This window comes from Magnolia sinica, chromosome 19 (assembly GCF_029962835.1).
Source record: "Magnolia sinica isolate HGM2019 chromosome 19, MsV1, whole genome shotgun sequence".
NCBI classification, from domain to species: domain Eukaryota; kingdom Viridiplantae; phylum Streptophyta; class Magnoliopsida; order Magnoliales; family Magnoliaceae; genus Magnolia; species Magnolia sinica.
The window spans coordinates 56571339-56643427 of record NC_080591.1 but is presented as its reverse complement, the minus strand read 5'-3'; the positions used below and the strand labels follow the sequence as shown (position 1 = coordinate 56643427).

General features: G+C 39.1%; 1 protein-coding gene and 2 non-coding genes across 3 annotated transcripts; 1 reads left to right on the top strand and 2 right to left on the bottom strand.

The window, feature by feature from the left end:
• Positions 1 to 2910: 2910 nt before the first annotated feature.
• Positions 2911 to 3017, bottom strand: LOC131235804 (small nucleolar RNA R71). Its single transcript, XR_009166325.1, has one exon. It is a non-coding gene; the product is annotated as a small nucleolar RNA R71 (small nucleolar RNA).
• Positions 3018 to 12154: 9137 nt separating this feature from the next.
• Positions 12155 to 12261, bottom strand: LOC131235734 (small nucleolar RNA R71). The gene has a single exon (XR_009166257.1). It is a non-coding gene; the product is annotated as a small nucleolar RNA R71 (small nucleolar RNA).
• Positions 12262 to 36166: 23905 nt separating this feature from the next.
• On the top strand, positions 36167 to 59961 carry LOC131235150 (5'-3' exoribonuclease 3-like). The gene is made up of 24 exons (XM_058232287.1): positions 36167 to 36473; positions 38505 to 38610; positions 40649 to 40728; positions 40878 to 41030; positions 41771 to 41890; positions 44513 to 44575; positions 45645 to 45797; positions 46665 to 46835; positions 47845 to 47922; positions 48280 to 48390; positions 49945 to 50010; positions 50106 to 50186; positions 50349 to 50414; positions 50728 to 50823; positions 52873 to 52943; positions 53036 to 53164; positions 53238 to 53314; positions 54030 to 54058; positions 54185 to 54259; positions 54359 to 54516; positions 54640 to 54744; positions 55007 to 55082; positions 59091 to 59164; positions 59258 to 59961. The coding sequence occupies exons 1-24, from the start codon at positions 36282 to 36284 to the stop codon at positions 59769 to 59771; spliced, it is 2844 nt and encodes a 947-aa protein (XP_058088270.1). The 5' UTR covers positions 36167 to 36281; the 3' UTR covers positions 59772 to 59961.
• Positions 59962 to 72089: the final 12128 nt, after the last annotated feature.

Here is a 72089-nt window from a genome sequence, read left to right as displayed (position 1 = left end):
CCCACTTATGTATGTATTGTGTCCACACCTTTCATCAGTGTGGACCTCCACCATGAAGTATGTGATTTATCTATGCCTTCCATCCCTATGGGACCTACCATGATGCATGAGTTTCATCCAAACTGTCTAACCATTTTGGAGATTATTTTAAGGCCATGTGTTGAGGCCCATCTTGGTGTATTTGTGGGCCGTCCATTGAGGCCCACTTTGATTTGTATAAGGCCATTTGTTGAGGCCCATCTTAATGTATTTGTGGCCGCCCACTAAGGCCCACTTTGATATATATGAGACCATGGTTTGAGGCCCATTTGATGTATTGGAGGCCCATGGTTCGAGGCCCAACGGGATGTACATAAGGCCCATCATATTGTGTTTCCACCATGGTTTAGGTGACGATCTCAATGGCGGGCTATGCCTTGGGAGCAATGATGGTTTGATGTCCACATTATAAGGATGATGTTGGTTAAATGTCTGCATTATCACTCTCTCCCTAGGCCCCATTAATGGGCCCATAACTGTAGCGTATAGGCCGTCTAGGCCTATCTTCGTTTTGATCAGAGCCCATCACCACATATCATGTATAGTATAGATTCATGGTTCATGATCATACGCATCATATGTATGCCTGATATGAGAAGTGACTGATCATAGCATATGCCTTCAGGTAGATCGTTTATGGGCTCCCTGATAGGCGGAGTTGCCCCACATAAGCGCTCGGTATGCGCAGGATTGTTGCATGTCTGATATTATGATTCATGCACTTGTATTTGTGTGATCGTAATTATTGTATGCCCTAGCGACATCAGGGTCATAGCCTCCATAGACACATCGTGGGTGGTTGGATTGGATACCGAAAATATTATTATTAAGCATCAGGGCGCCATAGATGTCCCTGGGTGAAAATCTCTAAACCCGATGGTACCAGAGGATGACTCCAATGTCGAGACCGAGTGGATTTATGAGCACATAAGGGTCGAATACCAGGAGGCCGTGTCTCCCACTGTATCGTGGTTTGTTGGAAAGGGGTGTGGCCTTACTCGCCCGAGGGTAGGGGCAATACTAGGTTGAGTTTGACTAGCTCGTGAATGGGTCTGCTATCGACGTACCGGATAGGTATTGGTAGACTATTAGCCAGGCGGATAGTGAGGTTTCTTACACTCACTTGGACTCTGAGGCCTGGAGAGCGGCAGTGCCATTTGGAGTGTACTGAACCCCGATGATTATCCAGAATGAGAACTGTACTGATATATGATGAGGATTGGCATGTTGAGATGCATCTTACATCGTATGGTCTTGACATGACCGATAGCATTCATATCTTGCATTGCATAGCCTTGGTATGACTGATTGCATCTATGTACTTATCAGTATGATTTCGCATCACCCTGACCTTGTATTCTGAGCACGCTCATATTACGCACACACTTACACCACCCTCTAAGCTTTTTATAAGCTTATGCATGATTGATGCGTGCAGGTGACACCAGGACGCAGCCGTAACCTCGTCACAGTTGGAGCATGCAGTCGAGCTTTTGAGTTTCTGTTATTATCATCATCTTGTATTTCCCTTTTTACACATTATACTTCAAAGTTTTTGATCATAGTGGATTTTGTGATAGTGTTCTTGTGGTTATTGTTCGTGGGTTATGCTTATGGTTATGTTCATTACAAATTAAATGGATATTAGAAATCCTCCTTGTAGGATCCAAGGATCGGAACCTGGTAAATGGGTGTCGGGAGCCGAGAATGGGGTTCTACGGAGGTTGTCGGCGCCGGATTCGGCGATCGGGAATTTTGTGAGCCCAGTTTTCGAGTTCGGGGTGTGACAACATCATTCACAATTATTCTCTCTAATATTTTAGATTTTGATTTAGATCTTTTTCTAGTTTTGATTCTAGTTAAATTCAGAAACGTATAAGATTAGTCCCTGTGGATTTGACCTCGGTCTTACCAAGTTATTACTACATCGCGACCCTGCACTTTGGGTTGTGAACAAGTTTTTGACACCGTTGTTGGGGACTACAACTACTTTTTTCTGAGCTTAATTAGTATTAGAATTAGGTTAAGATTAAGGTTTATTTAGGTTAGGATTTTTCTTATTTTTTGAATTTTTATAAGTTAGGGTTTTTAGGATTTTTCAGTTTTCAAATTTAGATTTTAGGATTCATCTTTGATTGTTTTCTTTCATTCTTCTTTCTTCTTCTAACATTGCTAACATAGCTTTTTTTTTAATATAGGATCTTCAATTCTAGTTCTTCTCTTCTTGTAATTGATTCCCTTTACTTATTTTTCATACTTACTGTAGGAATTAGAAAATAGAATTATAATTTGGTGTGGTTCATGCCCACACAGGTAAGGAACCATGCTCTGAGACCATAAAGAGAAGGAGGTTTGGTTGAAAAATCCATTAACAAGTTAGAATATCCTCAAATATTTTTGAAATGTCATCTGAGAGCATGGCTTAAGAATATCGAGTTGATGAAGATCTCGTGCATCACACACCACCTATTAGGATGGTGCGTGATGAGAATGAAGTACATCGGGTTCCACCGGTTCAAACTTTACGAGATTATTTACAACTGGTGAGAACAAGTTCACCTTCCTGCATAATTCTCCTAATTAATATAGGAAATGTGAACTTCAAACCTGAAATAATCTAATTACTTCCTAAGTTCCATGGACTTGATTCGGAAAATCCATATATGTATATTAAAGAATTTGAAGAGATTGTTACAACCATACATTTTAATGATGTTCCTTCTAATACAATTAGCCTTAAATTATTTCCATTCTCTCTAAAAGAAAATGGCCAAATCATAGTTTCATTCATTAAGGCCTAGATCCATTGGCACATGGGCAAAGTTGAGGCAGGATTTTCTCAAAAAATTCTTCTCGGCTCATAAAACTAATGCTCTTAGACGAGAAATAATGAACTTATCCCAGAAAAATAATGAGACTTTCTTTTAATGTTGGGAACGGTTCAAAGACTTACTTCTCACTTGCCCACACCATGGTTATGAAACTTAGTGAACAGTTGATCTTTTTTATGACGGACTCAGTCCAAACATGTGCCAATTCATATAGATGATGTGTAATGGCGAGTTCATGGATAAGAAACCAGAAGATGCATGGGATTACTTTGACATGCTAACTAAAAAGGCTCAATCATGGGATACATCAAACCAAGCTAGTACTCCCAAGGAAGTGCTAAGAGAGATAGGAATACATGCACTCAAGGAGGAGGATGATATTAATGTACAGTTAGCAATCCTCACACGAAAATTTGAGGACTTGGAATATAAGAAGGAATCAACTCAGCCCAAAGCAGTTGTTGAAACCATCTATGGAATTTGTGAGAGCAATGTACACCCAATCAAATATTGTCTTACAATCCCAACTTTTCAAGAGGTGTCTTATGTTCAAGCAGATACTATAAACACCTATCAACAGCTACTTAGTGCACCAAATTCTGACACACACACTTCTGATGAGTGGAACCTTAATTGGAGAAATGAACCAATTGTAAATATAACCAATTATCCACAAGGGCCACCTAGTGGACTTCCACTTAGGATAACCCTTGAAGATACATTAAATGCATTTAGGCAAAAGTAACTGCAGGCTATGAATGAGCTTAGAACTTCGATTACAAGACTTGAGACACAACTGAATGTTAGGGAGACAATTTGAAATAAGTGATCTTAACTCATCAACTCAACATGTGGAACATGTTAAAATTATCACCACCCTGAGAAGTGGAAATGAAATAGACAGAGATTCCAATGAAGGTTAAGAAACCTAAGGATTCCAAAAATTCAAAGGATGGTGGTGAATCTAGCAATGCTCCATATGACAAAGAGCCATTACAAGGATACAAACCCGTGGCCCCATTTCCCCAACGTCTCATCACATCAAAAAACTAAGTGAGAATCAAAATAGTCTAGAGGTTTTTCAATAAGTCAAGATCAACACCCCCTTGTTGGATGAAATTAAACAGTTCTCATCTTATGCCAAATTCCTAAAAGATCCATGTGCGGTAAAGCGGAAGTTGAGCGTACATAAGAAATCATGTTTGACTGAACAGGTGAGCGCCATAATCAATCAAAACACTCCCCCAAAATATAAGGATCCTGGAAGTCATACGATCTCATGTGCGATGGGAAACTTCAGGGTTGATATGGCACTTCTAGACCTTGGGGAAAGTGTTAATCTGATACCATACTCGATATATGAACGGTTAGGCCTTGGTGAGTTGAAACCCACCAAAACAACATTACAACTTGTAGACCGCTCGACTAGAATACTAAGAGGGATGATAGAAGATGTGTTGGTCCAAGTTGAAAGATTCTACTATCCAGTAGATTTCATCATCTTGGACGTCCTGGACACACACTCAGTTTTAAATGTAGGCGCTCAAATTTCAATCATATTAGACCGGCCATTCCTGGCCACTACCAATGCTATCATAAATTGCCGGAATGGAATAATGAAAACATCTTTTGAGAATATGACAATAAAATTCAATGTGTTTCATTTGCACAAGCCACAAGGGGATGAAGACCTGATGCATGAGATAAACTTGATGGATACATTTGAAGATGGTGAGTCTCTTTTAATTGAAACTCCTAAATCTCTGGAAGTCTGCTTGGCACACCTTGCAGATTTAAATGATCCTATGATACAAGACAGAGTGAATGCTTTGCGAGACACTACTTCAGTAGTTGATACTGACCGAGGGAATCATTATTTTGAAACCCCTCCTTCCACAGATCCTGATTGTTTACCATCAAAGGAGGAGAAGATGAAAATTGAACTAAAGTCTGAAACTTCGGAATGCGGTGAGACTACACCACAAGCAGAGAATTTTTCTGAATTTCATCTACTTGTAGTCTCTGATTCACCATGGTGTACTAATATTGAAACTTTTTCTGTCATAGGTGAATCGTATATACTTTGGACACCTCCGAAAATTAAAAGAAAACTTTATGCTGAGGTTCATAAATTTCTTTAGACATTCATGCTCCAGGGCATCTAAACCTATTGCAAAAAGGGCTTTTGGATGATCTTGTTAAGAAACCTTTTGAGAAATTTATTAAGATACTGGCCAAACGAGGAACCTTGCTGCATGATTGAGTAGTTTTCCCATACTTTCCGATTTTAGGATTAGGATTTATTGCTTTCATAGAATTTAGGATTACGATAGTTTGTTTTTCAATAAGCTCAGTCTTCATGCTAACCCATCTATATGTTAAGTTTCTTAGAAAAGCCTCAAATCTTCCCTCTTTAGGTACTATCTTTCCATCACTACTCCTTTCTTTTTCGTTGTCTCATGTGCATTAAATGCTTATATCTTTTACATTAAGGACAATGTAGATTTTTGATTGGGTGGTGTGGATTAGGTAAACTAATTAGTATTTTCTTAATTTCTGAGCAAAAATTTTGAAAATTTTCAATTTTTCAAATTCAAAACCTATTTGGAAGGTGATAGTTTATGTAATTAAGAATGTCTTGAGTAGGATAATAAGATAAAGATTGAATCTTGAATTGTTGGAGTTTGATCAACCGAGTAAACTATCACCGAAGTTCTTTCACTTAATTAACTAGGAGAAGTTTGAATATCATGTTGACCTAAAAACACAAAGCACATTCAATTCATTTTCTGTGAATTATGCAAAAAAATAATAATTTATTATTGGCATGTGAATCACTGATAGATGTTGAGAATTGAATCTAGAGAATTTTATCCACCTTAAAAGATGAAAAGAACCAGTTAAAAAACAGTGAGATCAACAAAAAGGTTATGAAAAGATTGAAAAAAAAAATTGAAAAGAATAAAGATGAGAAGACTGAATGACTAAAAAGAGACTGCCGATATAAAATCAAAAACTGAAAAAAGAAGAAGAAGGGGATAAGTTCGAAATCAACACTTGGTTATTCAATTAATTTGAGGTGATGAGCATGGTTAATGAAACAATAATACTTTTATGGAAAGTAAGTTGACTTTCAGTGAGCACATTGAAAAACTTGATATATAAACTTATGCTCTGATTTAATTGATAAAGAACTTATTTGATGGTTTGCGTATATGATTCGACTCTAAGTTTTCAAAATCTCACTTTCTAGTTACTTTTAGAAATATATGACTTTAGTCTATGTGGATTCGATCTCGGTCTTACCGAGATTATTATTATTATATCGCGACCCTACACTTGGGGTTGTGAACAAGTTTTTGTGTGTTGAGTGTCAAATATTTCATATTTTCCCCTATTTATATTTTAGTTTTATGAACATGATAAGGTTTAATGATATATTTTATACATGTTTGTGTTGCAAGGTGAATTTGAGAGCTTAGATTGAAAAGAATGCTAAAAGTATAGATTTAATACTCAAGAATCAGCAAGGCAAAAGATGGATCTTAGGAGACCAAGAATGAAAAATTTACATGCCAAAGATCTAAGGAAACTAAGTACAAAAGATGAAGAAAGGACTTGAAAAAATGCAGAATCCACAACAGAAAATAAGACATTTCTGTTCGACCTAAGCCAACTTTGGTCCAACTGAAATCGCAGAAAATAGTCCAAGAAGAAAACAGGATAATTCGGTCCGACCTGAGCCAACTTCGATCCGACCGAAGCTTCGGTTGGAGTCGGTCTGATCTAAATTTGATAAATTTTCTGCATAAGATTTTTCCGCATTAACTTCGGTCCAACCGAAGTCAACTTCGGTCTTACCGAAATCGCACAGAATTGTCCAGCAAGAAAGTGCGATTTTCAACCTTAATTTGGTTCGACCGAAGCGTAACACAGGACTTATGTGGAGTGCGTAAATTCAAGACGGTTTTTAAAAATTCCAAAGAGTTTCATAAGATGGGGCTTCACAACTATAAATTGGAGTCCCTAGGACGTTCCTAGGCATCATCTAGGGTTTAAGGAGTGGAGCAAAAGAGTGGAGAGCCATCGTCAAGAGTTTTTCTTCTTCTTCCTTAGTTGTTTTTATACTTTCTTTAAGAGATTTTGGTTCAATCATGTCTATGATTAACTAAACCTCTTAGCTGGGGCTAAGAGGTGCTTTCTTTAAAAGATTTTGGTTCAATCATGTTTATGATTAGCTAAACCTCTTAGCTGGGGCTAAGAGGTGAAGCTTGTAGCATGTTTGGATGTTTATCTTACTTTGATTCTTATTTATATTGAACTTTATTGATTTCTAATTTAATTTTAAGGAATATTTTTAATTTTTCGTGGTTTATTGTGATTGAAATTATAGTAGAGCTTGTGATAGTTTTGAATATCTTCTTTTCCATTTGAGATTGTAGGATTGGTAGATCCTATTATTCACCATCGTCCCATAGGCATGGTAAGGTGAAGGAATCTCTTCAAATCTTCACAATTCTCCTCCATTAAGGCTGAATCAATGAGAAGTTCAAAGAATTGATCATCTCTTCTTCCTACTGGATAAGATAGGACTCTGAATCCAGTTGTGTTTCCTGAATCAAGTAAGGTAGCATCTCAATTGCTATAAGTGGATTCTTGGCACCCTAGTTCCCACCTTTAAATTCACAAGTTTTAATTACATCATTCACAATTACTCTCTCTAATATTTTAAATTTAGATTTAGATCTTCTTCTAGTTTTAATTTTACCTAAATTTAGAAACGTATAAGATTAGTCCCGGTGGATTCGACCTCAGTCTTACCGAGTTATTACTACATCGCGACCCTGCACTTGAGGTTGTGAACAATTAGTCCAATCGTTATTATTCTAATTTCACACAACCATTTTTAGGAAAGTTCAAAAGTCACTATGGGAGGCTCGTCACCCAGCACAGGTCAACAGCTCAAGCATAATATCTCATACCACTATCTCCGACTCATGAGACTCCAACACTGGGATATTTAATGATAACCTCCTCAACTAGTGGACAATCATAGTTTAACAAGTGGGACTTACCATTGAAAGGTTATACGAAAATAATCCATCAAGCCACGTAGGCTAAGTATCCAATCAAAGCCACATGGGCCAAATATTAAACCAAAGCCACATAATGAAAATATTAAATCAAAGCCTTATAGGGAAAATAGTCCATCAAAGGATGTGATAAAAAGGAATTAACCCCAAAATCCACAATGACACAAACAATCCATAGGATGGTAAGTCCATAATAAAATTCCATTTAGACCAATACACAAAATGGCCATTACATCGAGTATCCATTGTAATCACAATCAATCATGTTTCATCCCAATCTGGATATACATAAATAAGTGCAATTTTCCACTAATCGATGTAGCAATTTAAGTTTCATAAACAATCGACAAGCAAGAGGAGATCTTCGAGTGTAACATGTAAGGGTTTACACCAGATAAATGTTGAGCATATGATTTGAGAATCAATTCCAATAACTAACAAAACTAATCATGAAATAATTATCAATTATCAATCAAGATTAAAATAGAAATTATTGTTTAAACTAACATGAAAGCAGAAAGCCCAAGCAGAAAAGTTATCACCTCGTGAGTTGAATTTCCAACTAATATCGTCAAGAGGTGCACCCTTATAATCGAATCCTTAAGCTTACACGATTCGTAGGTTAGATGGAACTTGACATCGATGCGATCCTGTCTTAATAGACTCAATTGTCTTGGTCCACACGTGATTATAATACAATAAGAACTACTAAAGACCAACACTGAGTTAATTTCAAAAACAATAACTAAGACCCTCCTGTGATCCTGTCGAACAAAAATTTCATATCAAACCTAGTTGTTGCCTAGATTTATGAACATGGTACCGTTTAATAGCCCATTTTAATCGTGTTTATGATACATGGTATATTTACGAGCTTGGACTGAAATAAGGTGCTAAAAGCTGAGATTTAACCCTCAGAATTCACCAAAGCATGGAAAGGACCCCAGGAGACCAAGATCGACGAATTTACACGCCAGAGACCTGAGAAAATCGAGAAACTGAAGCTCAAGTGGCCCGAAATTGGTCCAGAATGCTAGATCACAGGGTTCCCACCATCCGTTGGGCTTGAAACTTCATAAATGGCCTAAGAACCACAAATTAACCGTACACGTCAAATTTCAGCCATTGGATCCTAGTAGAAGTGGCCCAACGGATAGATCAGCCCATAAACCGTCAATTTTGGGCCCATATGACATCTGGATATGCTTCAATTCTTGAATCAGCACCTTAAATGATATGACAGAATGGATGGACGGAGTAGATTTCTCACAAACATCTCTGTGGGACCCATACAGGTAGTGCATGTACAAGTTATGTAGGTGCACCGGGCGCACACCAAATATCCAAAAGTCGGTCAGCAAGCGCTGACCGACTCTTCTTCTCAAATCCGGATTTCACTCACAGCGGCGAACGTGGGTCCGCCGGTTCCTCTCAGTGGGGCCCACTCCTCTTCCAAAGTATCAATCGGGACCGTCCATTGTGTGCATAGGTGAGGTATTTACCTCACCAAGGTGGCCTCTTGAGACCATGTAAGATGTTGCAGAATCCTAACCGTTAAATGCACGATGAACGGCGAAGTAGAAGATATTGTGGGCCACATAGAATTTGATCCAAAAACAGTGATTCCCACCTGGTTTTTCGAGCAGAATGCAGTGGACGGTGTGGATTTCTCAAAACAAAAGCGATGTGGGCCCCACCATCAGTACAGCGTAGGTGCGTTACGCACCCTGTTTTTGCGTCCGGGAAATCCGGAACTTCTGGCCGATTGTGGGCCACTGCCTGTGATCGGATTGGTGATCCAAACCATCCAGATGATGCCCAAGCCAGGATTGACCCTAGCCATGAAGATATTTACAAAATCTGGGACGGTTAGCGTCCCGATCATTCATCCAAACGCAAGTGGTTTGGAGCTTTCACTGCATAACATGCGTACGCCTTACGCACGATTTCCCTCCGAGTTGTGCTGCGTAAAGAGGAGTGTGTAACTCCCTCTCTAGGGTGCTGGATGACTATAAGAAAGAGGGAGAGATTGAAGGGAAGGGGCTCGTTTTTGGTACGACTGAAGGGAAGGGGCTGGACCTCGGTTGGAAAGAGGGAGATGGGTGGCTGCACATGAGCAAGGCTTGGTCCGGACATGGTTTTTCTTTTTCTTTTCTTCTTCTTCTTTTGTTTATTTTGAATATTAGCCTAAACATGCCCGTGATCGGCTAAACCTCTTAGCTAGGGCTAAGAGGTGAAGCTTGTAGCAAGATGGGAGACTTTTGCTATGCCTTTTGCTTAGACTGGACTAATGTTGATTTGGCTTTAATTAAGGGAATGTTTATTTTAGTTTTTAATGGTCTGTTGTGACTAAAATTACAATGGGTCTGCGATGACTTTGAGCATGTTCCTTTCCTTTATTGTGTATGACATCAGGAAGCCCTGTTGTTCACCATCGTCTCCTGGGCATGGTTGGATGCCGATACCCTTCCTAACCTTCATACATTGATTGATTGGTTAGTAATTAGTTTAATTCTGTTGTTTGCTTTGTCTCCTGAGCATGGTGTGGTGATGGAATCCATTCTAATTCATATACCTTTCATCTCTTTAAAATTATATCAGAGGATGTTCAGTTTAATTTTCCATGATTCTTGATGCAGGCATAAGATCTCCCTGATCTCTACAAGTGGATCCTTTGAATCCCTAGTTTACTTCCTCTGAATTCCTTAAGTTTTAGATTAATATTTCACCATTATTCCCTCAAATTCATTCGATTTAGATTTCATCTCATTCTAGTTCTAGTTCTATTTAGTTTCATATTACGTACATGTATCAGTCCCTTGGGATTCGACCTTGGTCTCACCGAGTTTATTACTACATCACAACCCTATACTTGGGGAGTGAACAAGTTTTTGGCGCCATTGCCGGAGATTGACGGTTACGATTTTCTGAAATTAATTGGTTTTAAAATTAGGTTAAGATTAGGATTTTACTAACTTTAGGTTAAAGGTTTTTATTTTATTTTATTTTTAGAAACTAACTTGTTCTCCTGTTTTGTAGGATCCTGACATAAGTTTCTAAATTGGTAATTCCCTCCTAATTTCTCTGCTTTTTCTACTGTTAAAATTATGTTTAAATTTTAGAAATTATCTAATTCTAGAATTTTCATATTTATAGGAAATAGTTTATTTTTAGAAACTTTCCTCTGTTGGTTTTTAAAATAGGTTAGTTATCTCCCTGTTTAGAAATTCTTTCTAATTTTGGCTCTTTTAGAATCTAACTTAGTTTCCTAATTTATTTTTAGAAATTTTCTACTTGTAGACTTTTGGTTAAAAAACTAACTTTCATATTTTGTAGGCCTTTAAGATAGAAATTTCTTTCTCTACTTTCTATTTTTCAGTTCTCCTTTAGTAATTTACTTTCTAGTTTAGGATCTTCTTCTTTTAGAAACTATTTTATTTCTATCTTTCTTTCTAAAGATTTTCTAATTCTAGACCTTCTCTTTAGAAACTGACTTGTTTATTTTTCTTTTACAGGTCTTTAACTTAGGGACTTCAATTTGGTAATTTCTTTCCAATTCTCTCTTTCTTTCTAGATTTTCTTTTCCTTTCTTAGGATTAGGTTTCGAATTTGATTGAGGGCTACGAGTGTTTCATGCCCAAGTGGGCCCGTGACAACACTCGATGTTTCTTGACTGAAGGAGGATTGGTTAAGGGGTTAACTATTCATCGTAGGACTAGACACCACTCGAAATCCCTTGAGTTAATTGAAGTTATGGCTGAAGACCAACCTCCTCTACTTCCACCTTGGGTGGAGGATACCAAAGATGAGAATGAGGTGCATTAGGCACCCCCGCCTCGTACTTTACGAGATTATCTACAACCGGCAGGAGTGAGTACGCCCTCATGCATGATTTTCCCTGAAAACACAGGACAAATGGACATCAAGCCAGGAGTTATCCAACTCCTTCCCAAATTCCATGGACTTGAATCAGAAAGTCCATATTTACATTTGAAAGAGTTCGATGAGATTATAGCTACATTATATTTTCCTAATGTATCTGAGGATACAATCAGGCTGAAACTCTTTTCTTTTTCCTTAAAAGAGAAGGCCAAGACGTGGTTACATTCACTGCGTCCTAGATCCATTGGCACATGGAACGACATGCAGAGGGAATTCATAAAAAAATTCTTCCCACATCATAAAACGATTACCCTCAGAAAAGCAATCATGAACTTTGCCCAAAAGGAAGATGAAACATTCTTCCAATGTTGGGAAAGGTTCAAAGATTTGGTCAGTTCATGCCCACAACACGGATTTGAAACGTGGCGCATTACAAATTTTTTCTATGATGGACTGACATCTTCCATGCGCCAAATGGTCGAGACAATGTATAATGGAGAGTTCATTAATAAAGATGTCGACGAGGTATGGGACTACCTCGACAGTCTGGCTGAAAAAACACAATCTTGGGACTATTACCCAAAATCAAACACCACGTCTAGGCCGACTCAATTAAAGGAGAAAGGTGGATTATATCTCTTGAAAGAAGAGGATGATCTCAAGTGTAAAGTGACTACGCTCATAAGGAAAGTTGAGGCCATGGAAGGAAAGAAGGATAAGGTTAATGAAATTATTTGCGGCATCTGTGATTGCAACATTCATACAATTGAAAATTGTCCTACAATACCCGCCTTTCGAGGAGTGTTGAATGAACAAGCTAATGCCGTAAACAACTATCAAAGACCTTTTACTGGACCTAACTCCAATACATACAATCCTGGTTGGAAAAATCATCCAAACTTTAGTTGGAGGAATGGACAAACGGCTACCCCTCAAGGTTTCTTCAATCAAAATCCAAATCAAGTGAAACCTCAAGAGGAACCGGTTCAAAATTCCATACAAGAGCTGGCTCAGGCAATGCGGGGAATTACAGATTTTATGCAAAAGATAGATTCTCATATGACGGTTATAGAAAAGGGGATGCTTCCTGCACAACCTCTCCCCAATCCTAAACCGCAGTACGAGATTAATGATCCCAGCTCTTCAAATCAGATGGGGCACGCTAAATCCATCACCACTCTTAGGAGTGGAAAGATCATTGATAAAACTCTTCCGGTTAGGCCCGAAAAGCCTCAAGAACCAGAAAAGGACAACAATGATGGATCTAGTGATGCCCCACAAAAATTAAAACTGGAACTTCTAGAAAAGCCAGTTGCCCGTTTTCCCCAATGGTTAGTCGCACCAAAACCTCTCTCTAACTCTCAGGATATCCTAGAGGTGTTGAAACAAGTGAAAGTCAACATTCCTCTACTTGATGTCGTGAAACAGATTCCTTCATATGCCAAATTTCTGAAAGACTTATACACGACCAAAAGACGGCAAAGTATTCAAAAGAAAATTTTCTTGACTGAGAAAGTGAGTGCCATCCTAAAGCAAGACGTGCCACAGAAATTCAACGATCCTGGTAGCCCAACCATATCATGTGTAATCGGGAACCATCGAATTGATCACGCACTTCTTGACTTAGGAGCGAGCGTCAATCTGATTCCCTACTCGGTATACAAACAGTTAGGTTTGGGTGAATTAAAACCCACCCTAACCACACTACAACTTGCTGATCGCTCTGTTCGTGTACCAAGAGGGATAATTGAGGATGTGTTAGTCTAAGTTGATAGATTTTACTACCCTGTAGATTTTATCATCCTGGACACCGAACCCATCAATAACATAAGCACTCAGATCCCCGTCATTCTTGGTCGCCCATTCCTTGCCACTTCAAATGCAATTATCAATTGCAGGAATGGTGTCATGACTATGTCTTTTGGGAATATGACATTGGAGTCAAACATCTTTTTCAATAATGGCAGAAACTTAGAGGATGATGACGATTTCCACGACATTAACATGATTGACTCTTTCGTGGAAGATACGACACCTCTAACCTTATCCTCCGACCATCTAGAGACGTGCCTGGCCCACTCCCATGATTTTGATGATGACATGATTAGGGAGACATGCGCCTTGCTTGATACTGCACCGGTACTTGAAGTTAACCGGTGGAGGCCACAATTTGAAGAATTGCCACAAACCGATGTAGTGCCTCTACCGTCTAACCTCAAGCCGCCGAAGCTTGATTTAAAACCTTTGCCCTCTGATTTGAAATATACTTATTTAGGTCAAGATGAGACATACCCGGTGGTGATCTCTGCCCACCTGGAGAAAGAACAGGAGAGTATGCTCATATCTACTCTCATTGAGCATAAAGGAGCCCTGGGATGGACGATAGCGGACCTCAAGGGAATCGATCCCTCGATTTGTACTCACCGCATATATCTTGAGGATAATGCAAAAATCACTCGGCAACCACAACGTAGACTAAATCCAAACATGAAGGAAGTGGTTAACGCCGAGGTTCTTAAACTATTAGACGTGGGTATCATATACCTTATATCTGATAGTCAATGGGTGAGTCCAACTCAAATGATCCCTAAGAAGTCCGGAATCACCATCGTAGCCAATGCTAATAATGAACTCGTGCCAACTAGAGTCACTACTGGTTGGAAAATGTGCATTGACTGCAGGAAGTTGAATACCGTCATGAGGAAAGACCACTTTCCTTTACCATTCATTGATCAAATCCTGGAAAGGTTAGCTGGTTATTCCTATTATAGTTTCCTTGACGGGCATTCGGGCTACAACTAGATAGAGATAGCCCCTGAAGACCAGGAAAAGACCACATTTACATGTCCCAACGGCACCTTTGCCTATCGAAGGATGCCATTCGGACTATGTAATGCCCCTGCCACCTTCAGCGATGTATGCTTAGTATCTTTTCTGATATGGTGGGGTAATATCTAGAGGTCTTCATGGACGATTTCTCTGTTTACGGTCCATCTTTCAGCAAGTGCTTGGAAAGTCTTAAATGTGTGTTGAAAAGATGTGAAGAAAAGAACTTGGTACTTAATTGGGAGAAGTGTCATTTCATGGTTCAGAAGAGAATTGTCCTTGTGCATATCATCTCGTCCAAGGGAATCGAGGTAGATAAGGCAAAAATCGATCTTATCTCTAACCTACCTCCACCCAAGAACATCAGAGACGTGCGATCTTTCTTAGGACACGCAGGATTTTACAGGCGATTCATAAAGGACTTTAGTCTCCTCTCTCGTCCTCTATGTAATCTTCTTCAAAAGGATGCTCCGTACGAGTGGACTGAGCAATGCCAGGAAGCGTTCAACAAGCTTAAGGGCACGTTAACCATTGCACCTATCATGCAGCCACCCGACTGGAGCCTTCCTTTTGAGCTTATGTGCGACGCTTCGATTATGCTCTTGGAGTGGTTCTAGGCCGAGAAAGGATAAGAGACCCTACGTCATCCATTACGCGAGTAGGACTTTAAATCCGCCCAAGTGAACTACTCAACTACGGAAAAAAACTCTTAGCCGTAGTGTTCGCCTTGACAAATTTAGGTCCTACTTGATCGGATCCAAGATCATTATCTATACAGATCATGCGGCACTTAAGTATCTTCTTTCTAAGAATGATTCTAAGCCCCGCCGATACAATGGATCCTTCTACTCCAAGAATTTTATTTGGAAATTAAAGATAAAAAGGGAGTAAAAACGTTGTGGCCGATCACCTTTCTTCCTTAATACCTCGATTCCCTTGAGAGGACCCATATCAACGACATGTTCCCCGATGAACAACTTAGAGTCTCCCATTCACCTTAGTTTGCGATATTGCTAATTATCTTGCTACAAGTGCCATACCGACCGGCGCAAGATAAGAAGAAATTCTTCACCGAGGTTCGCAACTTTTTCAATATGATTCTTATTATTTAAATAGTTCCCCACACCAAATTCTAAGGAGATGTGTACCAGACGATGAGCATCAGAGCGTCATCTCCTTCTGTCACTCACAGGCCTGTGGTGGTCACTTTTCTGCTAAAAAGACCACGGCCAAGATTCTGCAGTGTGGCTTTTACTGGCCCACTATGTTTAGGGACACTCATGAGTTTTGCAAAGCTTATGAGCGTTGTCAGAAATTGGGAGCATTGTCCCGTCGAAATATGATGCCTTTGAATCCCATCCTTATCATTGAAGCATTTGATTGCTGGGGCATCGATTTCATGGGACCATTCCCCCAATCATTTGGAAATCTATATATTTTGCTCGCTGTGGATTATGTCACTAAATGGGTCGAAGCGATTCCGTGTCGAACTAATGACCATCGCACGGTCATTAAATTCCTAAAAGAAAACATCCTTTCTCGATTCGGAACGCCTCGAGCCATCATTAGTGATGGGGGCTCACACTTTTGTAATAAACCATTTGAGAGCTTAATGAAAAAATACGGTATCTCTCATAGGGTGAGCACTCCGTACCACCCACAGACAAGTGGGCAAGCTGAGATTTCTAATAGAGAAATTAAACACATTTTGGAGAAAACGGTTAACACTGATCGTAAGGATTGGTCAATCCGATTGACCGATGCCTTATGGGCATACTGTACTGCCTTTAAAACCTTATTGGAATGTCTCCCTTTAGACTTGTCTATGGGAAAGCTTGTCACTTGCCTGTGGAGCTGGAACATAAAGCGTACTGGGCGATCAAAAATCTTAATTTCAATCTAGACAACGCTGGCTCGCTACGCAAACTTCAATTGAATGAACTTGAGGAAATCCGGAATGATGCGTACGATAATTCGAGAATTTACAAGGACAAGATGAAAGCATTTCATGACCAACACATTTTGCGAAAATCATTCACACCTGGTCAGAAGGTCCTTTTGTACAATTCTCGATTACATCTCTTTCCGGGTAAGCTTCGATCTCGTTGGACCGGCCCTTACATTGTTGTTACTGTTTTTCCTCATGGGGCCGTTGAGATAAGAGATCCCGACAATGGCAAGGAGTTTAAAGTCAATGGACATTGATTGAAACCATTTGTCGAGAAATTTGATTCAGAGGACATGTCCATGCCCCTGACTGCTCCTGTTTACCAGGATTGATCTCCTAGTCTGATGGAGGTATAGGTACGTTTATCGCTTTCATAGGACTAGGGTAGTTGCTTTATTTGTCTGGCTGAAGACGGTAAACTTAGCGCTCCTGGGAGGCAACCCAGCTCTTCATTTTCATTTCATTTTTATCATTAGTTAGTTCAATATTTGTGGGTAACATTACTGCAAACCCTCACGAGACTACAACTCGTCCACTAGGGGCAACCTAGGGGTTTAAAGGCTTGTTGCATATGCTAAATGCAATTGAAAGCACCTGCGAAATGCCCGAATTCGGCACTCGACTTCCATACACCAAGTCCCGAGTTCAGCGCATCACAAGGAAGATTTTTGACTGAATTTTTTTTTTTTTTTTTTAATATACATAGTAATACCTGAGCATGAAGATCCATGATCAAACTACCAAGCAACACTCTCCATCATAAGTCCCGATGGTTATAAGTATAATGCTTTACAAAAGATATGTAACGTCAACATTGCCCAAATCGAAGAATAGATGCAATGCATCAAGAAAGCTAAGTCTTCCAAGCTATTCCAACCCTGAAAAAAAAATAGAAAATAGGAGGCTTAGGCAAAAAACCTAGTGAGTACACACGTGTGTGCAGTGTGTCCTACATGCAGGCAAGATAAATATGCTACAAGGAAATCATACCACAGCCATAAGCATATTACATGCATCCGTAATCACATCATCATCATCATATTGTCATGCCATAATTATACAATATCGAAAATACTGACAAGTCCATGAGTCATACAATATCAGAGTACGCAATATAAATCAGCATGTAAATGATGAGTTATAAAGAGCCAAATATCAGATGTCGAGGATGCAATGCAGTATGTGGTGCGAATGAAATGACTATGCTGGAGTGAGGTCGGGATGGTAGTACATAGTATCGCAGACTATGGGGTCTATCACAAGGGACTTCTATCCAAAATAGTCCCATACCTAATTTGGATAGTCAGACTCAATGTGGTAAACTCCTGATCTCAGGTTAGTCGCGCGCCCTAACCGAAATCCTGGCCATTGCGAAGGTACACACAATAAATAGTTGTGCACCACCCGCCCGTGTGAATAGTGAATGAATGAATGAATGAGTATGCAACTCCTGCTCAATAAGTCCACATATCGATACAGTTCATTGGGATCATCACAGGGGTTTAGTACACTTCAAATGGCATTGTCTCTCTCCCAGGCGGCAAGGTCCAAGTGAGCGTAAGAAACCTCACTATCCGCTTGACCAATAGTCCGCTAATACCTATCCGGCACGTCGATAGCGGACACATTTATGAGTGGTCAAACTCGGTCTAGTAATACCCCCTACCCTCGGGCGGGTAAGGCCACACTCCCTCCCAACCGACCACGACACGGTGGGAGACGCGGCCTCCGGTATTCGGCACTCGGGCGCTCATATATCCACTCTGTCTAAACATTGGGCGTCTCCTGGCCTCGGAGGTTTAGAGACTTTCACCCAGGGACATCTATGGCGCCCGTATGCTAGAACCAAATATTTTCGGTATCCCATCTAGCCATCCACGATATGCCTGTGGAGGCTACAGCCCTGATGTCGCTAGGGCACACAATGCAAGATGCATGAGTCATACAATCCAGTCATGCATCAATCCTGCGCATACCGTGCATTCATGTGAGATAACCTCCACCTATCAGGGAGTCTCATAGTAACATGCTCAATGACATATGCAATGATCAACCACATCTCATAACGAACATGCAGATGGTGCGTATGGGCATGTATCATGATGTTATGCTATCATGTACTCGTAATCGACATCGTCAATTGGAATCGGTGAGAATGGGCCTAACAAGGCCTAAAGGAAGGTCACAATATGGACATTCCACCATCATTGCCTGTCAATGTGGACATTTAACCAACATTACTCCCAAGGAGTGACCCACATAAACATCAATACATACATCATGACGAAATCACACATCACATTAGTCCTCATATACATCACTTTGGGTCTCTCACAAGGGCCGCACATTCATCGCATTGGGCCTCACTCGTGGGCCGCATATACATCACATTGGGCCATATCATATGGGCCTTACACATCGCTATGGGCCTCGACACATGGGCCAAGAATACACCACATCAGGCTTCACAACCCATGGGCTTCAAATACACAATAGGTGGGCCCTACACATGGGCCTCAAATACATCACAATGAGCCTCATCATATGGGCCAAAAATATATCTCAATGGGCCTTGCTCATAGGCCATGAATACATGGCTACACCAATTATGATAAGTCTTATACTACAACCACTTCACACGTTACATAGTTAATGGCTCATATTTGGTGCTGCATAGTTAAGGGCCAAGAGCCACGTTTCATCGTACCATTTACGGTTTAGCGATCACAGCGTATAGAATCCAGGACCTTAATAGCATTAGCTTGGGTAATATAACTCTACATCACATTCAGTTAGTGTACAACTTAGTTATATGTGATTCAAGTGGCGGTATCTATATCGATAAGCACAAACCTACGTCATTGAATGGCCATCAATGCCACTTGATTTCATACGGTTAGGTGGCCTTGTACGTATTTCACATTCATACAATTAGATGACTACGTATATTACATATACTCCACCATTGCCTAGGCAGCTATATATACATCAAATACCTACATGATTAATAGACCAAACAGGTATATCACACCCTCACACCACTAGAGTCAACATATTTATTATAATTAAACATGTTTAAGGGTTTAGACACAAGTCACATGATTCTATTACTTAGGACCATACTCTAACCAAAGTGCCAAGTGATCAAGGGCTGTCCACAACCAGCCCATTAAAGCGATTATTCATCATTACTTTAAAAATTATAATACTAGTTCGTCATATGTTCAACACATGGAGATTACCAACCCATGTCGAAGAGGCCCAATGGTTGGCCCAAACAAGGCTACCACTGATGGGCCCATATAGCATTCACTTAAAATGGGCCTTAACATTCTTGGACCCACAAATAAATAGAATTTACAATGAGTTCTATATGGTGGAGCTCATGGGGCTTTCCCATGAGGTTAAGTCGTATGTGACTCACTTAAGACTTAGGTCTACTTTGATTTTAGCACAAATTCTAAAATGATATGAGGAAGTGGATGGTCCGCATAGATTAAATAGATGCCCCATGGTGGCCTTAGGTTGGATTCAATAGTTAGGTCATTATTCTCGCAACCTTGTATTATATGGTCCAATTCAGGTTGGATTGACTGATCCTTGGGACAATGCTCTAAAGGGGACCCGATACATGGGCTAGATGGGTTGAATATGTAATACATCATCAGGATGACCCATAATAAAATTTTTTAGTAATGAGAGTTCAATTTATATTATTTCATAATGTCCGGCTGTCTAATCATTGGATGGGCCTGCTTCATGGTAACATACAGTCAAAAGGGTTAATCAAATAGATAAACGATGGGGATCTTAAATATATATCATGTCATAGCCATGGTAGATTAAGTGGCATAACACCTGCATCAAAGTGGGCCATACAACACACAAGTTGAGATGTTTACCCTCCATTAAATATTCATAATCGGGTCTACAGAGATGTGGTTCATAAATCTGGCCCATCTATTATGTGTGTCCCACTTGATTGAGGGGTCAGACCAAGTTTTAGATACATCCATATTTCAAGTGGACCTAACAAGTGATTTTACATGCTCGAGCTTCGAATTGTACGAATGGTTCAAGGAGATCAAAGTTACATGGGTCCTAAAGTGATGTATTGATTATACCTACACCTTTCATTTACTTTTAGAGATCATTTTAGAAAATTATCTAAAAATGAATCATAACCAAAGATTATCTGGATCTCACCTCAATTAGCAGTGAGGATAATGATTTCACCGTTAAATCATTCATAGGGCCCTCCATAATGTTTATTTTCCATTCGATATGTTCATAAGGTCACCAAGACCTGAATTAAGGGGAAATACAAATTTCATATTGGTCCAAAACTTCTTACCCAAAAGGGTTCCATTGGTAGATATTTAATCCTTACTGCTTTTGTAGTGTGGCCCACTTGATAGTTAGATCTATCTTATTTTTCTTCTCAAACCTTAAGACAAGCTCACCAAATGGATGAATGGTTTAGATATAACATATACCACATGATCAAACCCATGAAAATTGCTGATTTATTCAGCTTCATAAATTTATTTTTATTTTCATTTTTTTGATGGTGTGGGCCATATGAGTTCCGTGTACGGCTGAATTTTGAGGGTGACCCATTCTTAAAGGAGACCCATCAAATGCACGGTACTGATGTTCGACATACATCAAGGTAGGGCCTGTGGTGGGGCCCATTTTCTTCTAGCGTGAACAGCAGACGCTGCTTGCTGCAGCGTCAGGCTGTTTTGCAAATTTTTTTTTTCTTTTTCATATTTGGGGCCCATAACAGGACGATCCAATCCATCTATTACGTGTGTCCCACTAATTTAACGGGTCATTCCAAGTTTCAGATACACCAAAATTTCAGGTGGGGCCCAGCAAGTGCTTTTATATGTTTTAGCCATGACTGCACATTATTTTAGATGGTGTGGGCCACTTGAGTTCTTTGTACGGTTTCTTTTTGGCGTGACCCATTTTTAAGAGGGGACCCATCAAATGCACGGTACTAATGTTCAACATACATTAAGGTAGGGCCTGTGGTGGGGCCCACCTCTTTCCGGTGTAAGCAGAGACGTTTTATTCGGCTTTCTTTTTTGTTTGTTTGTTTTTTTATTTCTCATATATGGGGCCCACAACAGACGATCCATCCATATGTTGTGTGTGTCCCACGTGGTGGAGCGTTCAATCCAAGTTTCGGATGCATCCAAATTTCGGTGGGGCCCAACAAGTGCTTTTATATGCTTTAGCCATGTCTGCACATTAGTTTAGATGGTGTAGGCCACCTAAGATTTGGATTGTCTTCATTTTTCAGCTCCATGGCTAAAATGAGCTGAGAAATTAAATGGACAACCCGGATTAAATACATACATCATGTGTGGGGCCCGTTGGGGACCCACAACCCCTGCCCCATTAAATCAAATTGCTGGCAGCGTCTCTCTCTTCTTCTTTTTTTAGAAGTGTAGGTGTGTGTGAGTTTGGCCAGCCCAATGGGCCAATGGATGGATGATTTAGATGCCATACAAACATTTTGGTGGGGCCCACTATCAATGGGTCCCACATGAACTCTATAATAAATTAATTTTATATGTTTTCTCCTATGCATCCCCACCATTAATAGCATCATCATCATTATTGCAATTATCTTCACCATCAATCATACTATCTTCATCATCCACACCATTAATCACATCATCATCAACATCATCTCTACCATACATAAACACAACAAAAATAAAATAAGAATGAGTAGGGTGGGTGTACTCACCTTGATGAATTAGATGGATGGTTGAGATGTATGGAAGGGATGGAATTGATGGTTGAGATGGATGAAAGGTATGGGATTGATGGAGTTGATGGCCCACCAAGATCACTCCTCTCTCTTTCTCTTATAGAAAAAAAATGGTGAAATGCTAAGGGATAGAGGGGTATTTATAAAGAAATGGATAAATTTTTGGTTAAGTTAATGTGATTAATATTAGCTTAGGCTAGGATTATGGTACTTAATTCATGCTTTGTAATTAATGGTGGATTAAAGGAGCATGGGATGGCATGGTGTGGTGATGTCATGTATAGTGTATGGCATGGAGAAAGGTTGACTTTTCATGCACATGAGAGAGAAGAGGTATGGGTATGTGACATCACACACATGGGTAGAGATTCTCTCACCCATGTGTGGCATGTACATGTGTTGTGCACATGTGTGGAATGAAATACATAGTGTCATGTGCACATGATACACTTATTATTCTTCACGGCGTATCTCACTAACAGATTATCATACCGACGAACGGGTGGTACCTCCACGATCGCGGCGATGGGGCGGTCGATATGAGATAGGTTTCAAGGTCTTGAGGTCCCGGTCAGTTGGGTGTGTACTATGAACGGCTAATCTAGGTCTAGCTAAGGGCGTAGATTATCATGTACATATATGCATAGAAACTGGTACGGAATGGACTGGCTTGTTGCATATGCTAAATGCAATCAAGAGCACCTACGAAAGTGGTATAGGTAGGATTTTATTTTTGTTATTTTGGTGTTGCTTTCTCTCTCGTGCTGACTGACGCCCGTGTTGCGATCTCTTGGAAAGGGTCTCTTGATTCATCATCTAGGTACTATCTTCCCATCACTTCATATTCACTTTTCGTTGTCCCAAGTGCATTGCACGCTCATATCTTTTATATTGAGGACAATGTAGATTTTAGGTTGGGGGTGGGAGATTAGGTTTCCTAATCTGTGTTTTCTTGGTCTTGAGCAAAAATTGTGAAAATTTTTAATTTTTTGTAACATCATGTAGATTTTAGGTTGGGGGTGGGAGATTAGGTGACCTAATCAGCATTTTCTTAGTCTTGAACAAAAATTGTGAAATTTTTTTAAATTTTTCTAGACTTTTTTATGAATTCGAAGGGATTTTGATAACCATCTAGGACACTTGGAATTTCAAGATACATGATGTTGGAAATTTAAGACGCTTGGATTCAGTATCTGTTGGATTGCATAATTAAGTTTGAATTGTTAATCCAGAATTAGAAGTTGTAAACATTAATTGAGTTATGATCTCACATGTCACATCTCGCTTTCACATTACGGTTTCAGTTTGATATTGAAAAATTTACTTGGTACTCACTAAGCATGAAAGGAACCGGCCTGAGAAAATTAAAAGGATTGGGCGAATAATCTTCACCATAGGTTTGCTCTCTATAGGTGAAGGTTCAATTTCCCAAAGTAGCCAGCGGAAAGGGGTGGGCAATGGTCCTCACCATAGGTTTGCTCCCTATAAGTGAGGATTCGATTCCCCTTCTTGGTGTTACTTTTAATCAAAAAAAAAATCAAAAATTAAAAGAATAAAAAGATAATGTGTAAGGCAAAGTTGGGTTATCGTGAATTCTCTTATTGGTTACCGATAATATCTTTAAATATAGAGGTGAATCTTAATGTTGATAAGTCGAGATTAGACTATACATCCATGGAATTCAATGTTTAAAATTTTTCTAATTCCTGAAATAATACTTTGAACTTGATTATGAAGTTTGCCGTGCGCCTGAGTCTAAGAGAAAGTAATACCCAACATTCATGAATCTGAGAATTCTCATATCTGGATTATTCTGCAAAAATCACTCGAATTTATAGAAATTGTTCTGTAATTCTTAACTTACTTTTCGCATATTTTGTTCGGGACTAGCAAAATGCTGGTTGGGGGTTGTGTTGAGGGTCAAATATTGCATATCAGACCGAGTTGTTGCCTAGATTTATGAACATCGTACCGTTTAATAGCCCATTTTAATCGTGTTTATGATACAGGGTGTATTTACGAACTTGGACTGAAACAAGGTGCTAAAAGCTGAGATTTAACCCTTAGAATTCACCAAAGCATGGAAAGGACCCCAAGAGGCCAAGATCGACGAATTTACACGCCAGAGACCTGAGAAAATCGAGAAACTGAAGCTCAAGTGGCTCGAAATTGGTCCAGAATGCTAGACCACAGGGTTCCCACCATCCGTTGGGCTTGAAACTTCATAAATGGCCTAAGAACCACAAATTAACCGTACACGTCAAATTTCAGCCATTGGATCCTAGTAGAAGTGGCCCAACGGATAGATCAGCCCATAAACCGTCAATTTTGGGTCCATATGACATCTGGATATGCTTCAATTCTTGAATCAGCAACTTAAATGATATGACAGAATGGATGGACGGAGTAGATTTCTCACAAACATCTCTGTGGGACCCATACAGGTAGTGCATGTACAAGTTATGCAGGTGCACCGGACGCACACCAAATATCCAAAAGTCGGTCAGCAAGCGCTGACCGACTCTTCTTCTCAAATCTGGATTCCTTTCACAGTGGCGAACGTGGGTTCGCCGGTTCCTCTCAGTGGGGCCCACTCCTCTTCCAAAGTATCAATCGGGACCGTCCATTGTGTGCATAGGTGGGGTATTTACCTCACCAAGGTGGCCTCTTGAGACCATGTAAGATGTTGCAGAATCCTAACCGTTAAATGCACGATGAACGGCGGAGTAGAAGATATTGTGGGATCAAATTCTATGTGGCCCACAATATCTTCTACTCCGTCGTTCATCATGCATTTAACGGTTAGGATTTTGCAACATCTTACATGGTCTCAAGAGGCCACCTTGGTGAGGTAAATACCCCACCCATGCACACAATGGACGGTCCCGATTGATACTTTGGAAGAGGAGTGGGCCCCCCGGAGAGGAACCGGTGCGTTACGCACCCTGTTTTCGCGTCCGGGAAATCCGGAACTTCCGACCGATTGTGGGCCACTGCCTGTGATCGGATTGGTGATCCAAACCGTCCAGATGATGCCCAAGCCAGGATTGACCCTAGCCATGAAGATATTTGTAAAATCTGGGACGGTCAGCGTCCCGATCATTCATCCAAACGCAAGTGGTTTGGAGCTTTCACTACATAACGTGCGTACACCTTACGCACGATTTCCTTTCGAGCTGTGCTGCGTAAAGAGGAGTGCGTAACTCCCTCTCCAGGGCGCTGGATGACTATAAGAAAGAGGGAGAGATTGAAGGGAAGGGTCTCGTTTTTTGTACGACTGAAGGGAAGGGCGTGGACCTCGGTTGGAAAGAGGGAGATGGGTGGCTGCACATGAGCAAGGCTTGGTTTTTTCTTTTTCCTTTCTTCTTCTTCTTTTGTTTATCTTGAACTTAGCCTAATCATGCCTGTGATTGGCTAAACCTCTTAGTTAGGGCTAAGAGGTGAAGCCTGTAGCGTGATGGGAGACTTTTGCTATGCCTTTTGCTTAGACTGGACTAATGTTGATTTGGCTTTAATTAAGGGAATGTTTATTTTAGTTTTTAATGGTCTGTTGTGACTAAAATTACAATGGGTCTGCGATGACTTTGAGCATGTTCCTTTCCTTTATTGTGTATGACATCAGGAAGCCCTGTTGTTCACCATCGTCTCCTGGGCATGGTTGGATGCCGATACCCTTCCTAACCTTCATACATTGATTGATTGGTTAGTAATTAGTTTAATTCTGTTGTTTGCTTTGTCTCCTGAGCATGGTGTGGTGATGGAATCCATTCTAATTCATATACCTTTCATCTCTTGAAAACCAGATCAAGTAAGTTCAGTTTAATTTTCATGATTTTTGAAGCAGGCATAAGATCTCCCTGATCTTTACAAGTGGATCCTCTGAATCCCTAGTTTCTTATCTCCGATTTCTCTTAAGTTTTAGATTAGTATTTCATCATTATTCCTCAAAATTCATTCGATTTAGATTTCATCTCATTCTAGTTCTAGTTCTATTTAGTTTCAGATTACGTACAGGTATCAGTCCCTTGGGATTCGACCTCGGTCTCACCGAGTTTATTACTACATCACAACCCTATACTTGGGGAGTGAACACAACTCACTTAGTTGACCACAAGATAATCCATAAGGAGAATTAACTCAACTTGATTCCTGAGTGACCCCAACTCGAAGGGAAATCAAAAGACACACCAAATGGCAACAATTAACTCTCTAAAATCAATAGACTGTGAAACTCACTGAGTTAATTCGCTGAAGAGACTCGAACTCTATATGCTAATGTTACTTGACTGAACTCAGTTGAACTAGTCCGGACTTAGGTGAACTTGGCCCAACTTAGTTGAACCTGAACTAAGTCAAACATGAACTGAGTTGACCTATAAGTGTCCAAACTAACATTAGACCCAAGATTTAGATTGACTTGGTGATTCATCAAATCAACTCGACTTAACAAAGACTTCTTATTCTCTCTTTCTTCCTTTCTTCTTCTTTCTTCTCTTTTTTTCTTCTGGCTCAACCCACGTCTAGTAAGGACCCACATCCAGTAAGGAACCACGTCCAGTAAGGTTAATGAAATCTACAGAACTTTGTTGAACTCGCCACAAGTCATCGAGTTAATGACTTGACTCAATTTTGGACTGAGTTGACTAAAAAAATTGACTCTCCACTTGCTCTTCTTCTTCTTCCCTTTCTTCTCCATTGCTCTCTTTCCCTCTAGATAGACCAACAAAGAAATCCGGATCCAATAAATTCCAATACAACACGACTAGTGAGTCCACCGAGTTAGCAAGATGACAACTCAATTTTGAATAAACTTGACGAGAAGTCGTGTTACTGGAAATCATGAAGATCTATAACAACTCGTCATACTATGCGACTCGAATCTGACTTGCTAGGCTAAGGATGCACCAAGAAAAACCTGGACAAGGCAATGGACTCGGCAGTTGCGGAGTCGACTTGGCTGAGTTAACTCAACGAGTTGAACACTCGCTGGCTCCTTCTTTCTTTTTTCTTTCATTTCTTTCCTTCTTTGTCCTACTTTCTCTCCCTCTTCTCGAAGTCCAGCAGTGGATACTTGACCCAACATGACTCAACCCAACTAGACTCGACATACGACACTCGCTTCCCCATCTCTCCATATCCTCCTGCTCTTTCCTCTCTTTTAGACTTCGTGGATGAACAGGAGGCTTCGCTAGCCACATGACTTAAACTAGATCTGAGCCCAATAGAAAATTAGCTTTCTGGATTATTGAGGTAACCCAACGAGCCAAGAGGCAACCTGCTCAAACTTGGATTCCAACTCGAGATTGACGAAGCCATCTTTTATTGGACAAAGAATACTCAGATTTGACTTGCCTAGCGTCTTTAGATAGACCAACAAGGAGTCTGGTTCTAATTAGACCAACTAGATAGGTTGAAACAAGCCTAAAACTTGACAACAACCCTAACTCGACTTGCTAGCGAGTCAATGACTCACTGTAGCCCGATTTCTCTCCCATCGTCTGGATGCGACATCAAGGTAGAGAGATGACCGAGCTTTCCTCTCCTCTAGGGTACTCCTCCTTGTTCCTCTCCTTCTTCCCTCAATTTTGGTGTGGCTGGACAGAGTCTAGCTTGGCTTCGACTCAGGTACGACTCGAATGAGTCGATGCAGCACGAGTTCTGATTTGCATCTGACTCTCTCTCTCTCTCTCTCTCTCTTTCTGTTCCTATTTTTAGGGCTGGCTTCTTGAAATAGAAAGGATGTTTTTATATCTCTGGAAATTCTCTCTTAAACCTATGGAGGCAACTAATTAGAGGATTAGTTACAGTTTATTTTTCTAATCATTTAGTAAATGCGGTGATAAACCCTTAATCTTCTTACATGGGGGTAATCCACCATTAAAGATGGACTTTTGCCAACAGTGTCCACCAAATGAGTGCCTCAGATCAGGAAGTGGGGCCTATATCATGACGATGGAGTTTTTTGGTTTGACGAAGGAGATGAAGCATCTGATCATCGCAACTTTCAATTACAGTCCCATTTTTTGATCCATTGCCTTTGGATGGACCAGATGGGCCCATTGATCACTGTGGGACCCACCAATCGTTACCGCTATCCCCACTTATCAGTGGCCTTTGATATTTTTGGTCGGGAATGAAATCTCGTGCGAGGGAGGATTTTCTCATTGAACCTTCAATCCAACAAGTTTGGCTATTTCTAGCCCTAGAACTAATGCTCGTGATGCATTAGAAGAGCTTCTAAAAGCTTTTGGGCGATTGAGATCGAACCATGTATCTCCATAGGAAGATTCCTTCCGTTGCATGACTCTAGCTACTCCAACCTTAAAACTAGGTTAAGTGTGAATATGGGGTTGAGATTGCCTATAGCTCGATAGTTAGGATTGGAAAATTCCACTGCAACAAGGAGAATTGGACGTGGTTTCCGTTTTCAGAAAGACAACCGCACACAGCCAGTTTATGCCCTCAATTGTGTGCACATATGGCGGTCTAGCACATGAGATTTGCTCAGGTTTTGGTTGGCTTCGGGTGCTCTGCCAGATGGATGGTTTGGATTAGTGCAATGGGCCATGATGGTGGGCTCAATTTCAAATGAACGGACATTGTCTGTTCATTGGCGGAAAATGGAAGGAGGAGGATTTCCTCTTTTTCAAAAATTCATTGGGTCATCTCCCATTTGACTCGGTTTGGGGTGTGATGTACCGCAGGTGTCCACCCACTGGTGTAGTAAGTGTGGGGTCCATAGTGAGGCGTTGAGAGATCTATGCCGTCTAATAGTCCCTACTTGTCCTATTAGGGTTTTGGTCTATAGATGAGGCAGATCCATAGATCGGGTGGGTTATACTTTAAAAATTTTAGCTCCAATTATGAATTTTTGTTAGTCTGATGGTCGAATCATTTCGAATTTGAACATCAATGGTAAAAAGAATCTACGGGACTACTTAACTAAAAATCAATGGCTAGATTAGGGATCATATGACCTAATGCGCATTTATAATATTAAATATCATTATTACAACATTATTATTATTATTATTGTTGTTGTTGTTGTTGTTGTTGTTGTTGTTATTAAATTTATTATTATTATTATATCTTCAATCATCAAATATTTATATTTAAATCTGATGGTTCTATCTTTCGAAGATGTTTTATAGACTTTTAAAAAATAAATTACTTATATATATATATATCATTATTATTATTATTTATAAGTTATTCTACTTTTCTCTACTTTTTTTTTATGTGGGTCACACCCCGATTAGCGGGATTTATTCATCCCCCCCCAATCGAGCTTTAATTAAAAAGATTATATTATTTTAATTTCTAAGTGGATCACAATACATGGGTCTCAACATATTGTTATTGATTTATTTTAAATTAACGGTTGGATTTGAAAAATTGATATTCTAACTATTGAAATTAAGTGGTGGGTTGGGAAGTTTGGGGACCTAATAGAGGATTTGATTTGTCTACTAAGGTGGTTGAAATCCTAAAAGAAAAAAAAGATTTATTTGATGATGTGATGGTTTATCTTCATAATCAACAGTTGAAATGGGCGGATTGTAACTTATCAAATGATGGTGAATAACATAGGTTATGTGTATCTTCACACAAATATGTTAATCTAGATTATAATAATAACACTCAACTATGTAAAAGTATGGGGTGTTGCACGTCAGGCATAGGTAACGGGGTGTAGAGACTCATATTCTAAGACTGCCCATTGGAGGTCTGACATATATGACAGCGTGACACTGCTTTACCCTCGTCACGTACTAATTGTGGCTAATAATACCGCTCCTTCACAAGAGTCCGTGTCTTGTCTCGCCCAATGTGTCCACCAAGGCCACCTTCATGTAACTCTTGAATAATCTACACCCTCAAAGAACTTTGGAGGATAGACAATCGTTTCCATTTGAAAAAGATACTGTCTTGCATATGTAGGTCACTGGGATTAACCTCTTGGCACCTCATCCATGCATCCTTGAAGTCCTCGTCCTTGTCATGTAGCTTATTGAGGCAGTCAAAGCCGACCACCTCATGCTTATTATAACAAGTAGTGATGCATGAAGGCTAAGTGTATCAGCCACCTTGTTCTGTTGCCCTAACTTGTGCTTTATAATGAAGGTGAATTCCTGCAAAATGTAACCCATGTAACATGCACATGATTCACGTGAGCCTGACTATTAATAAACTTTAAGGCTTGATGGTCAGTGTAGAGAACAAACTCTCTTTGAATTAGATAATGCCGCAATGTCACAACGCTTGAACAATTGCATACAGCTCAAGCTAATATGTCGACCACTTATTTCGGGCTTCGCTGAGTTTTTTGCTGTAGAAGGCTATTGGCCTACCTTCCTGTGATAAGACTCCTCCAATTCCGACATATGAGGCGTCACGCTCAACCTCAAATAATTTTTCGAAACTGGGAAAAACCAAGACCAGTATCGTGGACAATCAATGCTTGATTTCAGCAAATCTTTTGTCATCCTCATCAGTCCACTAAAATGGCCCCCTTTTCATGCAATCTGTAATAGGTACGATTATTATGCTGAAATTTCTCATGAATCAATAATAGAAGGTCGCTAACCCGTGGAAACTCCTCACTTCATGAATATTCATTGGGATCGGTCATTCCCTGATGGCTCATACCTTTTCATTATCCACACAGATGCCCGTGGATATCACAACAAATCATAAGAACAACAGACTGTCCGTTAAAAATTGTACTTCTTCAAGTTAAGGTACAACTTTTTAACGTGTAAAACCTTTAACACCTACCTGAGATGTTCCATGTGCTCCGTCTCATCCTATCTATATATCAGGATGTTTATCAAAATATACTACTACAAACTGGCCAATGAACAGCTTTAACACTTGATTTATCAAATGCATAAAAGTGCTTGAAGCGTTTGATAGACCGAAAGGCATAACCAGCTACTCATACAATCCTTCCTTGGTCTTGAATGTCATTTTCCACTCATCATCGGGCCAGATACGAATTCGATAGTACTTGCTCCTCAGATCTAGTTTAGAAAATACCTTGGCACCTTCTACCATATCGAGCATGTTATCCAACTGTGGTATTGGGAACCAATATTTAATGATAATCTTGTTAATTGACCGTCTTTTGACACACATGCACCAGCTCCCTTCTTTCTTAGGTGTTAACAATGTTAGCACGGAACATGCGCTCATGCTCTGTCTCAGAAGACCCTTACGGATCAACTCCTCCACCCACGCCTGAAGTCTCTGACACTCTTTCGGACTCATCTAATAGTGAGGGTAGTTGGGCAAGCTAGCCATAGGGACGAGGTCTATGTGATGTTGGATATCTCACATGGGAGGCAATCCATCGGGTATCTCTTCAAGCCAGATTTCCTTAAATTCATTCAGCAACGACCTTAAACTTAGGGGAATATTTAAGGGCTCTGATTCCTCATCCTTTATCACTATGGCGTACGCCTCACATGTTTCCTTGGATTCCTTAATGAAATCCCGAATGGTCAGGATGGAATTCCCCTCCACTTTAGAAGATTAGGGGTAGTTCTCTGGTGCTATAGGCGCAAGGACCATCTTTCGACTATCCATGATGAAGGCATAAATATTATCTCATCCTCGGTGGGTCGCATCACGGTCTAACTGCCATGATCGACCAAGTAACATATGGTATGCCTACATGTTGATCACGTTACAAAGTATTTGATCCTTATAATTTTTACCAATTGAAAATGAGATAGTGCATTGTTTAGTTACCATAATCTCGTTCACCTTTTTTATACAGCCAATTGAGTAAGGGGAAGGATGTTTTGTCGTATGTAGCTGCAACTAGTCCACCATCACTTTTAAGACGATGTTCTCGGTACTACTACTGTCTATGATTATATCATAGACCTTGCCATTAATGGTATACCGTGCATGAAATATATTGTGTCGTTATGGATGTAACTCCTTCCGTGGAGTGTACAATAATTACCTCACAACCAAGGATTCGCCATGATCCTTAGTCAACCATTCTTTATCACTAGCTCATTCCTCAATGTCTTCTTCATCTTCATAAAATTCAGTGTCTTCTTTCGTTAATGGTCAAGTGGATTGCGGCGCATTAAGGGAATGTGTTCAATAAGTGACCATAGTGGTAACAAGTGTTCGGCCTTGGCTGACCATAAGGATTTGAAATCCTACTCGGACCCATTGCAGTGGGTGTCACACGTTGAGGCCTAGATGGATTGCTTCCCGTGTCACAATTTGCGGTTGCAAGAGGTTGAAGATGTCCTCCTACTGGTTCCTTTCTTCGTGCTAACGATGAATCCTGCGTAGGACCCATCATGGGGGGCCAAGTTGAAGGATAGGGCCAAGTAGGGACTCTTGCAAGCTGTGTTTTCACTTTACCAGCCAATTGAACCACTTCATCCACGGTCCCGACCGGGTGCATCTGAACTCGATCCCTAATTGTTGATCGTAACACACCTATAAACCGTGTTACCTTCTGTGATTCGATTTTCGAAAGGTCATTTCGTGTTGCCAACCGCTGGAATTCTTCGTTAATCGGTGACAATTTTTCCTGTCAGCAATCTTGGTATTGCTGGAATGATACATTCTCGTAATCACTAGGGATGAATTGTAATCAAAGAAGGCATCTCATCCGTGGCCATAATCGGATGAGTACCTTATTCTGTTGGGCACGTGAGAATTGTAATTGCTCTTACCATGCAGAAGCACCATATTTAAATTTTAATGCTATTAAATTTACTTTTTCTTTTTATGTTCTGGCACATCCATGTAATCAAAATATCGTTCTACTTTGGCTAACCAATCGAGGAAATCTTCTATATGCATTAAGCTATTAAAACTGAAAAGTTCGACCTTACCTCGATAGTCTCTTTCAACACGCTCTAGTCGATCGCCTCCATCGACTGGTTTTTGAGTAAAGCCGTCATTGAGGTCCTCGTTGTTAAAACTCAACTCATCTGGGGTACCCCTACGATTAACCTCCAGAAGTATTTTATGGACATTAAGGTTACGAAAATCAAGGTTATGTCATATAACGATCACGTGCGGTTGAGCATCGCCTTGGGCTCGGTGCGGAATTAACATATCCGCAAAATGGTCGAGGGTTGCCTGTAGCCCTTGTATGGTCAGCTAACTTTTTCGGTGAAAAGCTTACATTCTTTCAAAAAGATAAAAAATCCTTAGATCACCGTTCATGGAATTTTGGTCCATTCCTTTGTTATTTGCCATCGGCCCGAGGAGAGTCCTCGCTCTGATATCAATTGACGTAGGGATGGACGTGATGAGGTCGATCATTGTCTTCCTCAGGGTATAATTACTCTGAATCCACAGAGCTTCTCTGGACTCATCCAGAGATTCCTCAAATCCACGAGAAAAATAGAAATAAATTCTAATAAATTCAAAAATAAATTGATTGATGATAAAACTGAATTTACATTAATTTAAATAGTGATATATAGGAAGAAGTTTCAGAATCAAACTCCTACTCAAATTCCTTAAAAAATGTGACTTACTACTTATAGACGGTCATGATTTCTACTAGATTTCATGGTTTTCGACCAAAAATAGTAAGTGTCCAATTTAGCCTAACCACGTTATTCTCCTAATTTTTCTAAGCCCTTTTCATGTTGGGCAGGACTTCTAAAACTCATTGGATGAGGAGTTATGATCAAACTAAAACTTATTATAAATAGTAAAAACGAAATTAAAAAGGATTTTTGAGCGTCGATTTGATGAAATCTCACAAATACAGTATGGGCAACCCCGCATGGAGGGGTTGGTTGGCTAAAATAGCTTCTCTTACCCTAAATTTATATATGGTATGTCAAAAAACTCATTCTAGTTTGCGAGATACACCTGTCTTAAGAATCTGGCGGTCCATATAATTTTTGCCTCTTATCCAAAGTTCCCTGGTCCATCTTGGTCATGAAAGTGTCCGCCACCCGCTCTACATCATCAATCCCAAGCATCCTGCTTTAGAAAATGCAAAGCCTACAATTAGGACTTGGTTCGGAGATCCTAACCTGTTATTAGTTAGATTCCCTTTGTTGAGTATAAATAGAAAATCTTCTCACATTAACATCGGCTAACTACAACTTGAACGGTCCAAATTTAATTACTATGATGCCTAATCTGCAATTTCTAAGTGCTTGCATATCATCCACCGAATACGAAAATTAGATGGGCTGAAGTAACTTTTTATTGATAGGCACTCGTTAATTGAATCAAGACCACTGGATTTTCATTTTGATCCATCTAATAAATTTTCACCAATCTGATTGTCTGATTTATAAGAGAAGATTGCTTCTTCTTCTTCTTTTTTTTTTTTTTCCTTGTTTATAATACATCCAAGTGATTACCCATAAATTGGACGGTCCAATTTTAATTACTGGCTTGTGACATATCCCATTTCTAAGTGACCAACATCATCCAATGTATCTTCTCGGGTTAAAATTCTGGTCGCAGGTGTGGCATAAAGTAGCTATATGACCGTACCGCGTGTATAAAGTGGAAGCAGATTGCGTCCTGTCCCGCCTAAACGGAAATCTGTCCAGGCAGGGGATCTGTGGGGCCCACAATATGATGTATAGGTTTTATCTACGCCGTTCATCCATTTTTTTTCAGATCATTTTTGGCTAATGAATTAAAAATTAGACAGATCCAATGCTCAAGGGAACCACACCACAGGAAGCAGCGTGATAATGATGAACACAGTTGGAACCTTCCTACTGTAATGTTTATTTTCCATCCAATATGTTCATAAGTTCATATATACCTGTATTAATGGAAAAAAAAAAAAAACCAAATTTCAGCTTGATCCAAAACTTCTGTGGCCATCAAGAAGTTTTTAATGGTGAATATTCAATCTACACTGTGTGGTCCACTTGAGCATTGTATCTGTCTAAAATTTTCAATCACACTATAAAATGATCTGAAAATATAAATGAACGGCGCAGATAAAACCCATACATCACGGTACGCCGCACATAACCCTTGTCTGAACCGTTTCTGTCCAGGCGGGAGCAGGACCCAACTGCTTCCGTATAAAGTAGCAGCTGTGGAATCTCCCGCTTTTCATGGAAAGAAGAAGTCGCAGAGTCGGTGGATCAGGGAACACCGAGGTCAGTAGATCTGTGACTGTGGGGCCCACCTTGATGCATGTATTTTATATCCACGCTGTCCATCCATTTTTCCAGCTCATTTCATGCCACTAGAAAAAAAAAATTGAAGCACTTCAAAATCTCAGGTGTACTACACCAAATGAAACTGTGGTGATTGAACGCCCACCATTAAAAACTTAGTAGGGCCCACAAAAGTTTTGGATGGAGCTGATATTTGTGTTTTCCCTTCATCCATTTGTGACCCAATCAACAGGTTGGACAGAAAAATAAAAAGATAACGGTGGGCCCTAGGGAGGTTTTAATAGAGTGACCGTTGTAAAATGCTGAAGCATTATTGATAGTGAAAGATGGTTGAGATATAGAAGTAGCTAAGAACAGTTGATCAGCTACATTTTCTGGGCCAGGGATCATTCAAGATATTTTCCAGTAATTGGACGTTCCAGATCCGTTATTTGGAATTGATACCATTTACTGAATGTGATTCAACTCACACTGGATTCTTGTTAGATATTGAAACTTTAGTTGCTGTGGCTTTTCCTTCTCAACTAAGCAAACCAAGTAAACAGAGAAATCCATCATCTTTACGAAGGATAGGAATATTACAGACAAGGAAGAACTTCGTTGAGAGAGTGTGTTAGTTGGATTCTATTGCTGTAGCTTTTCCTTCTTAACAAAGGAAATACAGAAATCATAGTAGTCAGGAGCAAGAACTTGATTAGTTGGATTCTTTCTGAGAGAGAGAGAATGGGAGTGCCATCATTCTTCTGGTGGTTGATAAATAAGTATCCAAAGATATTGATGAAAGCATGGGAAGAGAAAGGAGGAGAAGATGGTGTTGTTGATACCACTCAGCCCAATCCAAATGGAATAGAATTTGATAACTTTTATCTCGAGATGAACTGCATCATCTATAACTGCTACCGTCGCAATTATCAGGTTCTCTATTTCTCTCTCCTTCCTTTTTCTTGATCTGTATGCGGATTGATAGTCCAAATTCATGTGGGTTTACACTTTGATCCATAATAATAAATAAATAGATGTGCCCACAAAATGGTTGGTGTAGTCTTTGTCATTGATTGGTTTAATATTGAAAATCAACACCAAATTGGACTGATGATGCAGCTGATCGTCTGATTCGATAGTTTGATTTGACTGATATCAAACATCATGGTCAGATTTAGCTAAAATTAAAGATCAATGGTTCAATTGGACTAATATTGACGATTAACAATCTAATTATGTTGAAATTGAAGACGAATGTTTTGATTGGGAAAATATCAAAGGTTGGTCTGATTAGACTGATATTGCAGCTGAATGGTTCAATTGAATGACATTGAAGATCAATGGATAGAGTGGAATGATATTAACAGTCTAATTGGGGTGAAATTAAAGATGAATGGTCAGAGTGGAATGATATTGACAGTCTAATTGGGGTGAAATTAAAGATGAATGGTCAGAGTGGAATGATATTGACAGTCAACATTCCGATTCAGCTTCGACATTGGTCCAATTAGACCATTTATTTTCACTATCAGGTCTGCCCAATCAAATGATATGATCCATTTTTAATTCCAGACCAATCATATTATTCATCTTTTATATCGATCCAATTTAACTGTTGATGGTTCGGCTTTAACATTGGTCCAATTAGATCATTGATCTTCAATATTTGATTAACCAGACCATGCATATTCCAAGTTCAACACAATCAGATTGTATATCTTAAATATTGGTCAATTATATCTTCGATCTTTAATTTTGGACCGATAAGGCCATTCATCTATGATATTGGTCAAATCATATTGTTATTCATCAGGATCATTTAAATCAGACTATTTGATTTCGTAATTGGTCCAATCAGGTCTTTGATTTTCAACATTGGCTCAGCCAGACTATTCATCTCCAATTTCAATCAAATCAGATCATTCATCTTCAATGACGTTCCACCAACTTGTGGATCTTCAATTTGGGTTGATTAGGCTGTTCATCTTTGATATTTGTCAAATAAATTTGTTTATTAGTATCTTTCAAATAAGACTGTTCAACTTTGGACCATTCATCTCCAATTTCAGCGCAATCAAATTGGTTGTCTTCAATATCGGTCCAATTAGAAGGTAGATTATATATATATATATATATATATATATATATATAGGCATGCTCACCTGCGCACCTACGCACGTGCGCACCTTTGCACCCGTGTTATGGGCGTCTAATCCGAACGGTCCATGTGATGTGGAATCCCATGAAACCCAAAAGGACAAATTTTCATCATGATCTAAAATTCTGGTGGGCCATAGAAAAGAGAAATGCAAATCAAGGGAGGAAACAGTTTTCATTTTTCATGGCCCACTAAAGTTTTGAATCAAAGTAAAAATTGGGCCCGGGGGGTTTCATGAGGTGCTGCTTCACCTGGACTGTTCAGAGTTTGGAGGCACATCATGTACGATGAGTTATCAACAAAGTTCGCACCGTGTGGACTGGTGCACAGCTGAGCATTGGGCTATCTATCTATATATATATATATATATATATATATATATATATATATATATATATATAATCATCTTTGAATTGGTCAAATCAAACTATTGTCCAAATTGGACCATTCAGCTTCATCACCGGTCTAATCAGACCATTGATTTTCAACATGGCCCAATCGAATTAATTGATGACAAAGATTAGACCAATCATCATTTGACCCATCTATGATTAAGGATCAAAGGTGTGGCCCACATGGGCGAGATACGTTCCAAGACAAATAGTTGTAACTGTCACCTAAAATGGGATAAAAATGTGGACTGTTAATAGGGAATTAGTAATCTTCATGTATGTGTAGTTACTTAGAGCCATGCAAGTTTGCATATATATATATATATATATATATATATATATATATATATAATTTTGACAAGAGAAAATCGTGTATTGAGTTGCTGGTTTTGGTTTCTGGTTGTGTTGTTGCAGTCATCTCCTCCTAAAACAATTGATGAGGTTTTCAATAGCATTTTTGAAGAGATAGATCGTCTCTTTCGCATAGTGAGACCAAGGACGCTATTGTACATGTCCATTGGTGAGCTGCTCCCATTGTTCTTATTCCAGCTTTGTGTTGTCACTTACTCTATAGTTGGTAAATGCATAATGTTTTCTCCAAGGATTCTTGAAACAATACTGAAATGTGAGAGTTTGCTTTAGAAAATTGTTTTATACTAAAAGTAAGGAGTTTGCTTCTATGCTGCAAATGAGGAAGAGTTGTTAGTATCATGGTTTAAATTATTGTGTATCATATCCATATCAGCGACCACTGATTCTCGACTCGGTGTATTTTATCACTGATATAACCGATTTTTATTGGTTTATCGGTGTGAAATTTTCAAAGGTAAAAAAAATATATATCAAAATAAATTTTTATATCATATTCTTTTATGTTTTTTTTTTTTTTTTTTTTTCAATTAAAAATACTTCTATGGATTTATACATGACATTCATATTTTATGTTAGGATTAAGTAAATAATTTTCAACTGATTTTTCTTTTGTACATGGTAAGTATCAATTTATCACATTTGTCACGACCAATACACTACGTATCGGCCTATACGATACATTTTGGCTGGTATTTAAAACCATGGTTAGGGTTCTTATCTTGCTAGCATATATAGATGGGGCTATGGTATTACGAGTTGGTTAACATCTAAGGTTATTTTAGTAAATTTAGCAATACAACAAGGGGTTATTTTGCTGCCAAAGAAGAGATATTGATGAGTTGGCTGTTGATGATGTCACTACTCCTAGGTTGCCTTTTAGAACCATTGGAAATGAGGGCCCATCACCTTAACCTTAGCTTTAGGTGAGAGACATCTCCCCAAAGGCAAAATGGTCCTTTTTGCATGTTCTGAGGGACATCATTTTAAGGGCAACGTGGTCTTTTTACCTATATCTCTTGCCAAGTTCCACTCTTTGTAAATTAGTAATGTATGCAATAGATGGGGGCCATTTTAAGATTTGACAAGTTTACAATCTAAATCAAGTGGTTTTTGCCTAAATAGGGCTGCAAAAAAGTGTAATATGATGGTGGAGAAAACTCCCAAATAAATGGGACTCTTGCTCTAGTGGTAGACTCCCTGGAGTTTCAACACCTGGTCAAGGGTTCGAGTACCCATAGGTGGTAAAATCCCACTACAGTGTGAGTGTGTGGGGGTGTGTAAAAAAAAAAAACTGTGAAATAAATGGTCTTATAAACAAGATTGCGTGAAATGATCTTCTAAACAAGATTGTGTCCTAATGGTTAGGCTTACTTGGAAGGAGGAATGCTAAGTGTGCACACTACTTTTTTTGCTGATGTTTTGGCACATGAGTCCCCATGCGGACACCTGGCACCTTCGGGAGATCAGGACCGCTCATCCGTAGGCCAGGGCATGAAGGGGCCATCTCACAAAAACAGACTGATTGGATGCTCCAATCCCCTTAGTTATAACAAGGGCCCAAAAAAAATGTGGGGTGTCTATGTGCCTTCCTCAAATTGAGTTGTTAGGATTTTCTGGCTAAATTGACTGTTGGGCATGGCTGATAATTGTTGTGGCCATTGGATGACTGGTTGGTCATCCCCATGAGTACACATGTGGAAGAATGCATGCTAGATGTTGTGTGCAATCAGCATTCCTCCATGGGAGGTAACAAGTAAACTACCTATGTATTGACAAAAACTTGCAATCAAATAGGAAAGCAGCACTTTGAGATGAATCTGTATTTTTAACTACCTAAATAACAAACTTGACTTCTTACTATATTAGTGGTAAATTTGCAAGTTGTGTTCATTTCTTACTAGTAAGCAAATCCTTTTTCGTAATTTCTTTATTTTTCTTCATAACGAAGCACCTATTCATCTTCTCCTTTATTATTTGGTTGATACAAGAGATTGTTTATTTGCTTCTGGAATTGTAGAGTTACTGTAATGACACTCATCATCTTATGGTCACCATTACACTTCTTTACTTCTTTCAATATCCTATTTCTATGCTTCATAACATCTTTTCTTTGAGGAACCGCTTGCAGCTTTCATTTATTTACATTGCACATGTTATAATGGTTTACTGCTTAAATTTACTTCTAGACGGAGTAGCAACAATAGCCAAAATGATGAAGCAAAGATGTGGGAGCTTCTTATCTGAAAAACTAGATGAAATGATTAAGGTGCGTTTTTCTTGAGTTCCCCAGAAAAGCTACACTCATTTGATGTTATTTTTCCTTACACAAGCCAATAAGGAAAATGATCAAAAGGTGTTACTGAATTTTTTCTTTGCATGTGTTCTTAATCTTGAATTAGTTTTCTTGTTGTTTAGGAAGCTGAGGAGGATCTTCCAAAAATTCCGTGCGAGGTTTTGGAATCTATTTTTATTGCACCAGGAACTGAATTCATGGATAGAGTGTCGAAGGCGCTTAAATGCTACATTCGTTCGAGACTAAACAATGACCCGGGTTGGAAAGACATCAAGGTTTAACGAAGAATTACATTGGAAATTATTTTTTAATTACATAGATAGTATTAGGAACTGTAATTTGCTTCACTAATAACTGTTAAAGCCTTGAATTTTGAAATAATCGGGACACTTTGTTGGTAAGAGATTGTTCGAATGAGCCCTACTAAGGGCCCATTTGGATGAACCATCAAAAGGGGTATTGGAGGCATAAAACCCCTTTTGAGCCAAACCAGGCTTTTTGGTGTGATGCACTTTGCAAACCCCTGTTTCATCATCCCACTCGACAGAATAGGTGCTAAAATGCCGACTTGACAAAACTTAATCCAATTAATTTTTGTCAAGTTGATGGCAAAAGCAGGCTTGAAACCCCTTTTTTGGAAACCCCTTTTTTTGCGCAATTGCATCCAAATGGGCCCTAAGGTTCTTCTAGTAATGTGTCTACTCTGTGAGGTCTATGCAGTTCTTCCAATGGACCACGTCGTGTTTGCTCCTTAGCTTGGAAATCTGGCCATTTAGGTCATCAGGCGGGCCACATCATGCATTTTTTTCTCATACTTGTGGCCGGCCTGATGATCCGTCTTTCCATCCCATTTATGCATGATGAATGCATTGAACAACCTGGATGTTAAATAGTCATTTAGATGTGGCGAGAGTAGGATTTCCAAATTGGACCTTCATTGTTCGCCTTCAAATATCTCCATATGCCCATTATGTCTTATTTATTTATTTTTTCTTCAAATTGTTTTTTTCCTTAGGTTTTATTGTCTGATGCAAATGTTCCTGGTGAGGGAGAGCATAAGATTATGTCATTCATACGGCTACAACGGAATCGTGATGGATACAATCCGAATACTCGTCACTGTGTGTATGGCTTGGTATGACTGATTTAGTGCTACTTGAATGAGCTACAAATTTGAGGGGCGCTCTCGAGTGGCTCCGGTACCATCATAAGCTCACAACACTATGTGTCCCCTATCAATAGTGGGCATTTTTATCTCTTAATGTGTTCCCTGTGTTGTGGCCCATCTATGTTTTGCATTGGTATGATTTCTAGGCTTTGGATGTTTTTGAGGTGAAGCATCTTATGCCGGGTTAGATTTTGTGAACACATCACTTAAGGAGGAAATACACACACCCAACCAACACAAACACTGCCCCAACCACTTAAGGAGCCACTCCTTAAGATACAAGGTTTTTTTTTTTAAAAAAAATAAAATAAAATTGAAAATACATGAAGGCAAAGAATACACACACCCAACCAACACAAACACTGCCCCAACCACTTAAGGAGCCACTCCTTAAGATACGAGTTTTTTTTTTTTTTTTTATTGAAACCCCTAAAATGGAACCACTTTGTTCCTAAAACAAAGATTATTCCTTTCATCCCAAATAGACCAAAGATCAGCAAGTAGGGCCAATCTCCATTTCTTCTTAAGAGAAGACCCTAGGATACCTTCATGCCAAAAAGAGAACAACTGCTCAATCAAACTTGGCATAACTCAAGAAATTTTGAAGACCTCCAAAACGTGAACCCACACTTCCTTTGCAAAAGAATGAAAGATGAAAGACGATCCATGGATTCCGTGCCATTCATGTAGAGCAAGCAAATATTAGGAAGCACAATTGTTCATTTTTTAAGATTATCAACCATGAGGACTCTGTTCCTCCCAACAAGCCAATCGAAAGCCACAACCTTAGGGGGGCACCATAAAACCATAAATGCCTAGTTTGAGAACAACAAACCGAAGAAGAACTCTAGAAATATGGTAAAAAAGTGACTTGATAGAGAATCAACCAGATTTATCTTTCCGCCAAACCAAAGTATCTAGACAACCCAGAGACGAAGAGACACCATGAAGAAACTAAAGAAGGCCCATCAACACGTCCATCTCAATATCAAAAAAATTTCGTCTACACAGAGGAACCCAAACCCCATCAAAACCAAACCAAAGACAAAAGGAGCAATGGAGATATCTAGGTCAAGGGAAAGGGCTGCCAAGTTAGGGAACATCGATCTTAAAGGGACCTCACCCAACCAGATATCAATACATAACCGAATTCTTGTACCTTCCCCGATGGAAAAACCAACCCCCTCAACCACTCTCCCAGCCAGTTGGGTGATCGCCTTCCACGTGGAAGATGCTCTATAAAGAGAGGCTGGCTTGAACCCCTAGCCTAAATCAGACACACCATAGTTGCTATCAATAATGGACCTCTAGAGGCTATCCTAATAAGATCAAACCTCCAAATCAACTTTCCTAAAAGGGCATCGTTGACGTCTTCCAGGCTTCTAAATCTTTGCACCTTCTTCACAATAAGGCCTACAAACCTCCTGTTAATCAAGTAAATGGAATTTACCCTTGGCTAAAGCACCTTGCCAGATAAAATCCCCTCTCAGTCTGTCTATCCTACCCAGGACATATTTTGGGCATTTAAATAATGACATAAAATAAAAAGGGAGATTAGAAAGGGTAGCTTTGATTAGCGTTATCCTTCCTCCTAATGTTAGGTTTTTTGCTTTTCCATGAAGAGAGTTTCCTCTCCATACACTCAATGACCTTATCCTAGAGGTGTAAGGGTGGTTGTTGATACACAAGAGGCGGACCAAGGTAAGAAGATGGGAAGGACACAGCCCTACATCTAAGCACATCAGCCAAGACAGACACCTCGACTGGAAAGAAGTGGATCCCAAGGATTTCACTTTTAGAAATATTGACTTTTAACCCTAAAACAACCTAAAAAAAACATCTCACAAATTTACGCAGATTGTTGACCATAGACTCAATAGCCTCGCAAAGAACAAGGGTGTCATCAACGAACTAGAGATGAGAAATCCTACTCTCTACATTTTCCACTTTGAAGTTCCAAAAAAGACCCACCAACTGCCCTTTGCTCAGCATTTTGTTGACAGCCTCCGGAACAATGACGAAAAAGAAAGGGGAAAGGGGGTCTCCCTGTTGAAGGCCACTCGAAGCTCTAAAGAAGCCAAAGGGGAAACCATTAATGAGGATGGAGAATTTTGTAGATTAGACACAAGCATGGATCCCTTTTCTCCATCGATACCTAAAACCCAAATGTAGAAAATTTTGATCAGGAAATTTTTAGTCAACATGATCATAAGCTTTCTCCAAATCAAGCTCGGAAGCATTGCCTTCTACACCAGCCCGATGGCATGAGTCAATACACTCATGAGCTACCAAAGCATTATCTAGAATTTGCCTCCCGGATATGAAAGCACTTTGGAAAGTCAAAATAACCTTTGGAAGCACCTTACGGAGCCTCTACGCTATGATTTTATCAATAATCTTGTAAGGGTTGCTAATGAGGCTGAAGTCCTTCAGACACTCAGGCTCTTCACTGGACCACACATTTGCCTGTTACCACCGTAAGCTTTCGGTGGTACTGTTACCACTAGAGAGCGCCTCATTATTTGATGGGTTATTAGTTTCAATTGCAATCACTCTCTTCACTAAAGTTCTGAATTTTCTGGCTTGCAGGACGCAGATCTTATAATTTTGGCTTTAGCCACACATGAAGTTCATTTCTCTATATTGAGGGAGGTGAGTTTAGTGTTTACTCTTTTAGAAACTTGCTTATGTTGAAGTGAAAACTAGTTTGTAAGCAATGTCTTGAGTAACCAAATTTTTTGTCACTAGTTTACATTAAAGTTTGGCGGGTTGCATGTCCTTTTTTCTTCTTTAAGCAAGCAAAGGCTTCACATAATGTCGGAAATTTTTGCTATTTGTTAAGAGGACCAAGTAGGCAAGTGATGTGAACTAATGGCTTAGGGAAATTGGTTTGACAAACCACTAACCATAATGACAACCTTCTGATATAACTCAATGCTTGGTTTCTTTGTTAAAGGTCTGTTTAGACATCTGCTAATCTGAGGATGTGAAAGCGGAAGCATGTGTACCCGAACTGTCTGACCCAATCTAATCATATTTACTAATTGGGTCGGATTTAGGCCCCCAGAATCTGATCCGACCGTAAATCTGATCGGGATCAGGTCAACGACTTGGCTACCTATCGGGTAATCAGATATACATTTTTTTAGTTTTTCCCTTTATTTAATTATATTTATTATTTAAATTATACATAGGAAATCTTTTGGCATGGGATTGTAATTCGTTTCTAGCCCTTAACCTTTCCGAATCGAAAGCTGTTTTATATCCTAATTCGTGCTTGAAATTAGACCTGACAGGACCCCATGGGATATCCCAATCGAACTGGATATTGATATGCCAATTCGTATAATGTACCAGTTTTGAAATCTGATAGTGCCAAATCCAATTCCCTTATGGACTGGATTTTGATCTGCCAATATGGACACACCCTCATTGATAATTCAAGGTCTAAGTTTCAGAGTGCAGCTTGCTAAGGTACATGAATGAGTTGTATTGCTGATGCCGATACGACTTATCTTGTATTGGACAAGTTGCTGAAATCATTCAAAAAAAAATTTGAAATTAGAAAGAAGTAAAAATATCTGGAAAAATCAACAAGAGCATGAAATTATGGAAGCCCATGTCGCAAAGATATTTTAGGTATGGATTCCTAGAGATGAATTATTGCGAACCCATTTATTAAGAAGTGAGTGTTTATTGTTTTTTACTATTGATACAACAGGATGCAGCTGCCAGGGAGCAGGAAGCAAGCTTAATATTGTCCCCAGAAACATCTCTTCCAAAGAAGAATGTATATTCTATAAGATCAAGAGAGTGGTTTATTAATTTTCGTCAGTCCAAAGACAATGCTTCGTTAGCTAAGACACCGTATCGGGTCGGTCTCTCTCTCTCTCTCTCTCTCTCTCTCTCTCTCTCTCTCTCTATGTATCTGTCTATCTATCTATCTCTCTATCTCTCAATACCATTGCTTCATTCTTCCTATAACTTTCCAAAAAAAAAAAAAAAAAATCATATGTGATGTGTATCATTTGATGAGGCACCCAAACCCTGTGATTTTCGGTATTGTGGGCCTCAAATGTATGGGTATTTCCCTAAATGTCTCCTAGATTGGAAGTTTGTGACATTTTGAACTTTGACCTAATACAAATAGAAGAAAAATGTGTACATCGACTATCGGCATCTAGGCATGTTTGGATTAAGGGAAAACAGAAGAAAAGAAGAGGAAAGGAAGCACTTTTCCCATGATGGGACATTTCACAATGTTTTGATAGCAAAATGGTACCACTAGCATAGCAAATTGCTACATTTTTTTAATATTAAATTTTCCCAACTCAAGATATGGGGTGAGCATTGTCTCACAAAAATGAGATTTCCACTTGCCATCTGAACAAGATTGTCAAAAATGGAATCCATGTATCAATAGTCCCATGGGATCCTTGTGAATCCATCACTAGAAAATCATTACACTTTTCTTTTCCTTTCTCTTTGTTTTGTCCCAATCCAAACACGCCCTTAGTGGGAAAAACACCAAAAGCCAAAGGTATTGGATGCTCCAATTGGGGATTTTTTTTGCTACATCCCTACACTGCCGGCCAATTAGATAACAAGTTGGATCACCATGGCCCACTATGAGTATAGAATCAGGATCTTTATAACCCTAAATTCATCTAATTCCAAATGCGAGTGTGAACTCTTTAGTATTGTTCTTTATTGACATGTTTTTTTTTTTACATTTTGGCAGTTCTTGAATATTTGGACATTACGAGAATATTTGGAACTCGACATGACAATTGCTGAACCTCCCAAAGATTTCTTGATAAACTTCGAGCGAATCATAGACGATTTCATATTCCTGTCATTCTTCTTGGGAAATGATTTTTTGCCTGAGCTTGCTTTGTTGGGAACTCATGAGGTATGTATATAAGCCTGTAGTTACATTTTTTTGGTACTAATGCATTTTGAAGAAGAATTTGGAACGTCTATTATTAATATACCAAGTTCTCATACAAGGGCTTGTATAGAAGTTCCTTGGGGATTAGGTTGGGTGTAAAGCCTTTCACGAAATGCCAACTGCAATTGCTCGAGTGCACATACAAGTTATCAATTGCAGTTTGTAAATACACTTGGTGCACGTGGAAATGAGCCAGATGTGTGTAATATAGCTGAGCTACTCTTCAAGCGAACTCCACTGCTTAGATTGCTTCTTTAAAAATTCTAGTCAATACCTCCATCAAGTGGGCCAGGCATGTATGAAGTACATTAACTGTTAAGAGGAAGCAAAAATAATCCAATTGATAGAAAGAAGGCATGATTTATCAGGTGGGGATCTCTAGATCAGCTGCACTGTGTATTGAATAAATGCGCTCAACATTGCTTATGAGGTTAAAAATGAATGAAATTATGAGGTTTGCTCGAATACAGCCCGATGTATTGCAATATGATATTTTGGGACTTTATGCAATTGGGGTTCTTTCAATTACTCCAGATCGTTTATGTGATAGGGCTCCATCAGATGGGGATGCCCAAAAATTTATAAGATCAATATAGTTTCAACCCCTTGATTACACAAAAGGTTATGGTAACTGTCCATTTGGAAAGAAAAAGAGCCAAATTTCAATTGGTTGAAATAATCCAGTTCAAGATATTTTATTTATTTTCTGTCCACCATACGAGTTGGGAATCATCGTATAAACAGTTTTGACTGTTAGAAGACGATCTATATTCAACGACTAAAGTCTCGACATATCACATTGCAATACATTGGAATGTAGTCGAGCAAACCTTTGAAATTATTATTTCATGGTAGAAATGTAGAAAAATGGCAAGCAGCAGACTTAGGTCAAATGTTGAAATTTTCAACTTTCTCCTCTTCTTTACCTTTTTCATGAATATTTAATGGGATGCTGTGTTGAATTGTTTAGGGCGCTATGGATTTGCTAATGGCTGTTTACAAACAGGAGTTCAAAAGCATGGGTGGATATCTCATCGATACATGCCGAGTAAAATACTGATCTGTATCTGCTTTGTAGTTATGAGGCGTGCATGATAATTACTATATTTGCATTGAGCAGTAGGGCAGTTGCTGAAATATCCTATCCGGTCAATTTGGCCATTTGCTGTAGTGAGCCCACTTTCTATTTCACACCGGTTTGATGGACTTTTTCCATACACTCAATGCTGCATTTGGTTTCTGCACTTTCCAATCCTGTTTTATGATACTTGGTGGCACTGTTTGAATGGACATACTTTTACATTTTCACCCATTCCGTGCTCTGGCATGGAATGTTAATGGACTGTAGACAATTGATTTCAAGTAGTTGAAAATACTGATTGATATTACTTCTGTTCATGGTCAGTTGCAAGATGAGAATGCTGCCTATATAAATTTTAAAAGACTTGAACAGCTTATCCTTGCTGTTGGTTCTTATGAAGATAAAATTTTCAAGAAAAGATCAGAGATACAGAAGGTATACCATATATGCAGATCTTTTTGCATGATGTGTGTTTTTGCATTTTAGTTTTGCTGATTCATGTTTGGCACTCCTGTTTTGATGCCTTGTGTTATCCAATTCATCTATTTTGTTGGCACTTGGAGTATTGTGTTCTGGCACTAATTCATGTGTTTAAATTTTTCATTACTGATAGCATATTTCAAAAACTTTACTTGACTCGATGTATGTTTATCCTGGTCAGGTTGACTTGAAGACTAGGATGAGTCTTTAATTGACTCAACTTGATTTTTTAAAATTAAATTAATGTTGTGTGTATAGCTAAAATATAAAAATAATGGAAAAAGATGCATATTTATTGCAGTTCTTGTTAGTGAGAGATGGTGCTGCCTCTACTAGAGGTCTTGTCGAGAGTTTAAAACCTGCATTTTACATTTCGTAAAAAAAAAAAAGGGCTTGGGGGGGTGGGGTGGTGGATCTCTTATCAAGCAACTAACTTGCTTCAAGTCAATGGAGTCATCAAGTAGACTCAACAAGTTACGGAGAGTTAAGGCAACGTACTCATTGAGTTGATTCAGTCTATTCAGAGAGGGTTGAGGCCAAGTAATGCCTGCAACTGATTTTCGTGCGCACTTGGCTTGAAATCTCGCCGAGGCTGAGGTTTAGAACTGTGACTGATAGAAATAATACAATGTCAATCTTTTTGGGAAATGACACATTGCATTTTTAAGTAATTGGGTCCACAATTTATTGGATTCCAACTGTAGCAGAACGAGTGGTGATCTATTGCCGTCTAACCTATAATGATAGTTTGATCTGGTAGAACAAATTCAGTAGAATTAGGCAATTTTCTTTTCAAAAATTTTGATTTTTACCTTCATCTTTAAAACTGGGTTTCCACTTTGTTAAAATCTCCATATAGTTCATTACCCTGAAGATTAAATAGATCTCAATTTGTAACCATCAAGGTAATTTTGCCATTTAATCAGTCCCACAGGCAAGTTTCTTTGACCAAATGTCCTACTATTTCTCTCCTTCAACAGTCGTAATAGGATAGCCAAGGGAGTCATTATTCACAAAACACTCCATTTATTGTGATTGCACCCTTCACCCTCTGATCTCATCTTTAATAAACATATTTAACGTCCACCTCATACCAACAAGCTCAAAGTAGTGGTCCCAAATATCTCGGGCAACAGTGCAATGCCGAAATTGCAATTTGACATCGAAAACACATATTAGGAGAACCAGGCCATTTTTTTGGTACATGTAGGGTGAAAATTTTATTTGCAGTTGCAGTCCTTGTGAATGCTTGAACTCTATGTGGAATTGGGTCTGCCCAGACTTTTGGACATGAAGGCATCACTTCAACCCACATTGTAAAGCTCAAAAGATGGATTTTAAAAAAAGAAAAAAAGAAAAATTACCATCTGTCATTTACTTCCGAATCTTCTTATAGTTTCTTGTAGAACTTCTATAGTTACAGTACCACATAACACTGTTCTTGCTAAAAGACTTTTTCTTGAACAGTTTGGGTCATCCATACTTTTGTTTCTCTTTTGGGTGTTGCAGCGTAAGTTCGATCGGATCCTGCGTGAGAGACTTGAAGCCATGGGTGAAGAAGATTTGGATAATGTGGTGAGGATTGGATATCCTTCACCCGCCATGCTATTAGACCATTCCCTTTCATTTATGGTGTCACAAAAATAATGTTGCAATACATTCTCATACAGGAAGAAGACTCAAAACACCAACCAAATGCCCGTTCAGTGGAGTTTAATGGTCTTTCAAGTTTCAGATGTTCAATAACTGATGTATGTCCGTCTCTGTCTTGATCTTACAAGTTTTGGTTCCTCCATTGTATATCGACTGGCACATCATTGTGAAACAGTTATCAGTCTGGCTGTAGATATTGTTTTAGAGATGTGTTCTAACTTATTAATTGTATTCACATGATTCTTTTTTCTGTCTTCTAGTTTTATAACAATACCAAGGAATTCATACAAAAGTTAAAGGAATTGCATCAACAGAAATCAGATAAGGTTAGTTTCGTTTGGTTTCAGGTGGGTTGCATGCATATGAAGAATCATACAATGCCTGATGTCAGGAAAATTGCATTACTTAATTGTCTTAGGTCAGCCCATCCCAATATACTGTATATGTGGGGCTGACCTTTTGGAATGATGGATGGTTTGGATCACATAAATTTCTTACATTGGCTGATTCTAACTGTTCAACTAGGCCCCCTTTCAATGTGGTGTATTGGTTGTAATATGAGATTTTTAATTCATGAAAGCTAGAACCGTCTTCTGTTTCTCTTAATGGATCATGGGTTTGTATATGTCTTTGCTACAGGTCAATCATGGTTCTGAAGGTTGGAAAGCTCAATATTATAAGGAGAAATTTTCTGTAGAAAAGCCTGATGAAATTGAAAGCAAACGGGAAGAAATCGTATGTTAAGCTGCCTTGATATTTGGACGTTGGTACCTTGAATTATTGTAACTGTACATTCACCGTGATTTTTTAGTAGTTAGAAGTTCCATTCATTTCTGTCCTATGCATTGGTGTTCCTTTTGATGCATTCACGTTAGAATTCGAAATAATGTTGTTCTGTTCTGCTTCTTTTGCCAACCTCCTGCTGTAATTGGCTTGATTTCTCAATCAAATGGTGATCACTTACTGTGTGCTGACCCAACAGAGAACAATTCTCATTGACCAATACAAATAGGTTTTGCGTGCACTTCCGTGGGGCTGTCCCAATGTATTGTATATGTAGGTCCAACATTTTTGTACTGCAACTTATTCATATGGTGCTTTGAATGATGGATGATTGGCATCACTATTTTCATTAGTTGTAAAGAACTTTTGGCTTGAATTTGATTAAAATTTTATTTCATGCAGCAAGATGCTTGGGAGCTACTTGTCTTGAATTTGGGTGGGTGTATGGATTGTAATTTTCAATCCAAATACTACCTGATTTTACTTGATCCATCGATCCTGTACGTTGACTCATCACACACCCACTACAATTTGTGCTTCAGACTCGTACTCGCGCTTTTTGCTTCGTAGTTTTTTATATTTACTAACATTTTGAAACAGGTGCTTCCTTGCTCCAGCACCTCAATCTATTGCAGCTTGACTTCACACTTTGTGCAACTATAGATTCAACCTTTTGAAGTCTTGTTTGGCCATTCCATGAGTCATTAAATACCATTGGGATCATTGCTGACGTCCCCGCCAATGATTCAAAGAATCATTTAAAAGCATTGGGGATATTGCTAATGTCCCTATGCCCTATATCATGTTGATATACAGATAGATAAACAAATTACTCTTTACTCCTTATCCAAATGCTTATAATACGTCCAAGTTGAATCAAAGCTTATGAAAAAAAAAAAAAAAACACTCACGCTTTCATGCTTTGAAACTGCGTTGAACAACATAATAGGATGAAGAGAACTTCGGGGCTTGAGAATAATAGACACCTGTTGGGTTTTATTTCATAAATAACAGGCAAAAATGGTCACATCAATAAAAATATTATGTTTGTAGTACAGAAATGACTCTTGTTCAAATATATGCATCTCGACAATTATCCCATCTAGCAGTCATATTATGATGAAGCAAACTCCTTGTTTTTGAGTGGGAAACTAATTTCACAAGCTGTTTGTGGCCTCCAACCATAGTTCAAAAACCTCTAAACTCAGCTCGAAGTTCTTCTGCGTTGGGTTGACTCAAAGACTTGACCCGAATCATTTCAATATTTAGTTATCCTAAATTGAAAATATTGGGAACGTAAATAGATATTTAAAATAGCTGAATTTATTGTAAGTAAAATAGGACATAACTCAAAGTGCCAACAGCATGGATGCCTCATCGGTAAAGGGCATTGCTTTCCTTAGGTAAGGTTGGGTGTATGAAACACTTACCTGCTTTCTTTGTTTTCAATGAAATGTCCACTCAGGAACCGAGAGGCTCGGTTTGAGTCACACCAATTCATGTCGAGTTGACTCAAAGAGTCTCAGAGTGCAATTCGAGTTTCCCAGCAACTTGGCTTGAAATCTAGCCGAGTCGAGCTGACTTGGCCGAGTTTGAGTCCAGTTAGGGAACTATGCTGGGTTGTTATTTAGCATTTGACCTACTGACCGGCAACCCCAACTTCCTGACCATCTGCCATGTGGGCCAACCAACCTCCTAGCTTACGAAAGCTAGATATAACCGAACGTGTTTTATAAAGTACTCTATAGTCTATACTTTTTTTACCCATCTAAAACCTCCAATTTCAATAAAAAGGTGTTACTGATTGTGATCTGTTTCTTCTCAATTTAGGAGAATTTTATGGTTGATTAGAATTTATCATTGAAACATTGTCCTTGTTGCTGCTATGTAGCTAATATAGTTATTCCATCCCAATGCTATATCAGCTTGCTGGATGTTGGTGGTAGTCCTAGATTAACATTGTCTGATTTCATTGCTTTAATTTTCTGTTTTAATTTATAGGTTCAAAAATATGTGGAAGGCCTATGTTGGGTACTACACTGTTATTTTGAAGGAGTGTGCTCATGGAGCTGGTAAGATAGGTTGTTGAGTGGAGCTCTCCTAGACATTGATCAGATTTCTCATATGTTATCCAGTTTAAAGAAGTTGGATATTGGGCTTTCAGGTCTTACAATCATCATTTTGGTCCATTTGCTTCCGATTTCAAGGGCCTTGATGGATCACAGATAAACTTTCAGCTGGGAACTCCATTAAAACCGTTAGCTCAGCTTATGGCCATCCTTTCACCAAGATGGTAAGCATCCATTTATGGGATTCTTCTATTCTTCTGTGTTTCATTAGACATGACTAAACATCTTCTGGTGCAGTGCCCATGCAGTTCCAGAAGCATACAGGTCTCTAATGACTTGTTCGGAATCAAATATCATAGATTTTTACCCCACTGGTAAGCCCTTTAAAAAACTCACTGAAGTTTACTAGGTATCTCTACTATATATAACACCAATACCGTTGACAATTTTATTCTCACATTTAATCTTCACAACATTGGTTGAGTGAGGCTAAATTTGTCATAAAAATGTAGCTGTTTGGGAGGGAACAATTGAGATTTTACCGTACAAAAGAATGGCACGCATTGCACCGCGTATAACATTAAAGCTATGTGGGCCCACCATGTTGCCTATGCAAAATCCGCTCTGTCCATCAGGTGCTTTCCTAGATTCTAGGCCCTGCCGCAAAAAATCAGACATTTATAGCTCAGCTGGGCCTCAACACAGGTAACAGTGGGAATGCCAACCATAGGTTTGTGCATGCGGCCATCATGGTGTTTATCTTTCATCGAACCCCTTCATCAGGTGTGAATCACCAGGAAGAAGTGAAGATACAGAGATCAGAAGAAAACTCAAGCACACCACAATGCGTGAACAAGGAGGTTTTAGGCACAATTTTACACTCATGGTGGGCCCCACAGAGATCGGGTGTTTTACATGCTACGATAAAGCGTGTTATGGACAATCCCATTACCGTACCTTTCCTCTGCCTCTCTCCTTCCTCTCTGAATATCTCCCCCTTCTCTTTTTCTATCCTCTCCTCACTCCACGTGCATTGTACATGCCGTACACCTAGAGTAATTAACATCTTGAATATCTTGCATGGATCAGATTTCGAAGTTGACACGGATGGAGCGCGGGTACGTTGCATTTGACTGAAGTCACATGTTTATGAATGCAATCTTTAAAGTTATTAATTCACTCGCGTGAGTATCAATCATAAACGTTTGGACTTTAAGAATCTTCATGAAATTTACTTCTTACAGGTTATGTCACTGCTGAAATTTATTGATGTAAAACGCCTTCTTCCAGAGATTGAGAAACTAGAAAACAAACTAAAAGTATGACTAATGGCAATTCAGAAGTTGGAATTACCCTACACGAACCTTTGGTCAGTACTTGATATTGACATTGTGTTTTATCTTCTCCAACCATTGTAGGATGAAGAAGTTCGAAGGAATACTGTGGCACATGAAATGATTTTTGTTCGGGCCAGTCATGATTTAGGATTGCAAGTTTCTCCTCTTTGTTGTCGATGTGTGCGTGAATCAGGGCATGAGCAGATCGTAAACAAAATGATCATTGACAGTGAGAAAAGGTTTCTTGCCAGCATTGTGTACATTATGTTTGCATGCCAAGCATGAATTTTCTTTTCTAAGGCATACACCCACTTATTGCATATTGAACGTGTTACTTACATTACATTGATGTTTCCTTGTAGCGGTGGCTTGAATGGTTTTCTTATGAGATGCGATGAGCAATCATGCATGGATGATAGCAGCTCTCTTGTGAAGGGGATGGAATACAGTATGAAGAATGATGTTCTGTAAGTTTCCTTCTGTCAGCTTGAGTGCACATATGAATTGGTGCACACATCTCCCACCATCCAAGGCGATATGCCGGAAGCCAAACACATTTCTAAATGGCATTTGAAATCCCATGCATTTGGAAATAGATGCTAGATTGTCACTCAGCTCTGTGTGTGCATTGACATTGGGCTGCCTTGTGCTGGGAAATAATATCTAAGGAATTTTTTTTCTTTTGTTTATTATTATTATTTTTTTGATAGAATATTTACTTTGATGCAGATGTGCACTGTTCGAGAACCCACTGTTTGATAATCATATTCCTGAGCTACCTAAAAATGTTACAATGCCTGAAAAGGTATTCTTATGTTTCGCTATAAGTTGTCTAAAAGTCATTTTCTACTTGTTTTGTTCTTCGTTATATTTTATCATAAACTTCTTATTAGATAGAATATTCTCGATTCTTAATTGGTGATGATTCCTGCAGTGTAAGTTTGGGATGCACACATATCAGTCTAGTTCAGCTTATTCATTTGCACATTATAAATGGGTTGAAGCCAAAGAATGATACAAAAATCTAAATCTTCTGATATCGGCCTTTGAATGTGGACTGCTGATCATTTTCTTTTTAACCATGTGTCAGTTTAGGGACAAAGCCCCACCTAGAGGGTAGAGCTAGTTTTTTCAATCTAGTGTCAATGTAGCCCTTTTTTGTGTATGGTTCAAGTAGAGGCTAAAATCCTTGTTTATGGCCCAAAAATCAAAAGTAATGATTCTCTTGATTTTTGGAAATTTGACTCAGATGAGGTCTTTTCACCAAAATCCTGGCAAACACCCTACTCCACTTGCCATATTGCGGTCTCTGCTCAAGGAGAATGAAATCCCTAGTCGGAATTTCGTCGAATGGTTCATCGACCCCAAAAGGTCACAAAAAACAGAAGAAAAATAAGAAAAGAAAATGAGAAGTTAGATTATGAAGAAGAAGACGGAGGGGAATGTGGCATAGTGGCTTTCAAGCAATATCCTTCGTCTTCGATGCTTGATCGTGGAATTGAGATGGAAAGGAACTTGATCTCCTTGATAGTGTCATCAAAATCTTATGAGGGTCTTACATTGTCCTTCTAGGAGAAATGAGGAAGGAAAAACACAAGATCACTTCTCCTTCCAAAGGTTTTCGGATCCTTGTGTCACTACTACAAGGAGTAGAGCTGTACTCTTTGGCCTTAGAGGCGAAGATGTTAGTTTTTTGTGCCCCAGAAAGCGAGAAGTGATTGTCTTGATCATGTACCTTGATAGCCACATTTATTTGGTGTCCACCTTGTTTGTGATAATTAAATATGTGGGAAACCTAATCTATCTATTATTTTGTGGGTTATAGTGAGGGATTCCTCTAGTTGTCCTAGGGGAGGATGAGTTTGGACAACAACCAGTAGCCAAGGGAGAGTTGTGTTTCATGGTACCTTAAATTCCTTTACCATAGTAGCTGATTTGGACAATCTATGAAAGGTTCATTAGTCATCCTGTATGAAGGAACCAACGATGAGTTGGGATGGAAGGTCTCCTCCATCGGATTAGATATGCCTTGGCTCTACCATACTTACGAGTGTAAGTGTTCACTGAATTCAGGTTCTTTGTTTTAGGCTTGGTTGAGGACTTTCATTGGAGGATTGCATGTTGTCTTTGGTCTGGGACATCTATCGTGCCTGGATCAGATCGACTTGATAATGCTCTAGCTTTGACTAATCCTTAGACATGAGGTCATGGTGGGACTCAATCTTGTCCAAATCTGTGTTTGATTTCCCCATGCCACAATTCAGCTAGCCAAGCTGTCTACCTAACATTCTCTCATAGACATTTTCTTCACCGAATGCAGGTTCTTGTTTTTTAGGCTTGGTTGAGGACTTTCATTGGAGGATGCATGTAGTCTCTTGTCTGGAACACCATCATGCCTGGAGTAGATCAACTTGATCATGCACTAGCTTTGACTAATACTTAGACTTAAGGTCATGGTGGATTCAGTCTTGTCTAAATTTGTGTGATTTCCCAATGCCGCAATTCAGCTAGCCAAGCTGCCTCCCTAACATTATCTCTCATAAGCATTTATCCGACATACATTCCTTTTCTTATGAAAATGAGAACATCGGTTGAAACTTAAAGTAGAAATGATTATTTGGATGGATCTGAAACTTTCTTAGGTAGTGGGTCTTGTGAGAGAGATGTTACTAGGAGTTCCTTGAGAGAACAAAGTGCATTGAGGTTTACCATGTAGAAAATCACACAGGCAACCCTATGAAGAGAAGGGTCTTGGCATCAATGGAGAATATAGAAAAAGATAGGAGGGGAGGGTGTAGATAAGAGAGAGAGAGAGAGAGAGAGAGAGAGAGAGAGAGAGAGAGAGAGAGAGAGAGAGAGAGAGAGAGAGAGAGAGAGAGAGCTTTATAACATCCTATTGTATATGTACTATGATAGGCCTTTATATGTAAGATGGCTCTCATTTCTCAATCCAACTGAAACCACAACTCTAAGAAGGAAACTTCTTAACCACTTTCTTAATTTGACTCAACTAAAGTATGGTTAATAACTAAGTAACCAAATAAAATTAGGACTTAGCAAGGATTCTCAACATTCCCACTCATTGTTAAGTTCGAGTTGCATATATAATTCCCAAACTTCTTTTGAAGACATCAAACTTATCTGCACTGAGTTCTTTGATGAATATATTCTGCACTTGGCCAATTATAGAGACTATACATCAACTCACCTCTTTGCTCATGACCTTTTAATGAATAAAGTGGTAAGTAATGAATAAAGTGGTAAGGACCACCACGTCCTTCGTATGGCCATGAAACATCAGATTTAATTCCAGCATGATCGAGTTAACATTGTCATTCTTGTAAGAATGTGATAGTTGTCTTTTTCTCCAAAGTCTCTCAATAGTTACATCAATCACACACTTGCACATGTAGCTAGCATCGCGAATCGATATTCAGCCTTTATGGCAGAAAATGCAACAGTAGTTTGCTTCTTGCTTCACCATGACATGCTTTCCAAACCAAGGCTGAAATAGAAACCTGAAGTTGAATGTGTGGATGGGTGTCCGCCTGTATCACAATAACCTCTAAGCTTTATTGGTACATCATATTCATAAAGCACATCTTTCTTGATGGTTGCCTTCACATTTCTCAATATATGTAGTCTAAATTGCAGAATAAGACATCATATTCATATACCTAATTAATTGGTTGTATGATGTATACACCACCACAGCAGACCCCAAATTCTATTTGGAAGTTTCTGTGGTGGGCATCCCCCTTCCCAATCTCCCCCATTCTTCTCTGGTACCCACCTGAGTAATGGATCAAGCTATATTTTGGGAACTGGATAACATTTGGGGGTGCATCTAATGAATGGGTCAGTTTTTCTACAAGAAACGAAGGTATCTCGATTGGAGAATTTATTCAATAATAACAAACGAAAAGTAAAGAACTATCATCATTAAATTTTTTATTGATTCAGAAGTTCGTTTACATCCTCATTTTTTCCCTTGATTCCAAGGTAGAAATAGAATGTACAATTATAATGAAATGTTATAATTCAAATATCAATTTCGGCAGCATTCTGGCTTCGAATGCACTCCTCTTAACGAAAGAATCATTGTGCAGATTCAGTAATTCTTCAGAAGTCCTGCGTCTTTTCTTTAATCCAAAAATCCTTGGACTGATCAACTTTCTGAAAGAACTATCAAGAAATTGCCGTTTGAAAGAAGCTTTGAATTGATTTGGAACTTTATTGCGCGCGCAAGCACAACAGATCTGTTGCGCGTCGCACAATGGACTTATGGTTCTTCATTGCGCACAGCGCAATAGATGTCTCCAGGCACCTCTTCCTTCTTCTTTCTCCTCGCAGAATACCTGGGAAGAATCTTGGATTTCTGCTAGTCCTTCTTGAGCTCTGGAATTTGTGATCGAACCAAATAAAGAGGGGGAAGGGGTATTTATAGGCAATCACACGTGCGAAACCCCATTTCCGTGCAACTATCCCTCATTGCACGAGTGCAAAATACACACCGCGCTCCGCGCAATGGATCTTTGTCAGATATTTTAACTTCTTCTGTTGCGCGCCGTGCAATGGCTCTCCATTGCGCGGACACCAGTATTTCTTCTTCTTTTCTCAAATTTTCTTCTTTTTCTTTCATAATTTTATTGCTCCAACAGTCCAATAGTACTTGCACATCACAGAGGTCCCCACATAGCCTGTAATTACCATATTTTTACTCAATTTTGGGATTCTTATCTAATGTAGTTTCATTTTGCTCATATCTAATTCATCTGTATAAATTTCACTGGACTAAAATTGTCTGGTCCAGACAATCACTGAAGCAGATATAAAACAAAGAACACTTTGGCATGAATATAATGGTGGTCAATCGAGGAAAAATAGGTGAATTTTCTTTCTCAAAATGATGCTTTTGCAAGAAATAGTGAAATTGGAAATTCAGTTATATCAGTTTTAACTTGTTTGAAAACTTTGCAGATTGCAAAATCAGCAAAGGTATGTGATGGAAACAGTAAACATTGGAAAACCCAGTTCATCTGACCCATCATCGGATCGAGAGACATGGAAAGTGGCAGGGTCAGGTAGGGATGACAGGAGAGGTATAGGGTCTTTGGAAAATTCGAATTTCGGTTGGAGTTCAGAGACTTCTGGGGGAATTGAAGAGAGAAATGGTGGTTTTGGGCAACCTAGAAATGCTATGTGCACCCACAGGAGTGGAAGCCGGCAGCAGGATACTCCACCTGACATTGATTTGCATGGTCAAGTCCGAGGCAGAGGAAATGGGTCTTTTGAAGAACAGAGTTTCAGTCAGACTTCGGTGCCCATTAGAGGAATTCAGGTTAGAAATGGTGGTTTCAACGAATCAGGAAATGGCTCGAGGGCCGACAGGAGTGATAACTGGAGATCCACTTCTCAGCTTCCGGCATCACCAACTTATCGGGGTCGAGGAAGAGGCTGTTCTGAGCCATCTTCTTCAAGCCGAAGATGGTAGTTATGACAGTTATTTTCTATGGGGACCTTGGATAGGGTGTTTTGCATTTTGTTTTGAGGGTGTGTTTGGCACCCTATTTCATGAAATATGAAAATTTGCACTAAATTGGATTGATAAAGACTGATAAATCACGAAATATATTGATATTTGGTACAACCAAACACGCCCTTCGTGGCTCTGTTTTGGGTGATCATTGGTAGTTAAAACATTTACTCTGGCTCTGTTTTGGGTGATCATTGGTAGTTAAAACATTTACTCTGGGGATCCTGTCAGTGTTTTTTGTTTTGTTTTGTTTTGGTTTTTTTTTTTTTTTTTTTTTTTTTGTTTTTTGGTTTAAGGATGTGTTTGGTTGCACCCTATTTCATGAAATATCATGATATTTGGTTCAACCAAATGCGCCCTTATCTTTTATTGTTATTTTTATTTTTGGAGGGAAAGTAATGAAAACTGTTGCTAGGTGATTATGATTCCGTTTTTTTATGGTGTATCTCAAGCACCCTTACTAGAATGGGTCAATCTGGGCCGTTATTCGGACCATTAACTAATTTTCATTTTAATTGTCCATTACATTTTTACTGGTCAGGTGGTTGGCACCCTATCCTATAAAAATCCATTGCTCTATTTAAAGTTGCATGAGATGTGACAATTGGGTGCATGTATGGGAGATCTAGGACGTCCATCAGGTGGCCCACCCATTCAGTGAATATCCTAACTTTCAAGTCAGACCTGAACCACGATCAGTTGGACTGCACATGTTTGTTGAATGTGGACGGTTACTAGTACTTTTAGCAGTACATTTCTAGTTGAGTAGGCCGACCTGATTAGTGAACTAGTTGGATAATGGATTTCTAGTGGGGCCCACCTGGAAAACAGCTAGGATCTATTACACGTGAACCATGCGGCCTTTTGGGTGCGACCCATTTAGCAAAAGATGAATCATACCTTCCTCAGGCCAAATGTTTGTACGGTTAGATTGGGACTTTCTACAAGTGGAGCCCTTGGTCAAGTGATCCAAACCATTGGTATGATGGGCCCCCAATGTAGACGACCCATGCACCAAAATCTCCCAGATGGAACAACTGTAACCCTAAAATAGGTTTGTATCACAAACAAATCAGTGTGTAGTTCCTAACCGCAGTGCCAAATCTCCTTATTGGCATTTTCTCAAGAGAATTCCATATTTTAACGTTTTTCTCAAGATATTATTGGATAAATCTCACTGAAAATAAAAAATTAAAAAAATAATTATTAATTTTAATGTAAATATAAAATACAAACATATATTTATAAATTAATTTATTTTAACTTTTAAATGTTTTTACGTTAAAAATAAAATAATTCCATGATAAAATTGTGAGAAATTTAAAAATGACAAGATTTTCAAAATCTTGAAGATGTCATATGTGTGAATAGTTGGCTGTCCATAGGCTGTGTTGGTCCGAGCCAAGATCAATGCAAGTCCGGCCCTAAAGTAAAACCTTGGCTTGAGCCTCACCCAAGTGCCAGAACAAATAGACATGGGACCAGCCTGTGATGATTTTGCAAAGCCCAGAGCACAAGCCTGACCACTCACTCTGTGAAAGATCCTGTCCGTTCATTAACTGTGTTACACATATCAGAGAATTCTAAGCACAAATATCATCTCCAAAACAAACTTGGAAATAATGTGCAGCTTGGATGTCGCAGTGCGACATCTATGAACTGTTTTATCAGATCTCCTAGATTCGACCCTTGGTTGATCTGAGCCATTAAATGTCTTCGGCATACTTTATTGGGCTAGTATTCAAGTTCAGCCTAATCTGGTCTCAAACGAATGAGATTCACTGAAAATAATATAAATAATTCTTGTAGAATCCGATTCAGATCTAGACGTATATCATCAAATGCAACTAATCCATCTCATAAAGCAGTCGAGTTGTCCACACTAACTGATTTTAGGTCAAACCCTGATATGATTAGTCAGATATGGCCTGATCAATGTTGGTTAATCAATATGGTCCAATTTTCTAGCGATTCGCATGCTATATAGTTAGGACGACCACATCAGGTTTACTCTACAACGCGCTGGACACTCCCAATTAATTATATATCAGTCCAATGGATCCTCGATGATGATGAAAAAAAAAGTGAGCCACTGCCTTAAATAGTCTAGATCTCATGATTGTGTGGGCCATAACTACAATCCCTTGGACCCCACATACAATCTAGCGTGCTTGGATATGTGCAGCCCTTAAAAACACAATGGACTATATGTGGGCATCACACATGCAATGTAGACGTTCCATGCGCCTCAAGTAATTCAGGCCATCTAATAGGCTATAGAAGATAAATTTTCCAATAAAAGTGAATATTATGTAATTTTTTATCATGAAAAAATAAATAAAAAGATCGAGCATGATCATGTCTTTATAATTGTACAAACAGGCAACCTTCAATTTAAACTATCAAATCAGCACTGTCAAACCATTCAAACACGTGAATCACTGTTACATAACATACTATCCATAAAAGGAAAAACTTGTAAAACAACCTCCATATATCCTAATTAATCATGGATTCAATGTTAATCCTAGATGATGCATTAATTTGATTGTATTGGATCTTTTCAATTCATGTATCCATTTGGCACTTAAACATTATATGGACGATCATCACAAAGGATTCTATGATTTGGTTGGTCAAAGCGATCAGGACCGTTGTTTCTGGCTGCAGGATCCGTCCGGCTGTTTCTTAATAAAATCTGCGTGGGATCTTTGTAGATCTGGTGCTCAGAGGAGGAGCTGGGCTAATGGAGTTTGGCAAGGCAAGCTTTCCCCTAAGATAGCCACTTTCCTCTGGAGATTGCTTCATGGGGCTGTCGTTGTGGATGAGCGTATCCAATATGAAGGTGTGAAGTTGGCCTCCATGTGCGTTTGCTGTGTTGAAGAGCCTGGCCGCTGCCCTAACATTGAAGATCTAGACCACCTCTTCCTCCACGAAGTGCTCGCCTCTAAGGTTTGGAAATTTTTCGGTGACTCATTTGGGATCCCGGCCCTTCTGGCCCATTCGATTGAAGCTAGGCTTAAACAATGGTGGCTAGTAGTGTTGGATGGAAACAACAACATGGAGTATAGAAAGTTGGTGCCCAACCTCATAATTTGGGAGATTTGGAGGGCTAGAAACCTTAAAAGAAGCTGTCTCCAATGCTACCACCATCGCCAGGGTGAAATGGTAGTTAGACTCCCTTTGCTCAAACAAGGCCAACCGTTCGCAGAGAACATGGTTCGAGGTGGTGAGGTGGATCAAGCCGCAGGTTGGTTGGGCCAAGCTGAATATTAACAGGTCAACGAGAGGCAACCCGGGCCCATCCGGTGGTGGTGGGATTTGCAGGAACTCAGGCGGAGACCTCATCTTTGGCTTCTCGGTGGGGTTCAAGGTGGCCTCAAGCAACAGAGCGGAATTACGTTCCATATGGAATGGCCTCTTCATGTGTAGGAGTTTGAGGCTCTCCAGGATCATGGTGGAATCTGATTTGAAATTTGTGGTGGATCTTGTGAATAGGGAATCTCATCCTAGTTGGGTTTGGGATCATTGGAGTAAGAGGATTGATGAGCTTAAAATCAGTGGATCCTTTTCCTTTTGTCACATTCCTAGGGAGGTAAATGGCTCGAGTGATGGATTGCATCGGTTAGGTAGTGCCTCTCAAGGCAACTCGGCTTATTTTATCTTGGCCGATCTCCCAAGAGAAATCAAAGGGTTAATTTTATTGGATAAAACTGGGTTAGGGGCTATTAGAGAGAATCCGCAAGGGTTGGTCAGTGGGCTAGTTTTGTCGCTTAGTCATATGATAGGCTCCCTTGTTTTTGTGTGGGAGCCTAAATGCTGTCTAGTTCATGTAAAGTCCATTTTGGTATGAATATATCTTTCATTTAAAAAATTAAAAATAATTAAAAATAATAATAATAATAAAAGATATGCTCATTAATGTGATTAAATAAAAAAAAACTGAACAATATCTAAGAACAAAACTACTTTGATAATACTTTTGTTCGGATTTGAGGAAACACGATAAAATTAAAACTTTACAAAAACTATATTATAATATTAAGCCTTATGGATCCCAATTTAGATATACCTAAGTTTTTATAAAATAAAACATAAATCTAAATGATGGGATTTACCTAATTTAAGTTGTTGAGAAACCATTGTGAAATGGAGAGCTAGCAATGTCCTAGAGGGGGGTGAATAGGACAATGCCAAATAATTAAAATAAATGCGGAATATGTAAATATTACAAAGATCTCAATTGCTTGAGTATTGAAATCTTAATTCCAAATACTTCGTAGGATAACCTTCACCTAAAATATTAGGCAGGACAACCTTATTTCACGAATAACTTTTGAAATCAATCTTTCAAACTTGCAAGAGTATATAAAAAGGATTACAACATTCACTACTGAAATAAAATAAATTACATCCAATCACCAAAAATAATAAAGCATTCACCACACGGCAAAAGGAGTTATAGTGGTTCGATACTTAAAAGAAGCTGTCTCCAATGCTACCACCATCGCCAGGGTGAAATGGTAGTTAGACTCCCTTTGCTCAAACAAGGCCAACCGTTCGCAGAGAACATGGTTCGAAATAAGATTTTCACAGGTTATATTAAACAAAACCTCAACTGAGATTTTCATAAGATATCTTAGAAAAATCTAAACAGAGTTTTAGAATGTATACTTATCTTCAAATGTAGAAGACGTAGCAGAAGCTCATAGTAGAAGGACTTCTTTCTTGAACGTAGATGACGAAGTGTTCAATTAGATAAAAAAAGTCTAGGGTTCTATAGATTTTAATTATGAAAACTCAAATGCTACTTAATTCAATTCTCTTAAATCTCAAAGATGAATATAATTTACTCTCTTAGATTAAAGCTTAAAAGATCTGAGAATAAAGGAAATTGAATAAGCTATTAAAATAAATTATAAATACCAACAAATACTTTATCGAGGACTTGAGCTTCTCTCTCTCTTTTAGAAGAATTATGATAATAATTTTTTGTGTAATTCGGAATGAGAGAAGGACTCAATTGATAACAAAAAAGTTAGAACTTCGACTAGCCCAAGATAGGCTTCGACTAACCCGAGTTCATTAGATTCTGTTCAACGGATTTCGGATTGCGTGGGATAAGAATTATCCAAAATTTGGCTGGCTCGAGGTCAAGTTCGGCTGACCAAATTCCCGTGAATTCCAAAAGATGGTGCTGTTGGAATTTCACCCAAACTTTCTCGGGCTGGCGGAATTTCAAGCTTGGGCTATTCGAATTTCCAATAAAAGTTGTTATTTGCTTCTGACTTCAAGTTGGGTTAGTCGAGGAAGCTTAGGTTGGCCAAACCAAAAGTTAGGCTGGCCAAATTTCAAGCAAAAACACATGTAAAAACTTATGATAAAGATTTTTGAAAGTACCTAGTCCTAAGGTCTTTCTAGGGTTATACCACCTGAGATATATCAAACATCTGAGTCACTTTGACTTGTACATTGTCTTGAACTTTGTCTTGGATTTTGTCTTGGACTTTGTCTTGAATTTGGGTGACGATTTCTTTGAGAAGCTGTGCCGATCTTTTCCTCTTGAACATTAGCCGATCATAAGCTTGATCTTTTCTTGAACATTAAGTCAATCTTAAAGTGCTTTTGTCTCATGAAATTTGACAACCTATATGTGTTCGACATCCTAGCACTAACACATGGTTTTGTCAATAATGATCTTTTATCCTTGGAAGTATCTCCCAAATTTATCTGAGATGAAGGAGAGGTGGGAGCTCTACACACCAACCCTTGAGGGGGTCAAGGGAACACACACCATCCATGTAGGTAGATCCTAGGTAGATCCTACACATGTCACATGTCGTCTGGATGTCTTCAATCTGTGTAGAAACAGAGGAGTTTGATCAACCAAACAGCCTGCTTGATCAATCAAGTGAACCCCAGATTAGACAGATTAGTCTCTAGACGTTTTTGGACATGTTCGATCAATCAACCTTGGGGTTCGAGCGATTGAAAAAATTTAAAAAAAATCATGTAAACTCTCTGGACACTTTTGAGCATGTTCAATTGATCGAACATGTAGAGGCTCGATCGATCGAGGGTTTCTTGATCAATTGATTCTTAGATCGACAGTGCACGTAATTTTACATAATTATGTGATTTATATATATATATATATATGGGCATGATTAGGGTATCGAGGGGCTTGTTCTAGAGATAGGTTGGGATTTTGAGAAAACAAGGGTTTTCGCATCTATAAGTTCATCTAATCACTTGTAATTCATTTTCATAGTAGATTAGCTTGTCACTTTGTACCATGGTTTTTTCTCCCAAGAGCTTTCCACATCAAATCGCATGTTCCTGTGCATGCTTTATTTGCATTTGCTTCTCGTCGTGTAATTCGAATTTGTGGTTTGCTTCTGTGGTTCCCTAATAGTTGGTATCAGATATATATGTTGGGATTCGAGTTTAAATCTAAAACATGACGATGAAAGGATATAACGTGAAGTATGAGATGGAGAAGTTTATCGGAAAAATTAGCTTTAAACTATAGAAGGTGAATATGAGAGGCTTCTAGTTCAGTAAAGACTGCAACAGTCACCCCTTGGTATAGGGAAGTATCCTATGACTATGAGCGATGAAGAATGGAAAGAAATGGATGAGAGGGCAAAAACCTCAATCGAATTATGTTGGTGGATAATGTCCTTGATAATGTCATTAATCATAAAACCATCACAGGACTTTGGATGAAGTTAGAAAGCTTATGCATGACAAAATCTCTATTAAATCGTTTGTATCTGAAGAAGCAATTCTATAATATGAAGATGGCGAAAGGATCTTATATTAATAAATATATTAGCGTATTCAATTAGTTATTTTGTAAATTAATGGGTGTGAAGTTGAAGATTAATGAAGAAGATCAAGCCCTAAATCTATTAAATTCTCTTCCAGAGTCATACAAGAGTCTTATAGATACTATGTGATATGGTAGGTAGACCATAGACGTCAAAATTGTTATCTCAGCCCTTCATTCAAAGCAGTTAAGGAAAAAGGGCAGTGGCAAACGTTCCTCTATGGATGCATTGGTACATAGGGGAAGAAATTCTGAACGGGAGAAGGAAAATCCGTGATCTATGTCCAAATCTAAGGGAAAAGGAAAAATGAAGTGTTGGAACTATGGAAAAATGGGACATATGAAGAAGTATTGTCGACATCTTAAAACCCATAAAATAGAGAAGTCAGAGGATTCATTAAGGGAGGCCAATTTAGCAAAATCTGATGTAGGTATGAGTGGTTGTGATTTGTCATCGGTGTCCAAGGTCGAACACTTATACGATGAATGTAGAATGTCATGCCCCTAACTCGAGAACTGGGCTTATAAAATTTTTAGCCACCAAATCTGATATTGACAGCCTCCGTGGTACCCCGTTCTCAGCTCCCAGCTCTCATGCACCAGGTTCCGATCCTGGGATCCTACAAGGAGGATTTTCAGGGTTTTTTTTTTTTTTTTTTTTTTTTTTTTTATAAAGGAGCATAATCACAAGTATACCCAAGTCACCAAACATCATCACCACATATCCACTAATATAATATTTGAGTACATTGCTGAAAGGGAAATACATCATATAACAAAATTTCAAAAGATCGGGCATATGCTCCTGCCTCAATGCTACTGCGGTTTAGCATAACCTGCACGTAATGAACGTGCATAAGTTTACTACGATGCTTAGAGAGTGCGTATGTGTGTGAGCAATGCATGTGCCAAGCATATAAATGTTAGAGTAAGCAGAAATGATGGAAGGCTAAACTGGCAAGTCCATAAATGATGTTTGCCAATGCAAGGCTATGCAATACAAGGCCTACATGGCCGAATTTCATATGCTAGAGATGCAACACAAGTATGTTAATCATTAACTAGTCCACGTATTAGTACAATTCATCACTAGAAACATCACTGGGGTCTAGTACACTCCAACACTGGCTGCCGCTTCATCGCGTGCATGACCAAGTGAGTGAAAGAGACCTCGTTATCCGCCTTGCTAGTGGTATGCCAATGCCCACCCTGCTCATCGATAGTCGACCCATTTATGAGCTGGTCAAACTCAACCTAGCTTATAGCCCCCTACCCTTGGGCAGATAAGATCAAACCCCTTTTCAACCGACCACGACACAGTAGGAGACACGGCGTGCTGGCATTCGGCACTCGGGCGCTCATGTTATCCACTCAGTCTCGACGTTAAAGCATCCAACTGGTACCGTAAGGGTTTAAGGACTTTCACCCAAAGACATCCATAGCACCCTAATGCTAGAACAAATATTTTCGGTATCCAATCCTGTCATCCATAATATGCTTGTGGAGGCCATAAACCTAATGTCACCAGGGCGTAAAGTGATTGTGACATACAAGATGTGAAATGCATGAGTCATACCATCCAAGTCATGCATCAAACCTAGGCGTACCATGTGACCATGTGGGGCAACCCTATCTCATATGTAGTCCTCCTAAGTATCTCAACCCAATGGCATATGCTATGATCAATCACCACCCACAACATGCATACGAATGATGCGTATGGGCATATGTCTAGGCATATGTCATTATACTAAGCGGGTTCTTAGTGTGTCTTACCGGGCTAAGTATACTAGCAAGTTATCAGACATATCAAACAATAATCGGCCTTAATTGGCACATCATATATAAAGAGTGGGAACTAACGACATGCCCCACTAGAAATATAGAAGTCTATGTGGTATGACCCACGTTAAACTAATATCAGCTCCTCATGTAGCCTGCAAGGCATGAATCGAATATATATATATAACAAGGCAGGGTACACTGGGAGTGACCTGAATGGACACCCACATGTACAACACATGTGTCACTGGGCTACCAATCCATTTGGGCACATGGCCCACTAATGATGTCCTAAAATAATTATATTACCAATGACGTCACTGTAATTACTTTAGTAGAATGATCTGCACTATCTAATCATTGTTAATGTAAATTGACGGTTACGGATCATTGGTTAGTCACTAGGATGTGATCATATGTTCACGACCTATCTGAGTCTTGGGATTTCGTTAGTGCAGGCAAAGTATATGCTTAAATGGATTTAATAAAAACATAGTTTCAACATTCACACACCAACTAATTTAAGGATTTGGCTTTAAGATGTTAAATATAACCAAATACCTAAGGGATCTTGATTATATGGATTCCCAAGTCCAAGACATCCCAAAACTAGAGATTCGCAAGTCCAGGGGATCCCAAAACCAAGAAATCCCAAGTCTAAGAGGTTTCTACCCCCACATTACCCTATGGTGCAACTCGCCTTAGATCTGGATCAACTTGAGTTTTGGGCTCATGGCCTAACATGGTCTGATAAGATGGATGAACAAAGTGGATATGATACATACATCATGTAGGGTCCCATATGTGGGGGCAGCCCAAGGAGGCTTCCTCCCTCCCTTCTCTTTATTTCTCTTTTTTTTTATATACACTATCAGTGCGGGCCCCACGTGGATCTTCTACTCCGTTCACTACATAGTCCATCTCGAGCGGGTCTAATGGGCTTTGATTTGGGTTGATTTGGATGAACAGAGACTCCATGATGGGCCTTGGAAGATTTCAACAACAATAGTTCGTTTCCCTCATTACGACCCACTTGAGATCCGAATCTGTCTCATCTTTTGGCCCATGGCCTAAAATGATCTTGAAAAGTCGGTGGACGGTGTGGATTCAATATAAACATCAGAACAGGGTCCCACTTGTGAGACCCAAAATTGGCCAAGAATGGATTACCGCCCACGTGCATGACATTCATGTATTTTTTATATATATTATTATTATATTCGTTGTATGTTTTGCATACACTATTAAGGTGGGCCCCAAGTTATTAATCTAATCCGTTCATCATCTTTGCCAGCTCGACTGGAGTCTAATAGACTTTAGTTTGGGCTATTTGGATGATCAAGGACTCTAAAGTAGGCCTTAGAGTATTTTAACATATGACCATTAATACACTTAGTATGACCCACTTGAGACTTGGATTTGCCTCAAAATTTAGCACATGGCCTAAAATTATATAGAGAATGTAAGACCCGTATCCTAGCCCGTATTATTCCGTCGACTCCCGCGATTCTTCCTGTTGAATTTCGACAACCTACGACCTATAATCAACATTTGCGCGCGACCCTAAGTCGTATTCCATAGATTTGAGTCAGCTTAATCTAAGACTTGTACCATTGCAACTGCACTGTCGCCGCGGTTCTAACGCCGCGTCTTGCATACCGATCCGATACCTAGGCCAAGAGATGTGGGCCCGCGTTCAGTTTGAGGAAAACATCGTGCGTTGTAAATCCCAAGAGAATCTCTACAACATGTCCCATCAATCAATCAATCAATCAATCAATCACTCGATCAATCAATCAATCACCTCATGTCAAGTACACAACAAATGCTTTCTTTCTCCACAAGTCAAGCAATTGTAATGACTCGAAAAATTTCGTGCAAAGACCCGAGTACTACCTCAAATTCTTTAGAAGTTATTTGTGGGTTCATTAGCGCTAAACTCAATTGCTTTTGAAATTAGTACCAATCACTTTAAATTTGATTTGTAGGACCCAAAACCTGTAGAATCATTAGTGCTATGTTATCCTGAAATCTAAGATTCAACGTTAAATCTAATTACTCTCGGGAGTACTTGAAAACTTTGTATCGGGCCTGGACCGCGCGTCGAAAGTCTGATAGCGATGATCTTAGATAATTATGATCACCTTGTTGGGCTTGACATTCACCTCGAAAATCAAGTCCAGATGATGTCCTGAGGCGATTTGCTTTAGTCCGGAGTGAAGAGTGTGAGAAAGGTGAGAAATTAAATATGTATTTATGAAATCAGAGTCGTGTCGCTTACGCACCAATTTTAAGCATTCTAACCATTGGATTCTGACCCAAATTTACCCTCGGATCAGGGAAGATGGCCCACACATGTCAAGGTGCTTATGGTCCTGATCGAGTTTCGGTGATCGTTGAATTGAAACTGGTCTGCCACGGCTGATCTGTAAATCCGATCGGTACAAAAACTCAGTTTGACCTAGATCCATGGTCAATGAGCTTAAGTCCGACCGCGAGTGGAAAAGGGACCACCAGAAGTGCTCCGTTGGACCGAAATAGACCCGAATTGGTTATAACCTAAGTATACCTTGGCCCTGGGGCTATTTTCATCAATATTAGGCCTATGTAAGACCTTAAAACCCTCACTCTCATCTCCATACGAATTTCTAAACCCTAGCTAAGAGAGAGAGAGAGAGAGAGGAGAAGTTGGTGAATCATCTTGAGATTCTTCCCTGTGACTCTACGTACCTAAACCATCATATCTGAATCGTTATTCCGGCGATTCTGAGTTCATTCTTGGGTAAGTTAATCAAACCCTAACCTATTTTGGAGCTAAGAATAGTCTAAGTGTTGATGTAGCTCATTTTATTCATGCCTTAGGTTTTCTAGTCGCTGTTGACGAAGACCTATCATCTGAATCTGATCTATTGCGCACTTTCTGGTTTAAGGTGCGGACTATATTCGTATAGGTTATGATTTTCAAGGCTTTCAATGTCGGTTAATGGTTTATTATTGTTGTGGGTGCAATTTCACATGTTAAATGCAATGTTTGTATTGCGTTCCTGATATATATGAACTATATTGAGATTTGTGTATTACTTGTATATGTAGAAAGTATCGTATACGTATGAAATACAAACATGTGTTTGCCATGATTAATTGTTGTGTATTTGTGCCAGTTGTATGTGTGTCAACTCCTTGGCGAAAGGAATTGTCCAAATGTGTGTTATCACCAACATACGTCATGTATGTTGGAATATGAAGTCTAAGTGTTTGTAGAAATGTCTGAATGATCAAGTGTGTAATATATTATCCTGTTTTCGGGCGTTGAGAAGAGATTCTCAACTACCTTATTGGTGTGTATGATTTCCCACATGCAGTTTACATTCTTTGTTGTTTAAATTCAAGCACTACTTATGGGTAAATCCATGTTAAGTTGATATTTAACAAATGCTCACATACTGTATGATTAGAATTGTTGTTCCTTTACTGTTCTAAATTGTTAGTATGAATATCTGTTATACTTGAATATGTTTGGGACTATGAAATAGTCCAAAGAATCGGTAACAAACCTTGAGTTCGTGGCCAAGGTTGTTTTCACCACGTAGGACGTATTTGACGAACCCAAGTCGTATTAGGGCTGTCGGCAGTGGTTTGGCCACACGGAGTGTTAGCGCACT

Excerpts from the sequence above, each read along its gene's own strand:
- LOC131235150 (XM_058232287.1), top strand. The coding sequence starts at position 36,282 with ATGGGAGTGCCATCATTCTTCTGGTGGTTGATAAATAAGTATCCAAAG. Across the intron at positions 36,474-38,504 it reads GCTACCGTCGCAATTATCAG|TCATCTCCTCCTAAAACAAT; the intron begins GTTCTCTATTTC and ends GTGTTGTTGCAG. Across the intron at positions 54,059-54,184 it reads TTGACACGGATGGAGCGCGG|GTTATGTCACTGCTGAAATT; the intron begins GTACGTTGCATT and ends TACTTCTTACAG.